At 41.7% G+C, this 70,009-nt stretch overlaps 5 protein-coding genes and 1 long non-coding RNA gene across 11 annotated transcripts; all 6 read left to right on the forward strand.

Moving 5' to 3' along the window:
* Positions 1–1,150: 1,150 nt before the first annotated feature.
* Positions 1,151–10,327, forward strand: LOC311019553 (scavenger receptor cysteine-rich type 1 protein M160-like). 2 transcript variants are annotated; one of them, XM_084019080.1, is made up of 10 exons: positions 1,151–1,269; positions 3,230–3,292; positions 3,368–3,661; positions 5,017–5,331; positions 6,118–6,423; positions 6,683–6,997; positions 7,088–7,387; positions 8,030–8,359; positions 9,277–9,353; positions 9,643–10,327. In XM_084019080.1, the coding sequence occupies exons 1-10, from the start codon at positions 1,224–1,226 to the stop codon at positions 9,748–9,750; spliced, it is 2,154 nt and encodes a 717-aa protein (XP_083875206.1). In that variant the 5' UTR covers positions 1,151–1,223; the 3' UTR covers positions 9,751–10,327. The 2 variants fall into 2 exon arrangements, with proteins under 2 accessions (XP_083875206.1, XP_083875207.1); XM_084019081.1 differs by having other exon boundaries at positions 7,088–7,306.
* Positions 10,328–11,102: 775 nt separating this feature from the next.
* LOC311019555 (uncharacterized protein) lies at positions 11,103–13,515 on the forward strand. Its single transcript, XM_084019082.1, has 3 exons — positions 11,103–11,148; positions 12,300–12,629; positions 13,197–13,515. The coding sequence occupies exons 2-3, from the start codon at positions 12,383–12,385 to the stop codon at positions 13,334–13,336; spliced, it is 387 nt and encodes a 128-aa protein (XP_083875208.1). The 5' UTR covers positions 11,103–11,148; positions 12,300–12,382; the 3' UTR covers positions 13,337–13,515.
* Positions 13,516–14,257: 742 nt separating this feature from the next.
* On the forward strand, positions 14,258–23,611 carry LOC311019780 (scavenger receptor cysteine-rich type 1 protein M130-like). Of its 2 annotated transcripts, none has more exons than XM_084019352.1 (10): positions 14,258–14,369; positions 17,485–17,541; positions 17,617–17,910; positions 18,306–18,620; positions 19,407–19,712; positions 19,967–20,281; positions 20,372–20,671; positions 21,314–21,643; positions 22,561–22,637; positions 22,927–23,611. In XM_084019352.1, the coding sequence occupies exons 1-10, from the start codon at positions 14,324–14,326 to the stop codon at positions 23,032–23,034; spliced, it is 2,148 nt and encodes a 715-aa protein (XP_083875478.1). In that variant the 5' UTR covers positions 14,258–14,323; the 3' UTR covers positions 23,035–23,611. The 2 variants fall into 2 exon arrangements, with proteins under 2 accessions (XP_083875478.1, XP_083875479.1); XM_084019353.1 differs by having other exon boundaries at positions 20,372–20,590.
* A 762-nt stretch (positions 23,612–24,373) lies between these two features.
* Positions 24,374–26,680, forward strand: LOC311019781. Of its 2 annotated transcripts, none has more exons than XR_014597833.1 (3): positions 24,374–24,432; positions 25,602–25,931; positions 26,505–26,680. It is a non-coding gene; the product is annotated as an uncharacterized lncRNA (long non-coding RNA). The 2 variants fall into 2 exon arrangements; XR_014597834.1 differs by lacking the exon at positions 24,374–24,432 and adding an exon at positions 25,242–25,377.
* Positions 26,681–27,558: 878 nt separating this feature from the next.
* LOC311019550 (scavenger receptor cysteine-rich type 1 protein M160-like) lies at positions 27,559–38,372 on the forward strand. Of its 2 annotated transcripts, none has more exons than XM_084019075.1 (12): positions 27,559–27,677; positions 29,640–29,702; positions 29,778–30,071; positions 31,427–31,741; positions 32,528–32,833; positions 33,093–33,407; positions 34,194–34,499; positions 34,759–35,073; positions 35,164–35,463; positions 36,106–36,435; positions 37,353–37,429; positions 37,719–38,372. In XM_084019075.1, the coding sequence occupies exons 1-12, from the start codon at positions 27,632–27,634 to the stop codon at positions 37,824–37,826; spliced, it is 2,775 nt and encodes a 924-aa protein (XP_083875201.1). In that variant the 5' UTR covers positions 27,559–27,631; the 3' UTR covers positions 37,827–38,372. The 2 variants fall into 2 exon arrangements, with proteins under 2 accessions (XP_083875201.1, XP_083875202.1); XM_084019076.1 differs by having other exon boundaries at positions 35,164–35,382.
* Positions 38,373–45,747: 7,375 nt separating this feature from the next.
* Positions 45,748–52,774, forward strand: LOC311019552 (scavenger receptor cysteine-rich type 1 protein M130-like). 2 transcript variants are annotated; one of them, XM_084019078.1, is made up of 8 exons: positions 45,748–46,010; positions 46,421–46,735; positions 48,832–49,137; positions 49,403–49,717; positions 49,808–50,107; positions 50,732–51,061; positions 51,977–52,053; positions 52,343–52,774. In XM_084019078.1, exons 1-8 carry the CDS (start codon positions 45,767–45,769, stop codon positions 52,448–52,450), a joined length of 1,995 nt encoding a protein of 664 aa, XP_083875204.1. In that variant the 5' UTR covers positions 45,748–45,766; the 3' UTR covers positions 52,451–52,774. The 2 variants fall into 2 exon arrangements, with proteins under 2 accessions (XP_083875204.1, XP_083875205.1); XM_084019079.1 differs by having other exon boundaries at positions 52,002–52,053; positions 52,343–52,377.
* The last annotated feature ends 17,235 nt before the right edge of the window (positions 52,775–70,009 follow it).

Consider the following 70,009-nt stretch of genomic DNA (forward strand, 5'->3'; position numbering starts at 1 on the left):
TTTTATTCTACAAAAATGTACATTCAGTTCCTGACAATTATTTTAATGTTAACAATGTATGTTTTTTTAATTTTAATTAAAAAAAATATTTTTGTTTCAGCTTCTCTGACCGAGTTGATCATCCGTCTCATTGTCCTTCTGCTGGGTATGATGTTACTCATTGCTGCCCTCTGCTTCAGCTCTAAGGTACTATCTTTATTCAGAGGAAGGCTGGCTTTTTCACTGAGAGTATTGGTGTGATATATTTGGATAGAAGAGGCCAGTTACTGGATCACTAATAACCCACAGTGGCTGTGATGTCTTTCCAGAAGTCAGGACGAGAGAAGAATGGAGGTTAAGGACTTCTTGATGGTTCCAGGAAAGAGGAGTACCTCCAAGGAGCTCGTTTCACATTCAGATGTAAACATAAGGAAAGATTTTAGACAGCGGTTGTCTTCAATGTCAGATCCACTGAAAAATAAATTTGTCGAAAAAATGTTGAAAGGCTGTATATGCTAAATGTAATCTTTACATCTCTGATGTGTTGTATCTATAATGTTTTTCTTCTTCTCCAGAACAAATGTATGTGCTTGATCACAAATAAAAAATAATATTTGATCACTAGTGTAGACGTAGTTATGTTGTTTTGTTTGTTTGGGTATAAACTTTAATACAAAATGTTACGCTTTATTTTATTGCTTGATCAGTATGACTTGTTAATATATAATAAGGACAACCCATTCTACCCACTGATCAACTCAACCGCAGTTCAAAAACAGGAGTTCCATTGCTCAGACTGTTGATTAGAGAACATGATGACAAATTGCTAAACGTTGCAAACATTTTCCTTTTGTGTTAGACATCATAGCAAATTAAAAGTTGACTGATTTACTGTGGTGTCTGGACTTTTAAAATGCATTCTAAATCTAAATTACAACGTTACATGGTGTTAAGTTCAAATTGTAATATTTTCCCCTTCCCAAATGGAAGAGACAATCTCACAATTTAGCTGACACAAAGTCCAGTCCCAGTAAGTCATTTTAAAGAGTACAGCATATGATTTTAATTGGTATCTTCATGAGAATCCACACGAAGCCGGATGAGAAGATTAAAAGATAGACAGGAAACTGCACAGAACAGCAGATCTGATAAGTTGTCACTCCTGAGTTTCAAAAGGGCTCCAAGATCTTTGTGCACATCTGTCCTTGACAAGACACATGAAAAGGCAAACAAACTGAGTGGACATGGATCACAGAGTGCTGATTGTGGTTCTGTCACTCTGGAGCTCAGGTAGGACTCTGGTTTAATTCTTTAAATTATTGCCCTGAATAAAACAATGTAAATAATATAATCTCGTCCTTTTTTCTTCTTCTTTTCTCTGAATGGGCACTAATGCAGAATATGCATAGACATGCAAGTGTAGTGCAGTTTATGTATGCTTGTGTGGCAATGCATATATGTATGTGTATGCATGTGTAGCTATGTATTTTATGTGGATATGTGCAGATGCATGTGTTTCCTGCTCTGTTACACAGCAACAGTCATATATTGCTTTGCACCCATGCCTGCAGAAGTGTTTGCATATCTGCAAAATGCACTTAATAGAGTACAAGAACAACTCTGCCGACTGCAACTTGTTCTAAATGCAGATAAAACAAAACTTATGTTTTTCTCTCATTCTAAATCAAGTCTGTCATTGACACCAGGAATGGTCAACAAAATGAACTTGTATCTACTTTTAAATATCTGGGATTCTTGATTGATGACCACTTGTCTTTTAAGGCACATATTCAGTATGCTGTTAAGAAGCTGAAGCTTTTACTTGGATTTTATTTTAGAAATAAGTCTTGCTTTTCTTTTAGGGTGAAACAGAAACTGGTGGAGTCAACCTTTCTTCCAATTATTGATTATGGTTATATGGTTATATATGAATGCCTCCACATGCTGGATAGTGTGTATCATGGGGCTCTGACTGAGGTTTATTACAAACTGTGTAACTCATCATTGTGTCTTATATAGGAATGTAAATTGGCCATCCTTTTATGTGCGCCGGATCGGCCATTGGTATGTGCTGATTTATAAGGCTATTCTTGGGATGATTCCATCCTATTTATCATCCCTTTTAATTTTGAATAATAGGGCTTACAGTCTCCGCTCTCAGGACTTTTATCATTTTACTTTTCCTAAGGTCAGAACAGAAATGGGGAAGAAAGCTTTTAGATTTTCTGCTCCGAGTACATGGAACATTTTGCAGTCAGAGCTCAAACTCCAGTCTGGTATCTCTGAATGTATTCAAGTCCATGATAAATTCCATTACATCCAGGATTCAGGAGTGTAAACTGTTTATTTGAGTGCAAATGTTTGACTAATCTTGTAAATTCTTTTAACTAATTTTGAAAATTCAATTGTTATTTGTATTCTATTTGTTTGTTTCTTTTTTGTCTATGATAAATGTGACAATGTGTTGAAACTTTACGTGTTATAAAATATATATCATATGACGTTAAATGATGAAAAAAAGGCTGTTCAATTACAACTCAATCAAATCAATAAACCCTTTATATTGTCAGTTAATATTAGGCTATTTCAATATTGGGGTTGAAATGATAATCAAAGTACTTAAAGAACAAATTAACTTTTTTATGCAGGCTGAGCAAGAAAACGGACCTTCTGTTGTCATGACATTTTATTATTGTAGGCATAATCTATGAAGTGAAATTAAATGTGTGAGAATGAGTCCTTAATTTATTTTGACACCGTTAAAAGAAAGAGGCACTTTGGGGGTCATTTAATTAGGCATTGCATGTTATTTTTGAGGCTTGAAGAGACAGGTGCTAAAACCGAGACATGGGGTGAATAAAGTTATTCAGACAGACAACATGATGTTTTAAAAATACAATCACAAACCTGAAAAGGAGGGTGATATATTCTCCTTTAAAGGAATCGTCTCGGAATGTTTCTCCAATTGAAGAGATTGGAGCCAAATACAAAGTCCTCCAAGCAACCTGACCTGATCCTGGTGGGGTCTAGCAAGAAAGCCCAACCAACCCATTTGGCCCCTGCATTAAATAATGAAGTATTTTGAATTGAATCCGGTCAGATTGAAGTTTGAGCCACTAGTTAGTATGTTCTCTGTTTTGTCATAGTTCCATAAAAAAATAAAAAACTGAAGGAGTGCTTCTACTGCAACCTTTCTGCAAGACCTGTCCAGAGTAAGACAATCATGATCCTCATTCTTTCTTGTATTTAGGATACCCTTACCCTTACCGTTATCTCCCACGTCTCCAGGCAGAAGCAAATGATACTTTCAAAGGTAAACAGAGAACATATACAAAATGAGAATTCTACTATTGATTATTTTATTAATTACTCTCTTACCTGTGCTCAGGGATTGATGATATCCTGTTGTCTGGAGGATCCAGTCACTGTTCTGGTAAAATGCTGGTGAAGCAGCAGGGAGTTTGGACAGAAGTGGACAAGGATAACTGGGACCTGAAGTTAGCAAATGTAGTTTGTAGCCATCTGAACTGTGGTTCTGTGGTTTCTGTCACAACAACATACCAACAAGTCTTTGGGCCCTTACTTGCCATACCTTCCTGTCTTAAGTCTAAAGATGGACTGATAAAATGTTTTAAAAAAAGGTCCATAAGTTTTCCTTCCAGATTGGAGATACTCTGCTCAGGTAACAACATTAGTAACCACAAAACAAAAACACATCAACACGCTTCATAACGAAGGCTCATGGCTTCAAACCTTCTATACTGATATTCCTCTTACAGCAGTCACTGAATTGGCCTGCTTCCACTCATCTCCAGTACAATTGATACACAGTCACTCAGAATGTCTCAAAATTTGGTCAAGTATATGTCAAATGCAGGACAAGGAAGAGTGCTCACAGATGTACTGACAAACAGAAAGTTACTGAATGAACACCTCTCACAACCTCAACAAAAACTCTACTCACCAAACAGGCATACACTGAAGAATCCCTTCATTGATGTGTAACGTTTAACTCTATGGGCCCTAGTTTCGTAGACCAGGCGCAGTCAGCTTTCAGCGCACCTGCGCCGCGCCGACGGGGTGTGTCCGCCTGGACTTTGCAAGTTTCGTGCACCGCGCAGGCTCGCGGAGGCACACCTCCCGTCTCGCCCACCGGCGCAAGTGGGAAAGAGGGAGGAGAAGAAGGCGTGAGTGGGAGACGAGGAGGAGACGAGGCGTGGACTGGGATTAATACAGCCGATTCAGATCTTCACCAATCAAATGAGCTCCTCTCCTCTCCTTTAATGCGTTAGGGGAGGTTCAGTGTAAGTTCCGTCACTTGACAACCCGATGACAGAAGCAGCGCCGGCGTTCCCACAACGCTCATCACGCGCTGTGCGCGCGTATCATAATAATAAAAATGCCCATATTATAAAAAACAGGAGAGAGAGAGGGAGATGTTTTGGTCCGAGAGGCTGAGTTTCCGTTACGCGTGCCATCCGCCTTTGATCTGACGTCAGATGTGACGGGACAATCTATATAGATATAAATTCACGTGTTGATTCAATGAGTTGCATTAAATAGTGTTTGTTGTGATTATTTATTGCATTTAAATGTGCCTGGAACTGTGGAAACCTGCCTGTGAGGTCTCGGTGACGTGTACGCACTGCGCGCCTTCAGCCAAACTTCCACTCCGCCAGCTGTGATTCGCATTGAATCAATGGACTTTATTTACGCCTTGCGCCTTGCGCCGAAAGTAGACCAGGTCGGAGCTGGCGAGCTTTCAGCGCAGTCTCGGCGAGGCTTTTTGCCACGAAACTTCCGCTACGCCAAGCTGAATCTGTGACGCCTCCCCCTGCTGCGCCGCCACACCCATCTTGGCGCAGGCGATCCACCAAACTGCCAAACTGACGGTGCGCAAGGCTGCGCGGGTCGAAACTTGCACTGCGCCGGCTGCGCCACCCTGCGCCGCCCTGCGCTGGTCTACGAAACTAGGGCCCTATGTCTTCAAGTTGTTCTGTCTTCCTTCGTCTTTCTCACTCTCTCTTCCTCTTTCAGACTCTGTCAGGCTGGTGAATGGGACTAGTCTGTGTTCAGGCAGACTGGAGGTGAAGTCTAACCAGTCCAACCAGACGTGGTCCTCAGTGTGTGACGATGACTTTTACCTGCAGGATGCAGAAGTGGTCTGCAGGGATCTTGGCTGTGGGGCTCCTTCGGTATTCAAAGGGGGACTCTATGGAGAAGTGGAGGCTCCAGTGTGGACCAAAGAGTTCCAGTGTGGAGGCAATGAGTCTGCCCTCCTGGACTGTAGAAGCTCAGGCTCAGATAGTAACACCTGCTCACCTGGCAAAGCTGTTGGACTCACCTGCTCAGGTAGAAGTAGGAGGAGGAGCTGGAGCTTAGCTATGTTTTAGGATTAGGGTTTTTAAATTTCTATAGACCCTTTTTACAATGATGACATACGTTAAGTGTGTGCACACAGTTTGGTTATGGAAGTATGGTGGAGTGCAATAGCTTGTCAAGCTATACAAGATCATTATCCACCGAAGATGCAACCTAAACAAATTACTTTCCAGAACGGTGTGCTATAACATGATACCATGACATTGACTCAGAGTTTTGACCTTAGTTTTAAAAATGTCACTACTAACAGTCCAATGGTACTCAATACATTTAGTGGTTTGCAGCCATAGACGCCACCAGGGTAGGAGTGACTGTGTTAACTGGTGAGTCTCAGCCAAATGCGTCCGTGGTTGCCTGTAGTGACAGCTGCTGAAATACCAAGAGAACATGTATGTGTCGTTGCAAAAGCCTTAATCAATTTTAATTACACATTCCTCTGTGTTTATTATCTATTACAACTAAGGAAATATGAGCAACCACGGATGCATTCGGCTGAAAGTCACCAGTTAATACGATCACACATTAAACTGAAACACCCTGTTGCTCTGAAACGGTCGTCATCCTGTCAGAATTGTGTATAACTTGAGTCCGCTCTTGGAATATCAATTCTGACAACTGAACATGGAACTACCACACATTTTGATGCTGGTAACTTTTTTAGTTCAATGTTCAAAGCTTCTAAATTGTCTGGATGACTTTAAAAGGGTCTGTAAATGTGACTTTATCTGTTTTAACCAATGAATCCTGTCTGCTTAGAGCCAGATAATATCCAGTTGGTGGGAGGATCCAGCCGATGTGCTGGTAAACTGATGATGAATCTACAGGGAGAGTGGAGACCTGTGGATGCAACAATGCCTGAGTGGAATATGAACACAGCAGACATAATATGTCGACAACTGGACTGTGGCTCTGTTGTTTCAATAAGGCGGAAACAAATAAATTATTACTTTAATGTATGGATGATTAGATCAACTTGTCTTCAATCCAAGTCTTCACTTAGGGAGTGCATGTTAAGAAAGACTGCAGAAATGTCTCTGTACATCTTGATGATCAAGTGCTCAGGTAACAAACACCAGTAAATAAATCAGCTATAGAATGCACACACATTCACATTTCACATATGTTTTTGTCTAAAGAAATGTACAGAATCATCAAGGGTAAGCTCTGCAGCGTTGAGTAAGATAGCCTAAGCAGACACCATGGGAGAAGACAGCAGAAAAGAGGATTGAGATTGTCTGCTATGCATGAGCTCACTAACTGATTGTAGAGAATAAATAAACCTGAAAATTGTTTAATTATTTCTGTTGCTGGCTATCGTCAGACTCTGTCAGGCTGGTGAATGGGACTAGTCTGTGTTCAGGCAGACTGGAGGTGAAGTCCAACCAGTCTAACCAGTCGTGGTCCTCAGTGTGTGAAGCTGACTTTGACCAGCTGGATGCACAGGTGGTCTGCAGGGAGCTTGGCTGTGGGGCTCCTTCAGTCCTCCAGGGGGCGCTCTATGGAGAAGGGGAGGCTCCAACGTGGACCAAAGAGTTCCAGTGTGGAGGCAATGAGTCTGGTCTCCTGAACTGTAGAAGCTCAGGCTCAGATAGAAACACCTGCTCACCTGGCAAAGCTGTTGGACTCACCTGCTCAGGTAGAAGAGGAGCTGCAGCTTTGATTCTGCTTAACTTTGAGCCTAACTTACTTTGCTTCACTTACTAATTACTCTCTTGTATGTGTTCAGAGGCTGATGATGTCCGGTTGGTTGGTGGAACCAACCACTGTGTCGGTAAACTTGAGATGAAGTATCGTGGAGAATGGAAGCCATTGGCTGAATCCTTTTATAAGTGGGACCAGATGCTTGCAGCTGTAGTGTGTAGACAGCTGGACTGTGGCTCTGCTCTTTCAATAGAAAGAAGAGACGAACTTTCCCGCCCTTCATGGATGGTTTCTTCTTCCTGTGGTCAGTCTGAATCTGCACTTAGGCAATGTGCATTACTATGGAGTGGTAATTCCTCTAACTGTTGGGAGGTCACATGCTCAGGTAATGCTATAAATGGCAAACAACTTTAAAAGGAATCCTTATTCATTAATTTTTTGTATCACATCCACATTGTTGAAATCGGCAAGTGTTAAGCCATAACATGGAAAATCTTTTAGAACCACAAATCTGTGCTTTCTGTGCTCCAACTCTGACAACACCACCACTCCTCTCACTCACTCACGTTTCCACCATTGTCTTCCGGCAACACAAGAGTACAGAACATTTTGTTAACTAACATTCCATTTCACGCCATGTAGTTTTCACTGACTGCAATGTTAACGTATGAATATGCTACGCTCAGGACTTTCAACCAGACGACTGCTGTTCACAGCTGGTGTTCATGTACCAAAGAGTTATTTTAAAGTTATGTTAGTGTTATGTTTTAAGTTTACATACTTATTTTAAGCCCAACCAGGATATTTGTCCTCAAAATCACCAACTGGTTTTGTTGCCAAAACCCTCAAATGCCCCCCACGAGATATACAAACTTTGATGGTGGGGTCTGAGCGATGACATTGCAGCCGTAGACCAATTTAACCACTCTCATCCCTGTTACTCACTTAAACACAAAAACATAGGAAAATAGGGGGCCAGTTTGAAAAATATGGAAAATACCTTTTAACTTCTCATCTGTGTTAATAGAGTTCCTGGCTCAGCCGAACATCTCCGTTGTTACGCTCACTGACGGGTTCTCTGAGGCCACGCAGCACAGATATCAGGTGCTCCTGGGGTCCCTATTCGCCATCAGCTGCACCATCTTGCCACAGCTCCCAGGAGGCTCCTTCCAGCTTAATTTGACCACCTCAGCTACAGCACACAACTTCACCCTGCCAGCTGTCAATCACTCTGCTCATTTCCTGTTCCCTGGTGCAGGCTCCACCCATCAAGGGGAGTACCGCTGTGTTTATCACCTCCATGTTTTCTCCCATATGTTGTCATCTGAGAGCCAGCCGCTCCTTCTCACTGTCTCAGGTAACTTCACAGACAATCCAGTCAAAAAAGGGAATGTGACACTGACAACACATGCAGACTAGTATTATCTGTCTGATGTCAGTTTTCCTAAATCTAACTAAGAGGTTTTGTTGCCTGAACCAAACTTTTTTTTGATGTGTAATGTTGTCTAGACAGAAAAAAAAGTGCTGCAGAGCAACGTGAAAAAAAGGACAATTCCTGTCACTCAGCATGAAACCAATAGATTAAATTTAGTTTCACATACTGTCATGCCACTGTGTTGCATGGCAACACATTTAGTGTTAATCACAAGTCTTCACTTCCATTCAGAAAACCAGCAGTTTGCTGATTTGTGATTTTTGTCCAAGACTATAGAGTGGATCACTTTACCAAGGGCTCTTTAAATATGACAGAGGATGAGAAGTGCACCTTCAGTGAAATAAACCACATTTGCATAAGGCAGTAACGTCAACACTATCATACCTCACACACACTGCATCGACACAACACCGTAGCTAGAAACTCTGAACAACAACCACATTAGCCTTCATTCTAAAGAACCAACATGAACACATCTTGCCCTGCACCTTAGCTTGTTTAGCGAGTCACCAAACACACATTCATTGGGGGATAAGTGCTGCTAATGTCAGTTTCAGGCTAGAGAGCTAATAGGCCCTTTTCACAGCAGCCAATTTGAAATGCCCTTCTATTTAGTGTCAGCCAATCCAGTGAGCTAACGTGCACAATAGGGCCCTGATGCACCTAAATGGAACAGGGCCATAATCAATGTCAGTTAATTACACCTGTGTGTACCCTGCAACGCCATGTCAAAATGGCTGCTGTGAAAAGGGCCTATAAACTGCAGCACAGTAAATCATTTTAATAAAGCATCTTCAGCTGCTGTATGAAATTATGTGATGATTGGGAATCTATTTCAGACTCTGTCACACATCTGATCATCAGACTGGTTGTCCTGGTGCTGATGGTGGTGTTCAGTGCTGCCGTGTTTTACAAGGTACTGTACACATCAGTGGAAGAAAATTCTGTGTTTAATATACTTTGGGACAAGAATTTGATATGTGTTTAATACTGTGGGGAAAAGAAGCTGCATGTATCACACTTAACACTGATGTTCCACATTAAAAGCATGGCTAGTGGTTCACTCCTCTCTTAAATAGTACTTTTAATTTGAAACATCTGGAAAATGCAGTTGTTCCACTGACGATAGCGTGAAAGCAACAGGAATAAAAAGGCAAATGTCATCATTTTGTTACCTGAAGACATTTTCTTTCACGCCTCACCAGGTCAGCAGAGGGTTGAAACCAAGACGAGAGGAAATGATTGGGCTAAATCACCTTGGTGGAGCCGAAGACTTGCTGAGTGAAGGGGCGGGAGCCCAGGAGACAGAGTGAGATCTCCACGGTCCATATCCAGATGGGACTGCTCGGCTCTCACAGAGACAAACAGTGTAGCATCAGAGATTGTATCTTGCTCTTCTTGTCTGTGATCAGTCTGTCAATGATATTCTTGGTATGAAAACGAGATGAGAATATTGGTGAGAGTTATATCATTGAAGAAAGCTAATCATAAGTCCATTGTTGTTAATATTTTGAAGGAAGCCATGCTGAATGTTTTGATGCTCTACTGCTTGAAGTTTATGTCCTTTGCTTGAAATAATTATCAGACGTCATTTTTAGATATCCATGAAGAATTTTAAAATTCTTAGTTAAAATATATATAAATATGTATTCGAAGCCACCAATACCATATTACTTAATCTGTTGTTAATTGTTTCTGTTCTGTAAAATAATGAGCTTTTCAAAAATAAAATAATAAAAAAGAAGTTTCAATTGGAGTGGAAATAGATTAAAAAACGAACCATAATTGATTTGTTGGCCACTTTGGGCCAGTGGAACAAGCTGCAAAAATGTACAGAATCATCAAGGGTAAGCTCTGCAGTGTTATATAGCCTAAGCAGACACCGTGGGAGAAGACAGCAGAAAAGAGGATTGAGATTGTCTGCTATGCATGAGCTCACTAACTGATTGTAGAGAATAAATAAACCTGAAAATTGTTTAATTATTTCTGTTGCTGGCTATCGTCAGACTCTGTCAGGCTGGTGAATGGGACTAGTCTGTGTTCAGTCAGACTGGAGGTGAAGTCCAACCAGTCTAACCAGTCGTGGTCCTCAGTGTGTGAAGCTGACTTTGACCAGCTGGATGCACAGGTGGTCTGCAGGGAGCTTGGCTGTGGGGCTCCTTCAGTCCTCCAGGGGGCGCTCTATGGAGAAGGGGAGGCTCCAACGTGGACCAAAGAGTTCCAGTGTGGAGGCAATGAGTCTGGTCTCCTGAACTGTAGAAGCTCAGGCTCAGATAGAAACACCTGCTCACCTGGCAAAGCTGTTGGACTCACCTGCTCAGGTAGAAGAGGAGCTGCAGCTTTGATTCTGCTTAACTTTGAGCCTAACTTACTTTGCTTCACTTACTAATTACTCTCTTGTATGTGTTCAGAGGCTGATGATGTCCGGTTGGTTGGTGGAACCAACCACTGTGTCGGTAAACTTGAGATGAAGTATCTTGGAGAATGGAAGCCATTGGCTGAATCCTTTTATAAGTGGGACCAGATGCTTGCAGCTGTAGTGTGTAGACAGCTGGACTGTGGCTCTGCTCTTTCAATAGAAAGAAGAGACGAACTTTCCTGCCCTTCATGGATGGTCTCATATTCCTGTGGTCAGTCTGAATCTGCACTTAGGCAATGTGCATTACTATGGAGTGGTCGTTCCTCTAAGTGTTGGGAGGTCACATGCTCAGGTAATGCTATAAATGGCAAACAACTTTAACAGGAATCCTTATTCATTAATTTGTTGTATCACATCCACATTGTTGAAATCGGCAAGTGTTAAGCCATAACCTGGAAAATCTTTTAGAACCACAAATCTGTGCTTTCTGTGCTCCAACTCTGACAACACCACCACTCCTCTCACTCACTCACGTTTACACCATTGTCTTCCGGCAACACAAGAGTACAGAACATTTTGTTAACTAACATTCCATTTCACGCCATATAGACTATGTCAGGCTGGTGAATGGGACTAGCCGTTGTTCAGGCAGACTGGAGGTGAAGCCGAACCAGTCAGTGTGTGAAGATGACTTTGACCAGCTGGATGCACAGGTGGTCTGCAGGGAGCTTGGCTGTGGGGCTCCTTCAGTCCTCCAGGGTGCACTCTATGGAGACCTGGAGGCTCAAGTATGGGCCAATGAGTTCCAGTGTGGAGGCAATGAGTCTGCTCTCCTGGACTGTAGAAGCTCAGCATCGACTAGAGACACCTGCTCACAAGTTGGACTCATCTGTTTAGGTAAAAGAGGACCTACAGCTGTAATTTGACGTACTCTCTTACTTCATCTACTAAGAATTCTCCCGACTCTGCTCAGGTCCAAACAATATCAGGTTGGTGGGAGAGGCCAGCCGCTGCGCTGGTAGACTGGAGATGAAAAACCAGGGAGAGTGGAGACCAGTGGTTGACTGGGATTCTGAATGGGACCAGAAGTCTGCAGCTGCAATCTGTAGACAACTGGATTGTGGTTCAGCTGTTTCAACAGATATAGCAGACAGTTTGTCAGAGAGACTTGTGTGGTGGATCAAGTCCTCCTGTGTCCAGTCAGCATCTACACTGTTGGAGTGTGTAATAACGACTCATGTTAACGAAAGCTATTCTGGCTGTGAAGTGATATGCTCAGGTAATACTGACCACCAACGTCTTAAATAGTCTTGTCTTGTTCCTGATGTATGAATAATGTATGTGTCCACTGTCACTATCCCTTTTTAGACAGGAGGGATTAAATCAAGCTTTTTTTTCACAATTGTCATTGAGGATGAATTCCTTTAAAAATGTGTGCTTTCAGTTCTCTGGGCTCTATTTTCACAGCTTAGTTTGGAAAATAATCTCCCTTTTTGCTATCAGATTTGCTGGTTCAGCCAAACATCTCCCTCTCTCCCTCCACTGACGGGGTCTCCAAGGCCAAGCAGCAGGGGCTTCGGGTGCTCATGGGCTCTGACTTCACCATCAAATGCTCTACCGAACCACAGTATCCAGGAGGCTCCTTCCAGCTCATCTTCACCACCTCCAACACAGCACAGAACTACACCCTGCCAGCTGCCAATCACTCTGCTCATTTCCTGTTCTCTAGTACCGACTCCACCCACCGAGGGGAGTACCGCTGTGTTTATCACCTCCATGTTTTCTCCCATAACTTCTCTGCTGAGAGCCAGCCACTGAGTCTCACTGTCTCAGGTAACATCACAGTTGATCTTAGTCAAACACAAAGAACATTGGAACTCTCAACATGCAGCTTTAATTATGAAATATGTTATTTATATACCCCAATATGGAGTCCTACTAAACATAGTAGCTGGTGGAAGACAGGCAATATGGCTCTCCAATCACTTAATTCGGGCTGTATTAAATGATTGCACTTGGTCCCGAAAGGGCATTTGATCCACAACAAGACAATTGACACAAGGGTCAAAAGGTCAAGTGTGTCTTGCAGTAGATGTCAGTCAGGAAACATGTACCTTCATGGAGTGTGCCATGCTTTTTGGCGGTCTCGTTCTTGTTTCTCGCTGCTTCCATCACTTACAAAACCTGTTGATGAGATGAAGCTGCAGTCCACATTCAGTGAGAGCTTCAAATTAGCTCACTGACAGTTGTCAGTATCACAAAACAACCATTTAAGATATTTTAATGGCATCTGTGTTTTTTTTTATTCTACAAAAATGTACATTCAGTTCCTGACAATTATTTTAATGTTAACAATGTATGTTTTTTTAATTTTAATTAAAAAAAATATTTTTGTTTCAGCTTCTCTGACCGAGTTGATCATCCGTCTCGTTGTCCTTCTGCTGGGTATGATGTTACTCATTGCTGCCCTCTGCTTCAGCTCTAAGGTACTATCTTTATTCAGAGGAAGGCTGGCTTTTTCACTGAGAGTATTGGTGTGATATATTTGGATAGAAGAGGCCAGTTACTGGATCACTAATAACCCACAGTGGCTGTGATGTCTTTCCAGAAGTCAGGACGAGAGAAGAATGGAGGTTAAGGACTTCTTGATGGTTCCAGGAAAGAGGAGTATCTCCAAGGAGCTCGTTTCACATTCAGATGTAAACATAAGGAAAGATTTTAGACAGTGGTTGTCTTCAATGTCAGATCCACTGAAAAAGAAATTTGTCGAAAAAATGTTGAAAGGCTGTATATGCTAAATGTAATCTTTACATCTCTGATGTGTTGTATCTATAATGTTTTTCTTCTTCTCCAGAACAAATGTATGTGCTTGATCACAAATAAAAAATAATATTTGATCACTAGTGTAGATGTAGTTATGTTGTTTTGTTTGTTTGGGTATAAACTTTAATACAAAATGTTACGCTTTATTTTATTGCTTGATCAGTATGACTTGTTAATATATAATAAGGACAACCCATTCTACCCACTGATCAACTCAACCGCAGTTCAAAAACAGGAGTTCCATTGCTCAGACTGTTGATTAGAGAACATGATGACAAATTGCTAAACGTAGCAAACATTTTCCTTTTGTGTTAGACATCATAGCAAATTAAAAGTTGACTGATTTACTGTGGTGTCTGGACTGGATTTTAAAATGCATTCTAAATCTAAATTACAACTTTACATGGTGTTAAGTTCAAATTGTAATATTTTCCCCTTCCCAAATGGAAGAGACAATCTCACAATTTAGCTGACACAAAGTCCAGTCCCAGTAAGTCATTTTAAAGAGTACAGCATATGATTTTAATTGGTATCTTCCTGAGAAACCACACGAAGCCGGATGAGAAGATTAAAATATAGACAGGAAACTACACAGAACAGCAGAGCTGATAAGTTGTCACTCCTGAGTTTCATAAGGGCTCCAAGATCTTTGTGCACATCTGTCCTTGACAAGACACATGAAAAGGCAAACAAACTGAGTGGACATGGATCACAGAGTGCTGATTGTGGTTCTGTCACTCTGGAGCTCAGGTAGGACTCTGGTTTAATTGTTTAAATTATTGCCCTGAATAAAACAATGTAAATAATATAATCTCGTCCTTTTTTCTTCTTCTTTTCTCTGAATGGGCACTAATGCAGAATATGCATAGACATGCAAGTGTAGTGCAGTTTATGTATGCTTGTGTGGGAATGCATATATGTATGTGTATGCATGTGTAGCTATGTATTTTATGTGCATATGTGGATATGCATATATGTTTCCTGCTCTGTTACACAGCAACAGTTATATATTGCTTTGCAGCCATGCCAAGTGTTTGCATATCTGCAAAATGCACGTAATAGAGTGCAAGAACAACTCTGCCGACTGCACCTTGTTCTGGATGCAGATAAAACAAAACTAATTCTAAATCAGTAAGATCAAGTCTGTCACTGTCAACAGGAATGGTCAACAAATTGAACTTGTATCTACTTTTAAATATCTGGGGTTCTTGAGTGATGACCACTTGTCTTTTAAGGCACATATTCAGTATGCTGTTAAGAAGCTGAAGCTTTTACTTGGATTTTATTTTAGAAATAAGTCTTGCTTATCCTTTAGGGTGAAACAGAAACTGGTGGAGTCAACCTTTCTTCCGATTATTGATTATGGTGATGTGTTATATATGAATGCCTCCGTTCAATGCCTCTACATGCTGGATAGTGTGTATCATGGTGCTCTGAGGTTTATTACAAACTGTGGAGCTCTAACTCATCATTGTGTCTTATATAGGAATGTAAATTGGCTATTCTTATATGTGCGCTGGATCGGCCATTGGTATGTGCTGAATTACAAGGCTATTCTTATGATGATTCCATCTTATTTATCATCCCTTTTAATTTTGAATAATAGGGCTTACAGTCTCCGCTCTCAGGACTTTTATCATTTTACTTTTCCTAAGGTCAGAACAGAAATGGGGAAGAAAGCTTTAAGATTTTCTGCTCCGAGTACATGGAACATTTTGCAGTCAGAGCTCAAACTCCAGTCTGGTATCTCTGAATGTATTCAAGTCCATGATAAATTCCATTACATGCAGGATTCACGAGTGTAAACTGTTTATTTGAGTGCAAATGTTTGACTAATCTTGTAAATTCTTTTAACTAATTTTGAAAATTCAATTGTTATTTGTATTCTATTTGTTTTTTTCTTTTATGTCTATGATAAATGTGACGGTGTTGAAACTTTACGTGCTATAAAATATATATCATATGATGTGATATGATGAAAAATAGGCTGTTCAATTACAACTCAATCAAATCAATAAACCCTTTCTATTGTCAGTTAATATTAGGCTATTTCAATATTGGGGTTGAAATGATAATCAAAGAAGAACGAATAACTTTTTCATGCAGGCTGAGCAACAAAACGGACCTTCTGTTGTCATGACATTTAATTATTGTAGGCATAATCTATGAAGTGAAATTAAATGTGTGAGAATGAGTCCTTGCTGTTAAAAGTGTAAAAGCCCAAAACAATTACTCAACGATTCATTATTATTGTATTAGGATTTCATTTTTACATGATTTGTGTGTTAATAAAACTTACACAATAACAATAATATGTAAACTATATTTTTGAGTGCTATTACCGTAAGTCCATTCTAGAGTAGGAACAACATTTCACTATTTTTTGTTGTTTTACTGTTACTATTTATTAAGAGTTAATAAAGTCAAATAAAACAGCATGGCATTTAATTTATTTTGACCCTGTTAAAAGAAAGAGGCACTTTGGGGGTCATTTAATTAGGCATTGCATGTTATTTTTGAGGCTTGAAGAGACAGGTGCTAAAACCGAGACATGGGGCCCTAGTTTCGTAGACCAGGCGCAGTCAGCTTTCAGCGCACCTGCGCCGGGCCGACGGGGTGTGTCCGCCTGGACTTTGCAAGTTTCGTGCACCGCGCAGGCTGGCGCAGGCACACCTCCCGTCTCGCCCACCCGCGCAAGTGGGAAAGAGGGAGGAGAAGAAGGCGTGAGTGGGAGACGAGGAGGAGACGAGGCGTGGACTGGGATTAATACAGCCGATTCAGATCTTCACCAATCAAATGAGCTCCTCTCCTCTCCTCTCCTTTAATGCGTTAGGGGAGGTTCAGTGCAAGATCCGTCACTTGACAACCCGATGACAGAAGCAGCGCCGCCGCTCCCACCACGCGCATCACGCGCTGTGCGCGCGTATCATAATAATAACAATGCCGATATTATAAAAAACAGGAGAGAGAGAGGGAGATGTTTTGGTCCGAGAGGCTGAGTTTCCGTTACGCGTGCCATCCGCCTTTGATCTGACGGGACAATCTATATAGATATAAATTCACGTGTTGATTCAATTAGTTGCATTAAATAGTGGTTGTTGTGATTATTTATTGCATTTAAATGTGCCTGGAACTGTGGAAACCTGTGAGGTCTTAGTGACGTGTGCGCACTGCGCGCCGTCAGCCAAACTTCCACTCCGCCAGCTGTGATTCGCATTGAATGAATGGACTTTATTTACGCCTTGCGCCGAGAGTAGACCAGGTTGGAGCTGGCAAGCTTTCAATGCAGTCTCGGCGAGGCTTTTTGCCACGAAACTTCCGCTACGCCAAGCTGAATGTGTGACGCCTCCCCCTGCTGCGCCGCCACAACCATCTTGGCGCAGGCGATCCACCAAACTGACCGTGCGCAAGGCTGCGCGGGTCGAAACTTGCATTGCGCCGGCTCCGCCACCCTGCGCCGCCCTGCGCTGCGCCACGAAACTAGGGCCCATAGGGTGAATAGTTATTCAGACAGACAACATGGTGTTTTGAAAATCTAAAATACAAGCACAAACCTGAAAAGGAGGGTGACATATTCTCCTTTAAAGGAATCGTCTCGGAATGTTTCTCCAATAGAAGAAATTGGAGCCAAATACAAAGTCCTCCAAGCAACCTGACCTTATCCTGGTGGGGCAAGAACCAACCCAACTAAACCATTTGGCTTCTTCATTAAATAATGAAGTATTTTGAATTGAATCCGGTCAGTTTGAGCCACTAGTTAGTATGTTCTCTGTTTCGTCATAGTTCCATAAAAAAAAAAAAAAAAACCTTTTGCAACCCTGCCCAGAGTAAGACAATCATGATCCTCATTCTTTCTTTTGTTTAGGATACCCTTCCCGTTACCTCCCACGTCTCCAGGCAGAAGAAAATGATACTTTCAAAGGTAAACAGAGAACACATACAAAATGAGAATTCTACTATTGATTATTTTATTAATTACTCTCTTACATGTGCTCAGGGATTGATGATATCCTGTTGTCTGGAGGATCCAGTCACTGTTCTGGTAAAATGCTGGTGAAGCAGCAGGGAGTTTGGACAGAAGTGGACAAGGATAACTGGGACCTGAAGTTAGCAAATGCAGTTTGTAGCCATCTGAACTGTGGTTCTGTGGTTTCTGTCACAGCAAGATACCAACGAGTCTTAGGGCCCTTACCTGCCATACCTTCCTGTATCGAGACTGGACATCTACAGATACATTGTATAAAAAAAAGGTCCATAGGTTTTCGTTCCAGTTTGGAGATACTCTGCTCAGGTAACAACATTAGTAACCACAAAACAAAAACACATCAACACGCTTCATAACGAAGGCTCATGGCTTCAAACCTTCCATACTGATATTCCTCTTACAGCAGTCACTGAATTGGCCTGCTTCCACTCATCTCCAGTACAATTGATACACAGTCACTCAGAATGTCTCAAAATTTGGTCAAGTATATGTCAAATGCAGGACAAGGAAGAGTGCTCACAGATATTTACTGACAAACGGAAAGTTACTGAATGAACACCTCTCACAACCTCAACAAAAACTCTACTCACCGAACAGGCATACACTGAAGAATCCCTTGATTGATGTATAACGTTTAACTCTATGTCTGCAAGTTGTTCTCTGTCTTCCTTCGTCTTTCTCACTTTCTCTTCCTCTTTCAGACTCTGTCAGGCTGGTGAATGGGACTAGTCTGTGTTCAGGCAGACTGGAGGTGAAGTCTAACCAGTCCAACCAGACGTGGTCCTCAGTGTGTGACGATGACTTTTACCTGCAGGATGCAGAAGCGGTCTGCAGGGATCTTGGCTGTGGGGCTCCTTCAGTATTCAAAGGGGGACTCTATGGAGAAGTGGAGGCTCAAGTGTGGACCAAAGAGTTCCAGTGTGGAGGCAATGAGTCTGGTCTCCTGGACTGTAGAAGCTCAGGCTCAGATAGAAACACCTGCTCACCTGGCAAAGCTGTTGGACTCACCTGCTCAGGTAGAAGTAGGAGGAGGAGCTGGAGCTTAGCTATGTTTTAGGATTAGGGTTTTTACATTTTTGTAGACCCTTTTTACAATGATGGCATAGGTTAAGTGTTCGCACACAGTTTGGTTATGGAAGTATGGTGGAGTGCAATAGCTTGTTAAGCTATACAAGATCATTATCCACCGAAGATGTAACCTAAACAAATTACTTTCCAGAACGGTGTGCTATAACATGATACCATGACATTGACTCAGAGTTTTGACCTTAGTTTTAAAAATGTCACTACTAACAGTCCAATGGTACTCAATACATTTAGTGGTTTGCAGCCATAGACGCCACCAGGGTAGGAGTGACTGTGTTAACTGGTGAGTCTCAGCCAAATGCGTCCGTGGTTGCCTGTAGTGACAGCTGCTGAAACACCAAGAGAACATGTATGTGTCGTTGCAAAAGCCTTAATCAATTTTAATTACACACTCCTCTGTGTTTATTATCTATTACAACTAAGGAAATATGAGCAACCACGGATGCATTCGGCTGAAAGTCACCAGTTAATACGATCACACATTAAACTGAAACACCCTGTTGCTCTGAAACGGTCGTCATCCTGTCAGAATTGTGTATAACTTGAGTCCGCTCTTGGAATATCAATTCTGACAACTGAACATGGAACTACCACACATTTTGATGCTGGTAACTTTTTTAGTTCAATGTTTAAAGCTTCTAAATTGTCTGGATGACTTTAAAAGGGTCTGTAAATGTGACTTTATCTGTTTTAACCAATGAATCCTGTCTGCTCAGAGCCAGATAATATCCAGTTGGTGGGAGGATCCAGCCGATGTGCTGGTAAACTGATGATGAATCTACAGGGAGAGTGGAGACCTGTGGATGCAACAATGCCTGAGTGGAATATGAACACAGCAGACATAATATGTCGACAACTGGACTGTGGCTCTGTTGTTTCAATAAGGCGGAAAAAAAGAAATAATGACTTTAATGTATGGATGATTAGACCAACTTGTCTTCAATCCAAGTCTTCACTTAGGGAGTGCATGTTAAGCAGGACTAGAGAAAAGTCTCTGTACATCTTGGTGATCAAGTGCTCAGGTAACAAACACCAGCAAATAAATCAGCTATAGAATGCACACAAATTCATATTTCACATATGTTTTTGTCTAAAGAAATGTACAGAATCATCAAGGGTAAGCTCTGCAGTGTTATATAGCCTAAGCAGACACCATGGGAGAAGACAGCAGAAAAGAGGATTGAGATTGTCTGCTATGCATCAGTTCACTAACTGATTGTAGAGAATAAATAAACCTGAAAATTGTTTAATTATTTCTGTTGCTGGCTATCGTCAGACTCTGTCAGGCTGGTGAATGGGACTAGTCTGTGTTCAGGCAGACTGGAGGTGAAGTCCAACCAGTCTAACCAGTCGTGGTCCTCAGTGTGTGACGATGACTTTGACCAGCTGGATGCACAGGTGGTCTGCAGGGAGCTTGGCTGTGGGGCTCCTTCAGTCCTCCAGGGGGCGCTCTATGGAGAAGGGGAGGCTCCAACGTGGACCAAAGAGTTCCAGTGTGGAGGCAATGAGTCTGGTCTCCTGAACTGTAGAAGCTCAGGCTCAGATAGAAACACCTGCTCACCTGGCAAAGCTGTTGGACTCACCTGCTCAGGTAGAAGAGGAGCTGCAGCTTTGATTCTGCTTAACTTTGAGCCTAACTTACTTTGCTTCACTTACTAATTACTCTCTTGTATGTGTTCAGAGGCTGATGATGTCCGGTTGGTTGGTGGAACCAACCACTGTGTCGGTAAACTTGAGATGAAGTATCGTGGAGAATGGAAGCCATTGGCTGAATCCTTTTATAAGTGGGACCAGATGCTTGCAGCTGTAGTGTGTAGACAGCTGGACTGTGGCTCTGCTCTTTCAATAGAAAGAAGAGACGAACTTTCCCGCCCTTCATGGATGGTTTCTTCTTCCTGTGGTCAGTCTGAATCTGCACTTAGGCAATGTGCATTACTATGGAGTGGTAATTCCTCTAACTGTTGGGAGGTCACATGCTCAGGTAATGCTATAAATGGCAAACAACTTTAAAAGGAATCCTTATTCATTAATTTTTTGTATCACATCCACATTGTTGAAATCGGCAAGTGTTAAGCCATAACATGGAAAATCTTTTAGAACCACAAATCTGTGCTTTCTGTGCTCCAACTCTGACAACACCACCACTCCTCTCTCTCACTCACGTTTCCACCATTGTCTTCCGGCAACACAAGAGTACAGAACATTTTGTTAACTAACATTCCATTTCACGCCATGTAGTTTTCACTGACTGCAATGTTAACGTATGAATATGCTACGCTCAGGACTTTCAACCAGACGACTGCTGTTCACAGCTGGTGTTCATGTACCAAAGAGTTATTTTAAAGTTATGTTAGTGTTATGTTTTAAGTTTACATACTTATTTTAAGCCCAACCAGGATATTTGTCCTCAAAATCACCAACTGGTTTTGTTGCCAAAACCCTCAAATGCCCCCCACGAGATATACAAACTTTGATGGTGGGGTCTGAGCGATGACATTGCAGCCGTAGACCAATTTAACCACTCTCATCCCTGTTACTCACTTAAACACAAAAACATAGGAAAATAGGGGGCCAGTTTGAAAAATATGGAAAATACCTTTTAACTTCTCATCTGTGTTAATAGAGTTCCTGGCTCAGCCGAACATCTCCGTTGTTACGCTCACTGACGGGTTCTCTGAGGCCACGCAGCACAGATATCAGGTGCTCCTGGGGTCCCTATTCGCCATCAGCTGCACCATCTTGCCACAGCTCCCAGGAGGCTCCTTCCAGCTTAATTTGACCACCTCAGCTACAGCACACAACTTCACCCTGCCAGCTGTCAATCACTCTGCTCATTTCCTGTTCCCTGGTGCAGGCTCCACCCATCAAGGGGAGTACCGCTGTGTTTATCACCTCCATGTTTTCTCCCATATGTTGTCATCTGAGAGCCAGCCGCTCCTTCTCACTGTCTCAGGTAACTTCACAGACAATCCAGTCAAAAAAGGGAATGTGACACTGACAACACATGCAGACTAGTATTATCTGTCTGATGTCAGTTTTCCTAAATCTAACTAAGAGGTTTTGTTGCCTGAACCAAACTTTTTTTTGATGTGTAATGTTGTCTAGACAGAAAAAAAAGTGCTGCAGAGCAACGTGAAAAAAAGGACAATTCCTGTCACTCAGCATGAAACCAATAGATTAAATTTAGTTTCACATACTGTCATGCCACTGTGTTGCACGGCAACACATTTAGTGTTAATCACAAGTCTTCACTTCCATTCAGAAAACCAGCAGTTTGCTGATTTGTGATTTTTGTCCAAGACTATAGAGTGGATCACTTTACCAAGGGCTCTTTAAATATGACAGAGGATGAGAAGTGCACCTTCAGTGAAATAAACCACATTTGCATAAGGCAGTAACGTCAACACTATCATACCTCACACACACTGCATCGACACAACACCGTAGCTAGAAACTCTGAACAACAACCACATTAGCCTTCATTCTAAAGAACCAACATGAACACATCTTGCCCTGCACCTTAGCTTGTTTAGCGAGTCACCAAACACACATTCATTGGGGGATAAGTGCTGCTAATGTCAGTTTCAGGCTAGAGAGCTAATAGGCCCTTTTCACAGCAGCCAATTTGAAATGCCCTTCTATTTAGTGTCAGCCAATCCAGTGAGCTAACGTGCACAATAGGGCCCTGATGCACCTAAATGGAACAGGGCCATAATCAATGTCAGTTAATTACACCTGTGTGTACCCTGCAACGCCATGTCAAAATGGCTGCTGTGAAAAGGGCCTATAAACTGCAGCACAGTAAATCATTTTAATAAAGCATCTTCAGCTGCTGTATGAAATTATGTGATGATTGGGAATCTATTTCAGACTCTGTCACACATCTGATCATCAGACTGGTTGTCCTGGTGCTGATGGTGGTGTTCAGTGCTGCCGTGTTTTACAAGGTACTGTACACATCAGTGGAAGAAAATTCTGTGTTTAATATACTTTGGGACAAGAATTTGATATGTGTTTAATACTGTGGGGAAAAGAAGCTGCATGTATCACACTTAACACTGATGTTCCACATTAAAAGCATGGCTAGTGGTTCACTCCTCTCTTAAATAGTACTTTTAATTTGAAACATCTGGAAAATGCAGTTGTTCCACTGACGATAGCGTGAAAGCAACAGGAATAAAAAGGCAAATGTCATCATTTTGTTACCTGAAGACATTTTCTTTCACGCCTCACCAGGTCAGCAGAGGGTTGAAACCAAGACGAGAGGAAATGATTGGGCTAAATCACCTTGGTGGAGCCGAAGACTTGCTGAGTGAAGGGGCGGGAGCCCAGGAGACAGAGTGAGATCTCCACGGTCCATATCCCGATGGGACTGCTCGGCTCTCACAGAGACAAACAGTGTAGCATCAGAGATTGTATCTTGCTCTTCTTGTCTGTGATCAGTCTGTCAATGATATTCTTGGTATGAAAACGAGATGAGAATATTGGTGAGAGTTATATCATTGAAGAAAGCTAATCATAAGTCCATTGTTGTTAATATTTTGAAGGAAGCCATGCTGAATGTTTTGATGCTCTACTGCTTGAAGTTTATGTCCTTTGCTTGAAATAATTATCAGACGTCATTTTTAGATATCCATGAAGAATTTTAAAATTCTTAGTTAAAATATATATAAATATGTATTCGAAGCCACCAATACCATATTACTTAATCTGTTGTTAATTGTTTCTGTTCTGTAAAATAATGAGCTTTTCAAAAATAAAATAATAAAAAAGAAGTTTCAATTGGAGTGGAAATAGATTAAAAAACGAACCATAATTGATTTGTTGGCCACTTTGGGCCAGTGGAACAAGCTGCAAAAATGTACAGAATCATCAAGGGTAAGCTCTGCAGTGTTATATAGCCTAAGCAGACACCGTGGGAGAAGACAGCAGAAAAGAGGATTGAGATTGTCTGCTATGCATGAGCTCACTAACTGATTGTAGAGAATAAATAAACCTGAAAATTGTTTAATTATTTCTGTTGCTGGCTATCGTCAGACTCTGTCAGGCTAGTGAATGGGACTAGTCTGTGTTCAGTCAGACTGGAGGTGAAGTCCAACCAGTCTAACCAGTCGTGGTCCTCAGTGTGTGAAGCTGACTTTGACCAGCTGGATGCACAGGTGGTCTGCAGGGAGCTTGGCTGTGGGGCTCCTTCAGTCCTCCAGGGGGCGCTCTATGGAGAAGGGGAGGCTCCAACGTGGACCAAAGAGTTCCAGTGTGGAGGCAATGAGTCTGGTCTCCTGAACTGTAGAAGCTCAGGCTCAGATAGAAACACCTGCTCACCTGGCAAAGCTGTTGGACTCACCTGCTCAGGTAGAAGAGGAGCTGCAGCTTTGATTCTGCTTAACTTTGAGCCTAACTTACTTTGCTTCACTTACTAATTACTCTCTTGTATGTGTTCAGAGGCTGATGATGTCCGGTTGGTTGATGGAACCAACCACTGTGTCGGTAAACTTGAGATGAAGTATCTTGGAGAATGGAAGCCATTGGCTGAATCCTTTTATAAGTGGGACCAGATGCTTGCAGCTGTAGTGTGTAGACAGCTGGACTGTGGCTCTGCTCTTTCAATAGAAAGAAGAGACGAACTTTCCTGCCCTTCATGGATGGTCTCATATTCCTGTGGTCAGTCTGAATCTGCACTTAGGCAATGTGCATTACTATGGAGTGGTCGTTCCTCTAAGTGTTGGGAGGTCACATGCTCAGGTAATGCTATAAATGGCAAACAACTTTAACAGGAATCCTTATTCATTAATTTGTTGTATCACATCCACATTGTTGAAATCGGCAAGTGTTAAGCCATAACCTGGAAAATCTTTTAGAACCACAAATCTGTGCTTTCTGTGCTCCAACTCTGACAACACCACCACTCCTCTCACTCACTCACGTTTACACCATTGTCTTCCGGCAACACAAGAGTACAGAACATTTTGTTAACTAACATTCCATTTCACGCCATATAGACTATGTCAGGCTGGTGAATGGGACTAGCCGTTGTTCAGGCAGACTGGAGGTGAAGCCGAACCAGTCTAACCAGTCGTGGTCCTCAGTGTGTGAAGATGACTTTGACCAGCTGGATGCACAGGTGGTCTGCAGGGAGCTTGGCTGTGGGGCTCCTTCAGTCCTCCAGGGTGCACTCTATGGAGACCTGGAGGCTCAAGTATGGACCAATGAGTTCCAGTGTGGAGGCAATGAGTCTGCTCTCCTGGACTGTAGAAGCTCAGCATCGACTAGAGACACCTGCTCACAAGTTGGACTCATCTGTTTAGGTAAAAGAGGACCTACAGCTGTAATTTGACGTACTCTCTTACTTCATCTACTAAGAATTCTCCCGACTCTGCTCAGGTCCAAACAATATCAGGTTGGTGGGAGAGGCCAGCCGCTGCGCTGGTAGACTGGAGATGAAAAACCAGGGAGAGTGGAGACCAGTGGTTGACTGGGATTCTGAATGGGACCAGAAGTCTGCAGCTGCAACCTGTAGACAACTGGATTGTGGTTCAGCTGTTTCAACAGATATAGCAGACAGTTTGTCAGAGAGACTTGTGTGGTGGATCAAGTCCTCCTGTGTCCAGTCAGCATCTACACTGTTGGAGTGTGTAATAACGACTCATGTTAACGAAAGCTATTCTGGCTGTGAAGTGATATGCTCAGGTAATACTGACCACCAACGTCTTAAATAGTCTTGTCTTGTTCCTGATGTATGAATAATGTATGTGTCCACTGTCACTATCCCTTTTTAGACAGGAGGGATTAAATCAAGCTTTTTTTTCACAATTGTCATTGAGGATGAATTCCTTTAAAAATGTGTGCTTTCAGTTCTCTGGGCTCTATTTTCACAGCTTAGTTTGGAAAATAATCTCCCTTTTTGCTATCAGATTTGCTGGTTCAGCCAAACATCTCCCTCTCTCCCTCCACTGACGGGGTCTCCAAGGCCAAGCAGCAGGGGCTTCGGGTGCTCATGGGCTCTGACTTCACCATCAAATGCTCTACCGAACCACAGTATCCAGGAGGCTCCTTCCAGCTCATCTTCACCACCTCCAACACAGCACAGAACTACACCCTGCCAGCTGCCAATCACTCTGCTCATTTCCTGTTCTCTAGTACCGACTCCACCCACCGAGGGGAGTACCGCTGTGTTTATCACCTCCATGTTTTCTCCCATAACTTCTCTGCTGAGAGCCAGCCACTGAGTCTCACTGTCTCAGGTAACATCACAGACGATCTTAGTCAAACACAAAGAACATTGGAACTCTCAACATGCAGCTTTAATTATGAAATATGTTATTTATATACCCCAATATAAAGTCCTACTACACATAGTAGCTGGTGGAAGACAGGCAATATGGCTCTCCAATCACTTAATTCGGGCTGTATTAAATGATTGCACTTGGTCCCGAAAGGGCATTTGATCCACAACAAGACAATTGACACAAGGGTCAAAAGGTCAAGTGTGTCTTGCAGTAGATGTCAGTCAGGAAACATGTACCTTCATAGAGTGTGCCATGTTTTTTTGGCGGTCTCGTTCTTGTTTCTCACTGCTTCCATCACTCACAAAGCCTGTTGATGAGATGAAGCTGCAGTCCACATTCAGTGAGAGCTTCAAATTAAAGAGTGAGCATGACAGTTGTCAGTATCACAAAACAACCATTTAAGATATTTTAATGGCATCTGTGTTTTTTTTTATTCTACAAAAATGTACATTCAGTTCCTGACAATTATTTTAATGTTAACAATGTATGTTTTTTTAATTTTAATTAAAAAAAATATTTTTGTTTCAGCTTCTCTGACCGAGTTGATCATCCGTCTCGTTGTCCTTCTGCTGGGTATGATGTTACTCATTGCTGCCCTCTGCTTCAGCTCTAAGGTACTATCTTTATTCAGAGGAAGGCTGGCTTTTTCACTGAGAGTATTGGTGTGATATATTTGGATAGAAGAGGCCAGTTACTGGATCACTAATAACCCACAGTGGCTGTGATGTCTTTCCAGAAGTCAGGATGAGAGAAGAATGGAGGTTAAGGACTTCTTGATGGTTCCAGGAAAGAGGAGTATCTCCAAGGAGCTCGTTTCACATTCAGATGTAAACATAAGGAAAGATTTTAGACAGCGGTTGTCTTCAATGTCAGATCCACTGAAAAAGAAATTTGTCGAAAAAATGTTGAAAGGCTGTATATGCTAAATGTAATCTTTACATCTCTGATGTGTTGTATCTATAATGTTTTTCTTCTTCTCCAGAACAAATGTATGTGCTTGATCACAAATAAAAAATAATATTTGATCACTAGTGTAGACGTAGTTATGTTGTTTTGTTTGTTTGGGTATAAACTTTAATACAAAATGTTACGCTTTATTTTATTGCTTGATCAGTATGACTTGTTAATATATAATAAGGACAACCCATTCTACCCACTGATCAACTCAACCGCAGTTCAAAAACAGGAGTTCCATTGCTCAGACTGTTGATTAGAGAACATGATGACAAATTGCTAAACGTAGCAAACATTTTCCTTTTGTGTTAGACATCATAGCAAATTAAAAGTTGACTGATTTACTGTGGTGTCTGGACTGGATTTTAAAATGCATTCTAAATCTAAATTACAACTTTACATGGTGTTAAGTTCAAATTGTAATATTTTCCCCTTCCCAAATGGAAGAGACAATCTCACAATTTAGCTGACACAAAGTCCAGTCCCAGTAAGTCATTTTAAAGAGTACAGCATATGATTTTAATTGGTATCTTCATGAGAATCCACACGAAGCCGGATGAGAAGATTAAAAGATAGACAGGAAACTGCACAGAACAGCAGATCTGATAAGTTGTCACTCCTGAGTTTCAAAAGGGCTCCAAGATCTTTGTGCACATCTGTCCTTGACAAGACACATGAAAAGGCAAACAAACTGAGTGGACATGGATCACAGAGTGCTGATTGTGGTTCTGTCACTCTGGAGCTCAGGTAGGACTCTGGTTTAATTCTTTAAATTATTGCCCTGAATAAAACAATGTAAATAATATAATCTCGTCCTTTTTTCTTCTTCTTTTCTCTGAATGGGCACTAATGCAGAATATGCATAGACATGCAAGTGTAGTGCAGTTTATGTATGCTTGTGTGGCAATGCATATATGTATGTGTATGCATGTGTAGCTATGTATTTTATGTGGATATGTGCAGATGCATGTGTTTCCTGCTCTGTTACACAGCAACAGTCATATATTGCTTTGCACCCATGCCTGCAGAAGTGTTTGCATATCTGCAAAATGCACTTAATAGAGTACAAGAACAACTCTGCCAACTGCAACTTGTTCTAAATGCAGATAAAACAAAACTTATGTTTTTCTCTCATTCTAAATCAAGTCTGTCATTGACACCAGGAATGGTCAACAAAATGAACTTGTATCTACTTTTAAATATCTGGGATTCTTGATTGATGACCACTTGTCTTTTAAGGCACATATTCAGTATGCTGTTAAGAAGCTGAAGCTTTTACTTGGATTTTATTTTAGAAATAAGTCTTGCTTTTCTTTTAGGGTGAAACAGAAGCTGGTGGAGTCAACCTTTCTTCCAATTATTGATTATGGTTATATGGTTATATATGAATGCCTCCACATGCTGGATAGTGTGTATCATGGGGCTCTGACTGAGGTTTATTACAAACTGTGTAACTCATCATTGTGTCTTATATAGGAATGTAAATTGGCCATCCTTTTATGTGCGCCGGATCGGCCATTGGTATGTGCTGATTTATAAGGCTATTCTTGGGATGATTCCATCCTATTTATCATCCCTTTTAATTTTGAATAATAGGGCTTACAGTCTCCGCTCTCAGGACTTTTATCATTTTACTTTTCCTAAGGTCAGAACAGAAATGGGGAAGAAAGCTTTTAGATTTTCTGCTCCGAGTACATGGAACATTTTGCAGTCAGAGCTCAAACTCCAAAGTCTGGTATCTCTGAATGTATTCAAGTCCATGATAAATTCCATTACATCCAGGATTCAGGAGTGTAAACTGTTTATTTGAGTGCAAATGTTTGACTAATCTTGTAAATTCTTTTAACTAATTTTGAAAATTCAATTGTTATTTGTATTCTATTTGTTTGTTTCTTTTTTGTCTATGATAAATGTGACAATGTGTTGAAACTTTACGTGTTATAAAATATATATCATATGACGTTAAATGATGAAAAAAAGGCTGTTCAATTACAACTCAATCAAATCAATAAACCCTTTATATTGTCAGTTAATATTAGGCTATTTCAATATTGGGGTTGAAATGATGATCAAAGTACTTAAAGAACAAATTAACTTTTTTATGCAGGCTGAGCAAGAAAACGGACCTTCTGTTGTCATGACATTTTATTATTGTAGGCATAATCTATGAAGTGAAATTAAATGTGTGAGAATGAGTCCTTAATTTATTTTGACACCGTTAAAAGAAAGAGGCACTTTGGGGGTCATTTAATTAGGCATTGCATGTTATTTTTGAGGCTTGAAGAGACAGGTGCTAAAACCGAGACATGGGGTGAATAAAGTTATTCAGACAGACAACATGATGTTTTAAAAATACAATCACAAACCTGAAAAGGAGGGTGATATATTCTCCTTTAAAGGAATCGTCTCGGAATGTTTCTCCAATTGAAGAGATTGGAGCCAAATACAAAGTCCTCCAAGCAACCTGACCTGATCCTGGTGGGGTCTAGCAAGAAAGCCCAACCAACCCATTTGGCCCCTGCATTAAATAATGAAGTATTTTGAATTGAATCCGGTCAGATTGAAGTTTGAGCCACTAGTTAGTATGTTCTCTGTTTTGTCATAGTTCCATAAAAAAATAAAAAACTGAAGGAGTGCTTCTACTGCAACCTTTCTGCAAGACCTGTCCAGAGTAAGACAATCATGATCCTCATTCTTTCTTGTATTTAGGATACCCTTACCCTTACCGTTATCTCCCACGTCTCCAGGCAGAAGCAAATGATACTTTCAAAGGTAAACAGAGAACATATACAAAATGAGAATTCTACTATTGATTATTTTATTAATTACTCTCTTACCTGTGCTCAGGGATTGATGATATCCTGTTGTCTGGAGGATCCAGTCACTGTTCTGGTAAAATGCTGGTGAAGCAGCAGGGAGTTTGGACAGAAGTGGACAAGGATAACTGGGACCTGAAGTTAGCAAATGTAGTTTGTAGCCATCTGAACTGTGGTTCTGTGGTTTCTGTCACAACAACATACCAACAAGTCTTTGGGCCCTTACTTGCCATACCTTCCTGTCTTAAGTCTAAAGATGGACTGATAAAATGTTTTAAAAAAAGGTCCATAAGTTTTCCTTCCAGATTGGAGATACTCTGCTCAGGTAACAACATTAGTAACCACAAAACAAAAACACATCAACACGCTTCATAACGAAGGCTCATGGCTTCAAACCTTCTATACTGATATTCCTCTTACAGCAGTCACTGAATTGGCCTGCTTCCACTCATCTCCAGTACAATTGATACACAGTCACTCAGAATGTCTCAAAATTTGGTCAAGTATATGTCAAATGCAGGACAAGGAAGAGTGCTCACAGATGTACTGACAAACAGAAAGTTACTGAATGAACACCTCTCACAACCTCAACAAAAACTCTACTCACCAAACAGGCATACACTGAAGAATCCCTTCATTGATGTGTAACGTTTAACTCTATGGGCCCTAGTTTCGTAGACCAGGCGCAGTCAGCTTTCAGCGCACCTGCGCCGCGCCGACGGGGTGTGTCCGCCTGGACTTTGCAAGTTTCGTGCACCGCGCAGGCTCGCGGAGGCACACCTCCCGTCTCGCCCACCGGCGCAAGTGGGAAAGAGGGAGGAGAAGAAGGCGTGAGTGGGAGACGAGGAGGAGACGAGGCGTGGACTGGGATTAATACAGCCGATTCAGATCTTCACCAATCAAATGAGCTCCTCTCCTCTCCTTTAATGCGTTAGGGGAGGTTCAGTGTAAGTTCCGTCACTTGACAACCCGATGACAGAAGCAGCGCCGGCGTTCCCACAACGCTCATCACGCGCTGTGCGCGCGTATCATAATAATAAAAATGCCCATATTATAAAAAACAGGAGAGAGAGAGGGAGATGTTTTGGTCCGAGAGGCTGAGTTTCCGTTACGCGTGCCATCCGCCTTTGATCTGACGTCAGATGTGACGGGACAATCTATATAGATATAAATTCACGTGTTGATTCAATGAGTTGCATTAAATAGTGTTTGTTGTGATTATTTATTGCATTTAAATGTGCCTGGAACTGTGGAAACCTGCCTGTGAGGTCTCGGTGACGTGTACGCACTGCGCGCCGTCAGCCAAACTTCCACTCCGCCAGCTGTGATTCGCATTGAATCAATGGACTTTATTTACGCCTTGCGCCTTGCGCCGAAAGTAGACCAGGTCGGAGCTGGCGAGCTTTCAGCGCAGTCTCGGCGAGGCTTTTTGCCACGAAACTTCCGCTACGCCAAGCTGAATCTGTGACGCCTCCCCCTGCTGCGCCGCCACACCCATCTTGGCGCAGGCGATCCACCAAACTGCCAAACTGACGGTGCGCAAGGCTGCGCGGGTCGAAACTTGCACTGCGCCGGCTGCGCCACCCTGCGCCGCCCTGCGCTGGTCTACGAAACTAGGGCCCTATGTCTTCAAGTTGTTCTGTCTTCCTTCGTCTTTCTCACTCTCTCTTCCTCTTTCAGACTCTGTCAGGCTGGTGAATGGGACTAGTCTGTGTTCAGGCAGACTGGAGGTGAAGTCTAACCAGTCCAACCAGACGTGGTCCTCAGTGTGTGACGATGACTTTTACCTGCAGGATGCAGAAGTGGTCTGCAGGGATCTTGGCTGTGGGGCTCCTTCGGTATTCAAAGGGGGACTCTATGGAGAAGTGGAGGCTCCAGTGTGGACCAAAGAGTTCCAGTGTGGAGGCAATGAGTCTGCCCTCCTGGACTGTAGAAGCTCAGGCTCAGATAGTAACACCTGCTCACCTGGCAAAGCTGTTGGACTCACCTGCTCAGGTAGAAGTAGGAGGAGGAGCTGGAGCTTAGCTATGTTTTAGGATTAGGGTTTTTAAATTTCTATAGACCCTTTTTACAATGATGACATACGTTAAGTGTGTGCACACAGTTTGGTTATGGAAGTATGGTGGAGTGCAATAGCTTGTCAAGCTATACAAGATCATTATCCACCGAAGATGCAACCTAAACAAATTACTTTCCAGAACGGTGTGCTATAACATGATACCATGACATTGACTCAGAGTTTTGACCTTAGTTTTAAAAATGTCACTACTAACAGTCCAATGGTACTCAATACATTTAGTGGTTTGCAGCCATAGACGCCACCAGGGTAGGAGTGACTGTGTTAACTGGTGAGTCTCAGCCAAATGCGTCCGTGGTTGCCTGTAGTGACAGCTGCTGAAATACCAAGAGAACATGTATGTGTCGTTGCAAAAGCCTTAATCAATTTTAATTACACACTCCTCTGTGTTTATTATCTATTACAACTAAGGAAATATGAGCAACCACGGATGCATTCGGCTGAAAGTCACCAGTTAATACGATCACACATTAAACTGAAACACCCTGTTGCTCTGAAACGGTCGTCATCCTGTCAGAATTGTGTATAACTTGAGTCCGCTCTTGGAATATCAATTCTGACAACTGAACATGGAACTACCACACATTTTGATGCTGGTAACTTTTTTAGTTCAATGTTTAAAGCTTCTAAATTGTCTGGATGACTTTAAAAGGGTCTGTAAATGTGACTTTATCTGTTTTAACCAATGAATCCTGTCTGCTTAGAGCCAGATAATATCCAGTTGGTGGGAGGATCCAGCCGATGTGCTGGTAAACTGATGATGAATCTACAGGGAGAGTGGAGACCTGTGGATGCAACAATGCCTGAGTGGAATATGAACACAGCAGACATAATATGTCGACAACTGGACTGTGGCTCTGTTGTTTCAATAAGGCGGAAACAAATAAATTATTACTTTAATGTATGGATGATTAGATCAACTTGTCTTCAATCCAAGTCTTCACTTAGGGAGTGCATGTTAAGAAAGACTGCAGAAATGTCTCTGTACATCTTGATGATCAAGTGCTCAGGTAACAAACACCAGTAAATAAATCAGCTATAGAATGCACACACATTCACATTTCACATATGTTTTTGTCTAAAGAAATGTACAGAATCATCAAGGGTAAGCTCTGCAGCGTTGAGTAAGATAGCCTAAGCAGACACCATGGGAGAAGACAGCAGAAAAGAGGATTGAGATTGTCTGCTATGCATGAGCTCACTAACTGATTGTAGAGAATAAATAAACCTGAAAATTGTTTAATTATTTCTGTTGCTGGCTATCGTCAGACTCTGTCAGGCTGGTGAATGGGACTAGTCTGTGTTCAGGCAGACTGGAGGTGAAGTCCAACCAGTCTAACCAGTCGTGGTCCTCAGTGTGTGAAGCTGACTTTGACCAGCTGGATGCACAGGTGGTCTGCAGGGAGCTTGGCTGTGGGGCTCCTTCAGTCCTCCAGGGGGCGCTCTATGGAGAAGGGGAGGCTCCAACGTGGACCAAAGAGTTCCAGTGTGGAGGCAATGAGTCTGCCCTCCTGGACTGTAGAAGCTCAGGCTCAGATAGTAACACCTGCTCACCTGGCAAAGCTGTTGGACTCACCTGCTCAGGTAGAAGTAGGAGGAGGAGCTGGAGCTTAGCTATGTTTTAGGATTAGGGTTTTTAAATTTCTATAGACCCTTTTTACAATGATGACATACGTTAAGTGTGTGCACACAGTTTGGTTATGGAAGTATGGTGGAGTGCAATAGCTTGTCAAGCTATACAAGATCATTATCCACCGAAGATGCAACCTAAACAAATTACTTTCCAGAACGGTGTGCTATAACATGATACCATGACATTGACTCAGAGTTTTGACCTTAGTTTTAAAAATGTCACTACTAACAGTCCAATGGTACTCAATACATTTAGTGGTTTGCAGCCATAGACGCCACCAGGGTAGGAGTGACTGTGTTAACTGGTGAGTCTCAGCCAAATGCGTCCGTGGTTGCCTGTAGTGACAGCTGCTGAAATACCAAGAGAACATGTATGTGTCGTTGCAAAAGCCTTAATCAATTTTAATTACACATTCCTCTGTGTTTATTATCTATTACAACTAAGGAAATATGAGCAACCACGGATGCATTCGGCTGAAAGTCACCAGTTAATACGATCACAAATTAAACTGAAACACCCTGTTGCTCTGAAACGGTCGTCATCCTGTCAGAATTGTGTATAACTTGAGTCCGCTCTTGGAATATCAATTCTGACAACTGAACATGGAACTACCACACATTTTGATGCTGGTAACTTTTTTAGTTCAATGTTCAAAGCTTCTAAATTGTCTGGATGACTTTAAAAGGGTCTGTAAATGTGACTTTATCTGTTTTAACCAATGAATCCTGTCTGCTTAGAGCCAGATAATATCCAGTTGGTGGGAGGATCCAGCCGATGTGCTGGTAAACTGATGATGAATCTACAGGGAGAGTGGAGACCTGTGGATGCAACAATGCCTGAGTGGAATATGAACACAGCAGACATAATATGTCGACAACTGGACTGTGGCTCTGTTGTTTCAATAAGGCGGAAACAAATAAATTATTACTTTAATGTATGGATGATTAGATCAACTTGTCTTCAATCCAAGTCTTCACTTAGGGAGTGCATGTTAAGAAAGACTGCAGAAATGTCTCTGTACATCTTGATGATCAAGTGCTCAGGTAACAAACACCAGTAAATAAATCAGCTATAGAATGCACACACATTCACATTTCACATATGTTTTTGTCTAAAGAAATGTACAGAATCATCAAGGGTAAGCTCTGCAGCGTTGAGTAAGATAGCCTAAGCAGACACCATGGGAGAAGACAGCAGAAAAGAGGATTGAGATTGTCTGCTATGCATGAGCTCACTAACTGATTGTAGAGAATAAATAAACCTGAAAATTGTTTAATTATTTCTGTTGCTGGCTATCGTCAGACTCTGTCAGGCTGGTGAATGGGACTAGTCTGTGTTCAGGCAGACTGGAGGTGAAGTCCAACCAGTCTAACCAGTCGTGGTCCTCAGTGTGTGAAGCTGACTTTGACCAGCTGGATGCACAGGTGGTCTGCAGGGAGCTTGGCTGTGGGGCTCCTTCAGTCCTCCAGGGGGCGCTCTATGGAGAAGGGGAGGCTCCAACGTGGACCAAAGAGTTCCAGTGTGGAGGCAATGAGTCTGGTCTCCTGAACTGTAGAAGCTCAGGCTCAGATAGAAACACCTGCTCACCTGGCAAAGCTGTTGGACTCACCTGCTCAGGTAGAAGAGGAGCTGCAGCTTTGATTCTGCTTAACTTTGAGCCTAACTTACTTTGCTTCACTTACTAATTACTCTCTTGTATGTGTTCAGAGGCTGATGATGTCCGGTTGGTTGGTGGAACCAACCACTGTGTCGGTAAACTTGAGATGAAGTATCGTGGAGAATGGAAGCCATTGGCTGAATCCTTTTATAAGTGGGACCAGATGCTTGCAGCTGTAGTGTGTAGACAGCTGGACTGTGGCTCTGCTCTTTCAATAGAAAGAAGAGACGAACTTTCCCGCCCTTCATGGATGGTTTCTTCTTCCTGTGGTCAGTCTGAATCTGCACTTAGGCAATGTGCATTACTATGGAGTGGTAATTCCTCTAACTGTTGGGAGGTCACATGCTCAGGTAATGCTATAAATGGCAAACAACTTTAAAAGGAATCCTTATTCATTAATTTTTTGTATCACATCCACATTGTTGAAATCGGCAAGTGTTAAGCCATAACATGGAAAATCTTTTAGAACCACAAATCTGTGCTTTCTGTGCTCCAACTCTGACAACACCACCACTCCTCTCACTCACTCACGTTTCCACCATTGTCTTCCGGCAACACAAGAGTACAGAACATTTTGTTAACTAACATTCCATTTCACGCCATGTAGTTTTCACTGACTGCAATGTTAACGTATGAATATGCTACGCTCAGGACTTTCAACCAGACGACTGCTGTTCACAGCTGGTGTTCATGTACCAAAGAGTTATTTTAAAGTTATGTTAGTGTTATGTTTTAAGTTTACATACTTATTTTAAGCCCAACCAGGATATTTGTCCTCAAAATCACCAACTGGTTTTGTTGCCAAAACCCTCAAATGCCCCCCACGAGATATACAAACTTTGATGGTGGGGTCTGAGCGATGACATTGCAGCCGTAGACCAATTTAACCACTCTCATCCCTGTTACTCACTTAAACACAAAAACATAGGAAAATAGGGGGCCAGTTTGAAAAATATGGAAAATACCTTTTAACTTCTCATCTGTGTTAATAGAGTTCCTGGCTCAGCCGAACATCTCCGTTGTTACGCTCACTGACGGGTTCTCTGAGGCCACGCAGCACAGATATCAGGTGCTCCTGGGGTCCCTATTCGCCATCAGCTGCACCATCTTGCCACAGCTCCCAGGAGGCTCCTTCCAGCTTAATTTGACCACCTCAGCTACAGCACACAACTTCACCCTGCCAGCTGTCAATCACTCTGCTCATTTCCTGTTCCCTGGTGCAGGCTCCACCCATCAAGGGGAGTACCGCTGTGTTTATCACCTCCATGTTTTCTCCCATATGTTGTCATCTGAGAGCCAGCCGCTCCTTCTCACTGTCTCAGGTAACTTCACAGACAATCCAGTCAAAAAAGGGAATGTGACACTGACAACACATGCAGACTAGTATTATCTGTCTGATGTCAGTTTTCCTAAATCTAACTAAGAGGTTTTGTTGCCTGAACCAAACTTTTTTTTGATGTGTAATGTTGTCTAGACAGAAAAAAAAGTGCTGCAGAGCAACGTGAAAAAAAGGACAATTCCTGTCACTCAGCATGAAACCAATAGATTAAATTTAGTTTCACATACTGTCATGCCACTGTGTTGCACGGCAACACATTTAGTGTTAATCACAAGTCTTCACTTCCATTCAGAAAACCAGCAGTTTGCTGATTTGTGATTTTTGTCCAAGACTATAGAGTGGATCACTTTACCAAGGGCTCTTTAAATATGACAGAGGATGAGAAGTGCACCTTCAGTGAAATAAACCACATTTGCATAAGGCAGTAACGTCAACACTATCATACCTCACACACACTGCATCGACACAACACCGTAGCTAGAAACTCTGAACAACAACCACATTAGCCTTCATTCTAAAGAACCAACATGAACACATCTTGCCCTGCACCTTAGCTTGTTTAGCGAGTCACCAAACACACATTCATTGGGGGATAAGTGCTGCTAATGTCAGTTTCAGGCTAGAGAGCTAATAGGCCCTTTTCACAGCAGCCAATTTGAAATGCCCTTCTATTTAGTGTCAGCCAATCCAGTGAGCTAACGTGCACAATAGGGCCCTGATGCACCTAAATGGAACAGGGCCATAATCAATGTCAGTTAATTACACCTGTGTGTACCCTGCAACGCCATGTCAAAATGGCTGCTGTGAAAAGGGCCTAAAAACTGCAGCACAGTAAATCATTTTAATAAAGCATCTTCAGCTGCTGTATGAAATTATGTGATGATTGGGAATCTATTTCAGACTCTGTCACACATCTGATCATCAGACTGGTTGTCCTGGTGCTGATGGTGGTGTTCAGTGCTGCCGTGTTTTACAAGGTACTGTACACATCAGTGGAAGAAAATTCTGTGTTTAATATACTTTGGGACAAGAATTTGATATGTGTTTAATACTGTGGGGAAAAGAAGCTGCATGTATCACACTTAACACTGATGTTCCACATTAAAAGCATGGCTAGTGGTTCACTCCTCTCTTAAATAGTACTTTTAATTTGAAACATCTGGAAAATGCAGTTGTTCCACTGACGATAGCGTGAAAGCAACAGGAATAAAAAGGCAAATGTCATCATTTTGTTACCTGAAGACATTTTCTTTCACGCCTCACCAGGTCAGCAGAGGGTTGAAACCAAGACGAGAGGAAATGATTGGGCTAAATCACCTTGGTGGAGCCGAAGACTTGCTGAGTGAAGGGGCGGGAGCCCAGGAGACAGAGTGAGATCTCCACGGTCCATATCCAGATGGGACTGCTCGGCTCTCACAGAGACAAACAGTGTAGCATCAGAGATTGTATCTTGCTCTTCTTGTCTGTGATCAGTCTGTCAATGATATTCTTGGTATGAAAACGAGATGAGAATATTGGTGAGAGTTATATCATTGAAGAAAGCTAATCATAAGTCCATTGTTGTTAATATTTCAACAAGGAAGCCATGCTGAATGTTTTGATGCTCTACTGCTTGAAGTTTATGTCCTTTGCTTGAAATAATTATCAGACGTCATTTTTAGATATCCATGAAGAATTTTAAAATTCTTAGTTAAAATATATATAAATATGTATTCGAAGCCACCAATACCATATTACTTAATCTGTTGTTAATTGTTTCTGTTCTGTAAAATAATGAGCTTTTCAAAAATAAAATAATAAAAAAGAAGTTTCAATTGGAGTGGAAATAGATTAAAAAACGAACCATAATTGATTTGTTGGCCACTTTGGGCCAGTGGAACAAGCTGCAAAAATGTACAGAATCATCAAGGGTAAGCTCTGCAGTGTTATATAGCCTAAGCAGACACCGTGGGAGAAGACAGCAGAAAAGAGGATTGAGATTGTCTGCTATGCATGAGCTCACTAACTGATTGTAGAGAATAAATAAACCTGAAAATTGTTTAATTATTTCTGTTGCTGGCTATCGTCAGACTCTGTCAGGCTGGTGAATGGGACTAGTCTGTGTTCAGTCAGACTGGAGGTGAAGTCCAACCAGTCTAACCAGTCGTGGTCCTCAGTGTGTGAAGCTGACTTTGACCAGCTGGATGCACAGGTGGTCTGCAGGGAGCTTGGCTGTGGGGCTCCTTCAGTCCTCCAGGGGGCGCTCTATGGAGAAGGGGAGGCTCCAACGTGGACCAAAGAGTTCCAGTGTGGAGGCAATGAGTCTGGTCTCCTGAACTGTAGAAGCTCAGGCTCAGATAGAAACACCTGCTCACCTGGCAAAGCTGTTGGACTCACCTGCTCAGGTAGAAGAGGAGCTGCAGCTTTGATTCTGCTTAACTTTGAGCCTAACTTACTTTGCTTCACTTACTAATTACTCTCTTGTATGTGTTCAGAGGCTGATGATGTCCGGTTGGTTGGTGGAACCAACCACTGTGTCGGTAAACTTGAGATGAAGTATCTTGGAGAATGGAAGCCATTGGCTGAATCCTTTTATAAGTGGGACCAGATGCTTGCAGCTGTAGTGTGTAGACAGCTGGACTGTGGCTCTGCTCTTTCAATAGAAAGAAGAGACGAACTTTCCTGCCCTTCATGGATGGTCTCATATTCCTGTGGTCAGTCTGAATCTGCACTTAGGCAATGTGCATTACTATGGAGTGGTCGTTCCTCTAAGTGTTGGGAGGTCACATGCTCAGGTAATGCTATAAATGGCAAACAACTTTAACAGGAATCCTTATTCATTAATTTGTTGTATCACATCCACATTGTTGAAATCGGCAAGTGTTAAGCCATAACCTGGAAAATCTTTTAGAACCACAAATCTGTGCTTTCTGTGCTCCAACTCTGACAACACCACCACTCCTCTCACTCACTCACGTTTACACCATTGTCTTCCGGCAACACAAGAGTACAGAACATTTTGTTAACTAACATTCCATTTCACGCCATATAGACTATGTCAGGCTGGTGAATGGGACTAGCCGTTGTTCAGGCAGACTGGAGGTGAAGCCGAACCAGTCTAACCAGTCGTGGTCCTCAGTGTGTGAAGATGACTTTGACCAGCTGGATGCACAGGTGGTCTGCAGGGAGCTTGGCTGTGGGGCTCCTTCAGTCCTCCAGGGTGCACTCTATGGAGACCTGGAGGCTCAAGTATGGGCCAATGAGTTCCAGTGTGGAGGCAATGAGTCTGCTCTCCTGGACTGTAGAAGCTCAGCATCGACTAGAGACACCTGCTCACAAGTTGGACTCATCTGTTTAGGTAAAAGAGGACCTACAGCTGTAATTTGACGTACTCTCTTACTTCATCTACTAAGAATTCTCCCGACTCTGCTCAGGTCCAAACAATATCAGGTTGGTGGGAGAGGCCAGCCGCTGCGCTGGTAGACTGGAGATGAAAAACCAGGGAGAGTGGAGACCAGTGGTTGACTGGGATTCTGAATGGGACCAGAAGTCTGCAGCTGCAATCTGTAGACAACTGGATTGTGGTTCAGCTGTTTCAACAGATATAGCAGACAGTTTGTCAGAGAGACTTGTGTGGTGGATCAAGTCCTCCTGTGTCCAGTCAGCATCTACACTGTTGGAGTGTGTAATAACGACTCATGTTAACGAAAGCTATTCTGGCTGTGAAGTGATATGCTCAGGTAATACTGACCACCAACGTCTTAAATAGTCTTGTCTTGTTCCTGATGTATGAATAATGTATGTGTCCACTGTCACTATCCCTTTTTAGACAGGAGGGATTAAATCAAGCTTTTTTTTCACAATTGTCATTGAGGATGAATTCCTTTAAAAATGTGTGCTTTCAGTTCTCTGGGCTCTATTTTCACAGCTTAGTTTGGAAAATAATCTCCCTTTTTGCTATCAGATTTGCTGGTTCAGCCAAACATCTCCCTCTCTCCCTCCACTGACGGGGTCTCCAAGGCCAAGCAGCAGGGGCTTCGGGTGCTCATGGGCTCTGACTTCACCATCAAATGCTCTACCGAACCACAGTATCCAGGAGGCTCCTTCCAGCTCATCTTCACCACCTCCAACACAGCACAGAACTACACCCTGCCAGCTGCCAATCACTCTGCTCATTTCCTGTTCTCTAGTACCGACTCCACCCACCGAGGGGAGTACCGCTGTATTTATCACCTCCATGTTTTCTCCCATAACTTCTCTGCTGAGAGCCAGCCACTGAGTCTCACTGTCTCAGGTAACATCACAGTTGATCTTAGTCAAACACAAAGAACATTGGAACTCTCAACATGCAGCTTTAATTATGAAATATGTTATTTATATACCCCAATATGGAGTCCTACTAAACATAGTAGCTGGTGGAAGACAGGCAATATGGCTCTCCAATCACTTAATTCGGGCTGTATTAAATGATTGCACTTGGTCCCGAAAGGGCATTTGATCCACAACAAGACAATTGACACAAGGGTCAAAAGGTCAAGTGTGTCTTGCAGTAGATGTCAGTCAGGAAACATGTACCTTCATAGAGTGTGCCATGTTTTTTTGGCGGTCTCGTTCTTGTTTCTCACTGCTTCCATCACTCACAAAGCCTGTTGATGAGATGAAGCTGCAGTCCACATTCAGTGAGAGCTTCAAATTAAAGAGTGAGCATGACAGTTGTCAGTATCACAAAACAACCATTTAAGATATTTTAATGGCATCTGTGTTTTTTTTTATTCTACAAAAATGTACATTCAGTTCCTGACAATTATTTTAATGTTAACAATGTATGTTTTTTTAATTTTAATTAAAAAAAATATTTTTTGTTTCAGCTTCTCTGACCGAGTTGATCATCCGTCTCATTGTCCTTCTGCTGGGTATGATGTTACTCATTGCTGCCCTCTGCTTCAGCTCTAAGGTACTATCTTTATTCAGAGGAAGGCTGGCTTTTTCACTGAGAGTATTGGTGTGATATATTTGGATAGAAGAGGCCAGTTACTGGATCACTAATAACCCACAGTGGCTGTGATGTCTTTCCAGAAGTCAGGACGAGAGAAGAATGGAGGTTAAGGACTTCTTGATGGTTCCAGGAAAGAGGAGTACCTCCAAGGAGCTCGTTTCACATTCAGATGTAAACATAAGGAAAGATTTTAGACAGCGGTTGTCTTCAATGTCAGATCCACTGAAAAAGAAATTTGTCGAAAAAATGTTGAAAGGCTGTATATGCTAAATGTAATCTTTACATCTCTGATGTGTTATATCTATAATGTTTTTCTTCTTCTCCAGAACAAATGTATGTGCTTGATCACAAATAAAAAATAATATTTGATCACTAGTGTAGACGTAGTTATGTTGTTTTGTTTGTTTGGGTATAAACTTTAATACAAAATGTTACGCTTTATTTTATTGCTTGATCAGTATGACTTGTTAATATATAATAAGGACAACCCATTCTACCCACTGATCAACTCAACCGCAGTTCAAAAACAGGAGTTCCATTGCTCAGACTGTTGATTAGAGAACATGATGACAAATTGCTAAACGTAGCAAACATTTTCCTTTTGTGTTAGACATCATAGCAAATTAAAAGTTGACTGATTTACTGTGGTGTCTGGACTGGATTTTAAAATGCATTCTAAATCTAAATTACAACTTTACATGGTGTTAAGTTCAAATTGTAATATTTTCCCCTTCCCAAATGGAAGAGACAATCTCACAATTTAGCTGACACAAAGTCCAGTCCCAGTAAGTCATTTTAAAGAGTACAGCATATGATTTTAATTGGTATCTTCCTGAGAAACCACACGAAGCCGGATGAGAAGATTAAAAGATAGACAGGAAACTACACAGAACAGCAGAGCTGATAAGTTGTCACTCCTGAGTTTCATAAGGGCTCCAAGATCTTTGTGCACATCTGTCCTTGACAAGACACATGAAAAGGCAAACAAACTGAGTGGACATGGATCACAGAGTGCTGATTGTGGTTCTGTCACTCTGGAGCTCAGGTAGGACTCTGGTTTAATTGTTTAAATTATTGCCGTGAATAAAACAATGTAAATAATATAATCTCGTCCTTTTTTCTTCTTCTTTTCTCTGAATGGGCACTAATGCAGAATATGCATAGACATGCAAGTGTAGTGCAGTTTATGTATGCTTGTGTGGGAATGCATATATGTATGTGTATGCATGTGTAGCTATGTATTTTATGTGCATATGTGTATATGCATATATGTTTCCTGCTCTGTTACACAGCAACAGTTATATATTGCTTTGCAGCCATGCCAAGTGTTTGCATATCTGCAAAATGCACTTAATAGAGCAAGAACAACTCTGCCATCTGCAACTTGTTCTAAATGCAGATCAAACAAAACTTATGTTGTTCACTAATTCTAAATCAGTAAGATCAAGTCTGTCACTGTCAACAGGAATGGTCAACAAATTGAACTTGTATCTACTTTTAAATATCTGGGGTTCTTGATTGATGACCACTTGTCTTTTAAGGCACATATTCAGTATACTGTTAAGAAGCTGAAGCTTTTACTTGGATTTTATTTTAGAAATAAGTCTTTTTCTTTAGGGTGAAACAGAAACTGGTGGAGTCAACCTTTCTTCCAATTATTGATTATGGTGATATGGTTATATATGAATGCCTCCACATGCTGGATAGTGTGTATCATGGTGCTCTGAGGTTTATTACAAACTGTGGAGCTCTAACTCATCATTGTGTCTAATATAGGAATGTAAATTGGCCATCCTTATATGTGCGCCGGATCGGCCATTGGTATGTGCTGAATTACAAGGCTATTCTTATGATGATTCCATCTTATTTATCATCCCTTTTAATTTTGAATAATAGGGCTTACAGTCTCCGCTCTCAGGACTTTTATCATTTTACTTTTCCTAAGGTCAGAACACAAATGGGGAAGAAAGCTTTTAGATTTTCTGCTCCAAGTAACATTTTGCAGTCAGAGCTCAAACTCCAGTCTGGTATCTCTGAATGTATTCAAGTCCATGATAAATTCCATTACATGCAGGATTCACGAGTGTAAACTGTTTATTTGAGTGCAAATGTTTGACTAATCTTGTAAATTCTTTTAACTAATTTTGAAAATTCAATTGTTATTTGTATTCTATTTGTTTTTTTCTTTTATGTCTATGATAAATGTGACGGTGTTGAAACTTTACGTGCTATAAAATATATATCATATGATGTGATATGATGAAAAATAGGCTGTTCAATTACAACTCAATCAAATCAATAAACCCTTTATATTGTCAGTTAATATTAGGCTATTTCAATATTGGGGTTGAAATGATAATCAAAGAAGAACGAATAACTTTTTCATGCAGGCTGAGCAACAAAACGGACCTTCTGTTGTCATGACATTTAATTATACTAGGCATAATCTATGAAGTGAAATTAAATGTGTGAGAATGAGTCCTTGCTGTTAAAAGTGTAAAAGCCCAAAACAATTACTCAACGATTCATTATTATTGTATTAGGATTTCATTTTTACATGATTTGTGTGTTAATAAAACTTACACAATAACAATAATATGTAAACTATATTTTTGAGTGCTATTACCGTAAGTCCATTCTAGAGTAGGAACAACATTTCACTATTTTTTGTTGTTTTACTGTTACTATTTATTAAGAGTTAATAAAGTCAAATAAAACAGCATGGCATTTAATTTATTTTGACCCTGTTAAAAGAAAGAGGCACTTTGGGGGTCATTTAATTAGGCATTGCATGTTATTTTTGAGGCTTGAAGAGACAGGTGCTAAAACCGAGACATGGGGCCCTAGTTTCGTAGACCAGGCGCAGTCAGCTTTCAGCGCACCTGCGCCGGGCCGACGGGGTGTGTCCGCCTGGACTTTGCAAGTTTCGTGCACCGCGCAGGCTCGCGCAGGCACACCTCCCGTCTCGCCCACCCGCGCAAGTGGGAAAGAGGGAGGAGAAGAAGGCGTGAGTGGGAGACCAGGAGGAGACGAGGCGTGGACTGGGATTAATACAGCCGATTCAGATCTTCACCAATCAAATGAGCTCCTCTCCTCTCCTCTCCTTTAATGCGTTAGGGGAGGTTCAGTGCAAGTTCCGTCACTTGACAACCCGATGACAGAAGCAGCGCCGCCGCTCCCACCACGCGCATCACGCGCTGTGCGCGCGTATCATAATAATAACAATGCCGATATTATAAAAAACAGGAGAGAGAGAGGGAGATGTTTTGGTCCGAGAGGCTGAGTTTCCGTTACGCGTGCCATCCGCCTTTGATCTGACGTCAGATGTGACGGGACAATCTATATAGATATAAATTCACGTGTTGATTCAATTAGTTGCATTAAATAGTGGTTGTTGTGATTATTTATTGCATTTAAATGTGCCTGGAACTGTGGAAACCTGTGAGGTCTTAGTGACGTGTGCGCACTGCGCGCCGTCAGCCAAACTTCCACTCCGCCAGCTGTGATTCGCATTGAATGAATGGACTTTATTTACGCCTTGCGCCGAGAGTAGACCAGGTTGGAGCTGGCAAGCTTTCAATGCAGTCTCGGCGAGGCTTTTTGCCACGAAACTTCCGCTACGCCAAGCTGAATGTGTGACGCCTCCCCCTGCTGCGCCACCACAACCATCTTGGCGCAGGCGATCCACCAAACTGACCGTGCGCAAGGCTGCGCGGGTCGAAACTTGCATTGCGCCGGCTCCGCCACCCTGCGCCGCCCTGCGCTGCGCCACGAAACTAGGGCCCATAGGGTGAATAGTTATTCAGACAGACATGGTGTTTTGAAAATCTAAAATACAAGCACAAACCTGAAAAGGAGGGTGATATATTCTCCTTTAAAGGAATCGTCTCGGAATGTTTCTCCAATAGAAGAAATTGGAGCCAAATACAAAGTCCTCCAAGCAACCTGACCTTATCCTGGTGGGGCAAGAACCAACCCAACTAAACCATTTGGCTTCTTCATTAAATAATGAAGTATTTTGAATTGAATCCGGTCAGTTTGAGCCACTAGTTAGTATGTTCTCTGTTTCGTCATAGTTCCATAAAAAAAAAAAAAAAACCTTTTGCAACCCTGCCCAGAGTAAGACAATCATGATCCTCATTCTTTCTTTTGTTTAGGATACCCTTCCCGTTACCTCCCACGTCTCCAGGCAGAAGAAAATGATACTTTCAAAGGTAAACAGAGAACACATACAAAATGAGAATTCTACTATTGATTATTTTATTAATTACTCTCTTACATGTGCTCAGGGATTGATGAGATCCTGTTGTCTGGAGGATCCAGTCACTGTTCTGGTAAAATGCTGGTGAAGCAGCAGGGAGTTTGGACAGAAGTGGACAAGGATAACTGGGACCTGAAGTTAGCAAATGCAGTTTGTAGCCATCTGAACTGTGGTTCTGTGGTTTCTGTCACAGCAAGATACCAACGAGTCTTAGGGCCCTTACCTGCCATACCTTCCTGTATCGAGACTGGACATCTACAGATACATTGTATAAAAAAAAGGTCCATAGGTTTTCGTTCCAGTTTGGAGATACTCTGCTCAGGTAACAACATTAGTAACCACAAAACAAAAACACATCAACACGCTTCATAACGAAGGCTCATGGCTTCAAACCTTCCATACTGATATTCCTCTTACAGCAGTCACTGAATTGGCCTGCTTCCACTCATCTCCAGTACAATTGATACACAGTCACTCAGAATGTCTCAAAATTTGGTCAAGTATATGTCAAATGCAGGACAAGGAAGAGTGCTCACAGATATGTACTGACAAACAGAAAGTTACTGAATGAACACCTCTCACAACCTCAACAAAAACTCTACTCACCGAACAGGCATACACCGAAGAATCCCTTCATTGATGTGTAACATTTATTTTACTTCAAATTCAACCTCTATGTCTGCAAGTTGTTCAGTCTTCCTTCGTCTTTCTCACTCTCTCTTCCTCTTTCAGACTCTGTCAGGCTGGTGAATGGGACTAGTCTGTGTTCAGGCAGACTGGAGGTGAAGTCTAACCAGTCCAACCAGACGTGGTCCTCAGTGTGTGACGATGACTTTTACCTGCAGGATGCAGAAGTGGTCTGCAGGGATCTTGGCTGTGGGGCTCCTTCAGTATTCAAAGGGGGACTCTATGGAGAAGTGGAGGCTCCAGTGTGGACCAAAGAGTTCCAGTGTGGAGGCAATGAGTCTGCCCTCCTGGACTGTAGAAGCTCAGGCTCAGATAGAAACACCTGCTCACCTGGCAAAGCTGTTGGACTCACCTGCTCAGGTAGAAGTAGGAGGAGGTGCTGGAGCTTAGCTATGTTTTAGGATTAGGGTTTTTACATTTTTGTAGACCCTTTTTACAATGATGGCATACGTTAAGTGTGTGCACACAGTTTGGTTATGGAAGTATGGTGGAGTGCAATAGCTTGTCAAGCTATACAAGATCATTATCCACCAAAGATGCAACCTAAACAAATTACTTTCCAGAACGGTGTGCTATAACATGATGCCATGACACTGACTCAGAGTTTTGACCTTAGTTTTAAAAATTTCACTACTAACAGTCCAATGGTACTCAATACATTTAGTGGTTTGCAGCTGTAGCCCCCACAGTAAATAAACTTGAGGACAGGACTAGTACCCGCAATACAGCATCACAATAGACCCGCAATCAGAAAGCTAGGCTACGCTCTGGGAGGGAGTAAACGAGAGGCTGAGGTTTGCTTTTTAGAAGAAATATATTTCACACCAACCATAAGACAAACAACAACAGTAATAGTGCACATATTGTACAGTGGAAAAATGTGTGTACACTTATTATGGACGGCCAACTCCAATTAATCAATAGCTACTATCCATTGCATATAGACAAAAATTCAGAAAGACAAGACCCCCAATGTTCTGCTCACTACTAACAGGTCACAACCCGGCTGCCCACCCACAGTTCATGAAAAACCCACGTCTGGGTTTAAGTTGAATCCAGGGGGAGGTATAGGTGAGGGAGTGTATGGGACAAAGTGTGTGTGTGAGAGTTGGGGTGAGAGTTCGATGTAGGCTACAGGGAGCCCCCTCGGCCTGGCAGGAGGGGGGGCTGCAATCTTCTCCAGCTGTAGGCTCTAGGCCTGCTCCTTAGCTCGCCATCATTCCAGAACCTGGCCTGAAGAACAGGACCACAGTTCATACGTACAATATACATCAATAAATAGTAATCCAGTGCGCACATAATTCAATCCAAACTAGTAGCACTAGGGTAAGTTACTTACCAATAGGGAAATAAATAAACATCATTTGCAAATCATAAACGACATTTACAATATCATTTAGCAGCCATGATCCAACCATATAATATCAGTAGCTACAAATGCCATGATTCAAAATCTTAAAAACACATGAATTAAATTGCAGCAATACACTAACACAATTCATTCATTCCAGGACTCAGCTTTAGTTTTGGAGAAACCAGGCATGTTTAGCAACCCAGCGCTAACCGCGTCTATTAAAATGAATGGCGTTGGCTAGGTTAATGCTACAAACAATTGGACTCACCAGTCTCCGTACAAGCTACGCTCACTCATTCGGATTTCCGCACGGCAAATCTCGGCCAGGCAAGAGGCTCCTATAAATTAACAGATCGCTTAACTGTCAGCCATCATAAAAATGAGAACGCAGCGGTTGAAATAGTTTTACCCGACCTGTAGTGCGTCTCTCCTGCAGCTTCCCCACCGCTCTTACCGAGACTGAACACCGCGGTTCTATACTTAAACGCGGTTGGTCGCGCCCCCCCACGTGACCCCGTGACGTTACCAACCAGCGTCACAACCGATTGGCCCACATGGACCACGCGAGAACTGGCCCTAAAGCCGACTTTGACTTGATTTAACGGGGAGGAAAAAAAGGAATAACCTGTCACCTGGGTTACACAGCCATAGACGCCACCAGGGTAGGAGTGACTGTGTTAACTGGTGAGTCTCAGCCAAATGCGTTCGTGGTTGCCTGTAGTGACAGCTGCTGAAACACCAAGAGAACATGTATGTGTCGTTGCAAAAGCCTTAATCAATTTTAATTACACACTCCTCTGTGGACTAAGGAAATATGAGCAACCACGGATGCATTCGGCTGAAAGTCACCAGTTAATACGATCACACATTAAACTGAAACACCCTGTTGCTCTGAAACGGTCGTCATCCTGTCAGAATTGTGTATAACTTGAGTCCGCTCTTGGAATATCAATTCTGACAACTGAACATGGAACTACCACACATTTTGATGCTGGTAACTTTTTTAGTTCAATATTTAAAGCTTCTAAATTGTCTGGATGACTTTAAAAGGGTCTGTAAATGTGACTTTATCTGTTTTAACCAATGAATCCTGTCTGCTCAGAGCCAGATAATATCCAGTTGGTGGGAGGATCCAGCCGATGTGCTGGTAAACTGATGATGAATCTACAGGGAGAGCAGAGGCCTGTGGATGCAAGAATGCCTGAGTGGAATATGAACACAGCAGACAAAATATGTCGACAACTGGACTGTGGCTCTGTTGTTTCAATAAGGCGGAAAAAAAGAAATGATTACTTTACTGTATGGATGATTAGATCAACTTGTCTTCAATCCAAGTCTTCACTTAGGGAGTGCATGTTAAGCACGGCTACAGAATGGTCTCCGTACATCTTGATGATCAAGTGCTCAGGTAACAAACACCAGTAAATAAATCAGCTATAGAATGCACACACATTCACATTTCACATATGTTTTTGTCTAAAGAAATGTACAGAATCATCAAGGGTAAGCCCTGCAGCGTTGAGTAAGATAGCCTAAGCAGACACCATGGGAGAAGACAGCAGAAAAGAGGATTGAGATTGAGATTGTCTGCTATGCATCAGTTCACTAACTGATTGTAGAGAATAAATAAACCTGAAAATTGTTTAATTATTTCTGTTGCTGGCTATCGTCAGACTCTGTCAGGCTGGTGAATGGGACTAGTCTGTGTTCAGGCAGACTGGAGGTGAAGTCCAACCAGTCTAACCAGTCGTGGTCCTCAGTGTGTGACGATGACTTTGACCAGCTGGATGCACAGGTGGTCTGCAGGGAGCTTGGCTGTGGGGCTCCTTCAGTCCTCCAGGGGGCGCTCTATGGAGAAGGGGAGGCTCCAACGTGGACCAAAGAGTTCCAGTGTGGAGGCAATGAGTCTGGTCTCCTGAACTGTAGAAGCTCAGGCTCAGATAGAAACACCTGCTCACCTGGCAAAGCTGTTGGACTCACCTGCTCAGGTAGAAGAGGAGCTGCAGCTTTGATTCTGCTTAACTTTGAGCCTAACTTACTTTGCTTCACTTACTAATTACTCTCTTGTATGTGTTCAGAGGCTGATGATGTCCGGTTGGTTGGTGGAACCAACCACTGTGTCGGTAAACTTGAGATGAAGTATCGTGGAGAATGGAAGCCATTGGCTGAATCCTTTTATAAGTGGGACCAGATGCTTGCAGCTGTAGTGTGTAGACAGCTGGACTGTGGCTCTGCTCTTTCAATAGAAAGAAGAGACGAACTTTCCTGCCCTTCATGGATGGTTTCTTCTTCCTGTGGTCAGTCTGAATCTGCACTTAGGCAATGTGCATTACTATGGAGTGGTAATTCCTCTAACTGTTGGGAGGTCACATGCTCAGGTAATGCTATAAATGGCAAACAACTTTAAAAGGAATCCTTATTCATTAATTTTTTGTATCACATCCACATTGTTGAAATCGGCAAGTGTTAAGCCATAACATGGAAAATCTTTTAGAACCACAAATCTGTGCTTTCTGTGCTCCAACTCTGACAACACCACCACTCCTCTCTCTCACTCACGTTTCCACCATTGTCTTCCGGCAACACAAGAGTACACATTCCATTTCACGCCATGTAGTTTTCACTGACTGCAATGTTAACGTATGAATATGCTACGCTCAGGACTTTCAACCAGACGACTGCTGTTCAAAGCTGGTGTTCATGTACCAAAGAGTTATTTTAAAGTTATGTTAGTGTTATGTTTTAAGTTTACATACTTATTTTAAGCCCAACCAGGATATTTGTCCTCAAAATCACCAACTGGTTTTGTTGCCAAAACCCTCAAATGCCCCCCACGAGATATACAAACTTTGATGGTGGGGTCTGAGCGATGACATTGCAGCCGTAGACCAATTTAACCACTCTCATCCCTGTTACTCACTTAAACACAAAAACATAGGAAAATAGGGGGCCAGTTTGAAAAATATGGAAAATACCTTTTAACTTCTCATCTGTGTTAATAGAGTTCCTGGCTCAGCCGAACATCTCCGTTGTTACGCTCACTGACGGGTTCTCTGAGGCCACGCAGCACAGATATCAGGTGCTCCTGGGGTCCCTATTCGCCATCAGCTGCACCATCTTGCCACAGCTCCCAGGAGGCTCCTTCCAGCTTAATTTGACCACCTCAGCTACAGCACACAACTTCACCCTGCCAGCTGTCAATCACTCTGCTCATTTCCTGTTCCCTGGTGCAGGCTCCACCCATCAAGGGGAGTACCGCTGTGTTTATCACCTCCATGTTTTCTCCCATATGTTGTCATCTGAGAGCCAGCCGCTCCTTCTCACTGTCTCAGGTAACTTCACAGACAATCCAGTCAAAAAAGGGAATGTGACACTGACAACACATGCAGACTAGTATTATCTGTCTGATGTTAGTTTTCCTAAATCTAACTAAGAGGTTTTGTTGCCTGAACCAAACTTTTTTTTGATGTGTAATGTTGTCTAGACAGAAAAAAAAGTGCTGCAGAGCAACGTGAAAAAAAGGACAATTCCTGTCACTCAGCATGAAACCAATAGATTAAATTTAGTTTCACATACTGTCATGCCACTGTGTTGCATGGCAACACATTTAGTGTTAATCACAAGTCTTCACTTCCATTCAGAAAACCAGCAGTTTGCTGATTTGTGATTTTTGTCCAAGACTATAGAGTGGATCACTTTACCAAGGGCTCTTTAAATATGACAGAGGATGAGAAGTGCACCTTCAGTGAAATAAACCACATTTGCACAAGGCAGTAACGTCAACACTATCATACCTCACACACACTGCATCGACACAACACCGTAGCTAGAAACTCTGAACAACAACCACATTAGCCTTCATTCTAAAGAACCAACATGAACACATCTTGCCCTGCACCTTAGCTTGTTTAGCGAGTCACCAAACACACATTCATTGGGGGACATGTGCTCTGCTAATGTCAGTTTCAGGCTAGAGAGCTAATAGGCCCTTTTCACAGCAGCCAATTTGAAATGCCCTTCTATTTAGTGTCAGCCATTCCAGTGAGCTAACGTGCACAATAGGGCCCTGATGCACCTAAATGGAACAGGGCCATAATCAATGTCAGTTAATTACACCTTAACCCTGCAACGCCATGTCAAAATGGCTGCTGTGAAAAGGGCCTAAAAACTGCAGCACAGTAAATCATTTTAATAAAGCATCTTCAGCTGCTGTATGAAATTATGTGATGATTGGGAATCTATTTCAGACTCTGTCACACATCTGATCATCAGACTGGTTGTCCTGGTGCTGATGGTGGTGTTCAGTGCTGCCGTGTTTTACAAGGTACTGTACACATCAGTGGAAGAAAATTCTGTGTTTAATATACTTTGGGACAAGAATTTGATATGTGTTTAATACTGCGGGGAAAAGAAGCTGCATGTATCACACTTAACACTGATGTTCCACATTAAAAGCATGGCTAGTGGTTCACTCCTCTCTTAAATAGTACTTTTAATTTGAAACATCTGGAAAATGCAGTTGTTCCACTGATGATAGCGTGAAAGCAACAGGAATAAAAAGGCAAATGTCATCATTTTGTTACCTGAAGACATTTTCTTTCACGCCTCACCAGGTCAGCAGAGGGTTGAAACCAAGAGGAGAGGAAATGATTGGGCTAAATCACCTTGGTGGAGCCGAAGACTTGCTGAGTGAAGGGGCGGGAGCCCAGGAGACAGAGTGAGATCTCCACGGTCCAGATCCAGATGGGACTGCTCGGCTCTCACAGAGACAAACAGTGTAGCATCAGAGATTGTATCTTGCTCTTCTTGTCTGTGATCAGTCTGTCAATGATATTCTTGGTATGAAAACGAGATGAGAATATTGGTGAGAGTTATATCATTGAAGAAAGCTAATCATAAGTCCATTGTTGTTAATATTTTGAAGGAAGCCATGCTGAATGTTTTGATGCTCTACTGCTTGAAGTTTATGTCCTTTGCTTGAAATAATTATCAGACGTCATTTTTAGATATCCATGAAGAATTTTAAAATTCTTAGTTAAAATATATATAAATATGTATTTCGAAGCCACCAATACCATATTACTTAATCTGTTGTTAATTGTTTCTGTTCTGTAAAATAATGAGCTTTTCAAAAATAAAATAATAAAAAAGAAGTTTCAATTGGAGTGGAAATAGATAATTGATTTGTTGGCCACTTTGGGCCAGTGGAACAAGCCGCAAACACAACATCTGGCATATTATCAGCTCAGAAAGTTTTATGGAGAAAGTTGTTGCCTAGTTAGACATCCAGCAGACAAATCAACACCAACATTTTACTCTTTAGTTCTGGTTTGATCTCCACCATCTTTAAAGAGATGCGAGATGTTCCACTTTCTTCAACAGCTTATCTCTAACTGTGTGTGTCTGCTCTTTGGTGCTCAGCAGGTGGATTTCTTTTTAACTGAACACAGTTTTCTGATATTCTGGTACAGGTTGATGAGAGCTAGAGACCAAAACACCAGGGGTCCGTTTCACAAAGCAGGTTTAGTGAAAACCTTGAGTTAGTTAACCCTGAGATGAGGGAAACTCTGGTTTTTCGGTTTCACAAAGCCAGTTCAGCATAAATCTGAGTCAGTTACCCGGGTAACATACTCCGTGAACCTAACCTGCTCGCTAGCAGGTTTGCTTCAACAAACCCTGAGTTTCTCCCTACATGTCTCCGCCTTTTTCCGGAATCTGAACCAACTCTAGAAAAATGTGCCGTCCTTTCATCGTCAACCTAATCGATATGGAAATAAAAGTGATTCTAGTAGCTTTGCGTTGGGAGACAATTTTGATTACCTTTCCTTCCAATCACGTTAGATATTATCTAAACAATATTCTCCGACATTTTCAACATTTCATATCGCGGACATAATCCGCAACCAGATTCTTTGCGGTGGTAGTGTTTTTGCGAACGGGAGATTTATGAAATGTTTAAGTACATTTCTGTGTTGAAATATCTGCTTATATTTACTGTTTGATATGTGAAATATGATTAAAATCATATGCCTTAGTCAACGTATTTGCGCAATATTCTTATGCTTAATTTTCAACTGACACCACTTTCTTTCTGTGCCTGGGGGGATTACACCCAATGAAAGCGATTATTCATTCATTGCTCTACTTTGTGAACTACGGGAGTTGAACCCCTGTCACCTGCGCCGTGGGCGGCGTTGCTAACCATTACACCACAGTGTCGCTGTTCAAGGCTGAAAATAAAGACTTATTACCTTTAGATCAATAGACTGTTTCATTCAGTTATACACATTAGATCGGGCAGTAATTGTCTGCCACGCTAACTATCGCTACTTTGCTGCAGTTACGTTGCTCCGCTTTCTCAGGATTAGCTCGTTTTCTACATAAACACTCAGTAATATCTAATAAAGCTCTTCCGGTTGCCATGGTGAATCGTAGTATCGGAGCTCCATTGATGATGGCTTTATAGAGTCGGCAGGCACGCGCGTAACTCAGAGTTTACATACTCAGAGTTGACTGAACTAATTCAAAACCGCTGTTCTGAAACCGAAAACTCAGAGTTGCCCATCTCAGAGTTGGTCAACTCAGAGTTCAGGGTTAGGTTCAGAGTTTGTTGAACCTGCTTTGTGAAACGGGCCCCTGGGCACAGAACATGAACCCAAAACAGTCAGCAGAAAGATGGAAAACAGATCATTATAGTCTGTCACCATGAGTGAGGTCTTTTACATTACTTATAGTAAGTAGTTAGTTTATACTGACATCATCTCAACATAATGGGCCCTAGTTTCGTAGACCAGGCGCAGTCAGCCTTCAGCGCACCTGCGCCGCGCCGACGGGGTGTGTCCGCCTGGACTTTGCAAGTTTCGTGCACCGCGCAGGCTCGCGCAGGCACACCTCCCGACTCGCCCACCCGCACAAAGTGGGAAAGAGGGAGGAGAAGAAGGCGTGAGTGGGAGACGAGGAGGAGACGAGGCGTGGACTGGGATTAGGCGCGTTTCGGATCGCATGCATTTGCGCCGATGCATGCACGAGACTTGAGAGGATCCGCCGGAACTCGTCATAAACACGCCAAGTTCTCACCACGTCAAGTCGGACACAGGTGCACTTCACAGACCTTTTTTTTTTTTTTTTTAATTTAAACTTTATTAATAATTGTATACATAACAAAAAGTATCGCGCCAGGGGAAACTTCACGGACTTTGCACAAAGACTATGGCCTGCCCAGTGGCACTGGCTTTCTTCGTCGCTGACGAACTCGAGCCGAGGCATTTGAAGTCCCGTTGTTGACGGAGGCTGAAGGTACGTGTCCACAGGCAGCGGTGTTTCCCCGCGTCCCATTCATTGTCTATGTGAAAAGCTGTGCAATGCATTCTGGTAGCGTCGCGGCGAATGTCGAGAGACGGCGCGCGAGTTGGCCGCTCCTCATTTGCCTAAAGTTGAAGTCGAATCTACTTTATGCTAATCAGAGGCGCCGGGCTCGACTCGCCGCCTCGGGAACGCTCGCGAACGCTCGCAAAAATTTGTTGTTTAAAGGAGAGCGCCTGTCAATCATCCTCTAGTGGCAGCCCACCAAGCGTGCAATACTGGGAAGCGGCGCGTCCACACGCGTTTAAAATCGCCCCTGTGGACACGCACCTTGAGGAATTTTCTCACGTGGGAAATACCACGTGATAATTCTAACCAACTAGGGCAACGTTGAGGGGAGTGTCTTATGTCCGCACTTATTTTAGACCATCTGCAGAGAAAAGCATGCGAAGTGAGGTACCCTGGAGATACCGCAATTTTTTAAAGTCATGTGACATGTCGCAAAGGGAAGTTATTCATTCAGAAATTTATTTGATAGGATAAACCCCTTGAGAGGAATCCTCTCGTTTTCGAGGGGGTCCTAATATACATTACAAACCGAAAAGAGACAAGACACAATCAACAATCTACAAACATACAGCAACAAAGACAACAGACATCAACACAGACATAAAAGAAATGAGTACAAAAAAAAAAAAAAATGGACACAACCTCTCAATGGCCGCAAATGGCCACAGCAATAGCCTAAATAAACTAAGAGAAATGTAAAATAATATCATAATGTTCAAATTAAAAATTACAGTGGGGAGAAAAAAAAAAAAAAAAAAAAAGATATAATTCATCTGAAGCATGTGCAATTTAACTCAAAATAAGAAGACACAGAATATTTAAACCTATGAAAAGAGGTCAATGAGCGTAAATTTAAAGGAAGATTATTCCAGTCTGAGGGCGCTTTGTACATAAATGCTCTTTTACCAATTGTTTTGTTCACTGTGGGGGTAAGGAAGAAGTACTGGGATGAGTGCCGTAAATGGTATGTTGTAGAATATGGAATCAAAAATTGTTGTAAATAAGCAGGATAATTGCAGTGTATACATTTAAAAATAAACTGTAACCAGTGATTATGTCTTCTTATGCTGAGGGTGGGCCAGTTGAGTACATTATACATGATACAGTGATGAGTGTAGAAAGAACAACCAAGAGCAAATCTACAAAGACGATTATATGCTGTGTTGAGGGGTAGAAGATTGGTTTTAGATGCGTTTAGATATACTACATCAGCATAATCAAAAAAAGGTAGAATAAGTTGTAGGGCAAGTTTCCTTCGAACATTAAGTGTAAAACAATTCTTGGATCGAAATAAAACACTGATACCAAAGTTGATTTTACGAAGAATGAAGTCAATATGAGGTTTGAAAGTAAGTTCTGAGTCAAGCCATAATCCTAAATATTTGAATTGCTCAACTCTATGCAGATTCATACCATCATTACATGTTATTATTAAGTTATTAGATTTCAATTTTAAGTTATGTTTTGTACCATAGACCATGGAGTAAGATTTTGTTTTATTGAGCAGCAGTCTGTTAGATGAGAGCCAGGTTTGTACGGCATCAAAGTCTGATTGAAGGGCATTTTGTATCTGTAAAATATTAGATTTAGAGGTATAAATGACAGTATCATCTGCATATAGCTGAGCTGAAGTATTAGAACAAACTGAGGGAAGATCATTTATGAAAACGGAAAAAAGAAGAGGACCAAGTGTCGAACCTTGGGGTACACCTCTCTGTTGAACAAATAAATCAGACTTACATCCTTTAAAAACAACACATTGCTTTCTATTGTGCAAATAGGAATTAAACCAAAGAAGTACATTTTGCGAAAAACCAATTGCATGAAGCTTGTCTAAAAGTAAATAGTGGTCAACCAAATCAAAGGCCTTCTTCAAATCAATAAAAATAGCTCCTGTGAGATGACCAGAGTCCATCCATCCATCCATCCATTTTCTACCGCTTATCCTGTATTTAGGGTCACGGGGGGGCTGGAGCCGATCCCAGCTGTCATTGGGCGAAGGCAGGGTACACCCTGGACAGGACGCCAGTCTATCACAGGGCCCACATGTAGAGACAAACAACCATTCACACTCACATTCACACCTACGGGCAATTTAGAGTCACCAATTAACCTATCCCCATCCTGCATGTCTTTGGACTGTGGGATGACCAGAGTCCGATGCTGAAAATATATCATTAGTCAATTTTACAAGTGCAGTGGTTGTTGAGTGGTTAGGTCTAAATCCAGACTGAAAAGGTGACAGAATATAATTTACTTTGAGATAATCTGATATTTGATTAAAAAATAATTTTTCAAATACTTTTGCAATGGTACAAATTATTGATATTGGTCTATAATTATTTGGATCAAGGATGTCGCCACCTTTATGTATTGGCGTAATTCGTGAATATTTCCACATTGCTGGTATCTCACAGGTAGCAAAAGACAAATTGAACAAATCAGCAAGAGGAAACATAAGGATATGGGAGGCCAATTTAATATATCTTGATTCCATCCCGTCAAGGCCAGCGCCGCTACTCAGACTAAGTTGTTTAATAACATTCTGAACTTCTTGAGGTGTGATTTTAGTAAATGAAAAGGTACTATGACAGGCAGGGATATTATAAGAACAATAATTGTAAGAAAAATCAGAAATTAAATCAGAACAGACTGTGGAAAAATGCTGACTGAACACTTGCGCAATTAAAGAGGGGTCATGAATGATCGTATTACCATCACATATTTTATTAATAGGGCTTTTATCAGAGGTATTTATTATGGTTTTTATACTGTTCCAGAATTGTTTAGGATTTTTAAACTTATTGGATAGACATTCCTTATAATAATCAGATTTTGCATTACGGGTCATTGTTTTGGAGATATTTCTTAGTTTCCTGTATGTTTCCCAGTCAGCATTTTCCCTTGTCTGCCGAAATTTAGCCCAGGCCTTATCCCTCTGTCTGAAGAGACTTAAAAGATCGGCATTTATCCAGGGAAGATGTCGTCCCTTGACCTTAGAGATTTTCCAAGGTGCATGTTTGTCTACTACTTGTGTGAACTCAGAGTATAGAAAGTCCCAGGCATCCTGAGCAGTTGGTATTAACTGGTACCTGTCCCAATTGATAGAAATTAAATCATTAATAAACAAGTCAATATTCATTTTCTTATGTTGTCTGATTTTTATTAATTTTGGTGGTGTTTTTGGAATTTTAATTTTCCAAACACAATAGATAACTGAATGATCACTGAAGCAGTCTGACAAAATACCACTTTCAACAAATCTTTCAGGGTGAGTGACAAGTATCCAATCAAGCAGGGATTGAGACTTAGGAGTAATTCGAGTGGGTTCCTTTATGAGTTGTGTTAAATTACGATTTTCAAAGTTATTTTTGTCTTTAACAGATGACTTGTCTAACCAGTTTTTGTTAAAATCACCTAGAATAATCATTTCATTTTTAGAAGAGATAGAATCAAAGGTAGACATCAAACACTTGGAAGACTCTACAGGGGCAGAGGGTGGTCTGTACACATTACCAACAGTAATATATTTATTGTGATGAAATATGATTTTGACAAAAAGGCATTCAAAATGTATTGGTTTAACTGTAGGTATAATTAGCTCGGCAGCTAAATTAGAGGAAACATAAGTAGCCACACCACCTCCCCTGGAGCCTCTATCAGCTCTGTATAGTACATAGTTTTCAAGTTTTATTTCATTGTCAGAGATGTTGCTATTGAGCCATGTTTCAGACAAAGTAATAATATTGGGATTGTGTTGGACTACCCATGCACGAAGTAAATCAATTTTTGGCACAAGACTTCGGATATTCAGGTGAATGATTCTTAAACCTTTAATATTATTCAGTAAGAACGTTGAGGTTTATATGAATAATAGCACTGTTCAGGGCTAGGCAGATAAGGTGATCAAAAAAAGTTATAGAGGGTTGTGATAATATGACACAAAAACTGGTACACAAAACACAAAAACACAAAACAAACACAAACACAAAAAACATAGACGATGACCCAGCGGCCCCAGCCATCCTAGGCCAAGGCATCTCCGTGAGAGGGACAAAGACCAAGAATGGTCTGCAACACAGGTTAGTCTGCATCAAAAAGAAGAGGTGGAGAAAAAAAAAAGAAAAAAAGTGGTGACATAGCTCCGTGCCGTTCAGCTGTCAGTAGAACTGAAAACAACTGGCATTTTAGTACTACTGTTCATTTTTACCACACTCCCGTCCAGTAGGTGGCGACAACGCACAGCCAAGCTGGCTGCCTGCCGTCATACAGATCCAACAGAAGAAGAAAAAGTTCAGTTTTACACCGGATGACAGCCAGATGTAAACAACAGCCGTTCACGGCTGGCAACGAGAAAAAAAAAAAAAAAAAAAAAGAAGGGCAGTTACAGCAGGATTCTGTTCATATAGGCCTAATGGCTGCAGAAACTGCTACCGCATTAGCACTTGTGGTTCGGTGTGAACTTTTCTTATTAGGGAGTGTTCATGGGAGTCACAGGAGAGCTTGAGAGGGTCATAAAAGCAGCTTCAGCGGCTCTGTGACAGGTAAACTGCTGTGCTTTCCCATTGACAATGACACTCAAAGTGGACGGATACCGGAGAGAGTATTTTAAGTTTAACTCACGGAGTCTCCGTTTAACAGGATCAAAGGAGCGGCGTTTCTTCACTAGTTCAGCACTGAAGTCAGGATATATATGTATTTGATTACCTTGAAACACCAGCTCTTTCTTCTCTCTGGCAAGGCGAAGGATTTTCACCTTATCCTGGAAGTCGAGGAGTTTGATCAGGATGGGTCTTGGACCTGCTCTGTCATTGTTGCGGAACATAGGTGTGCGATGCGCCCGCTCAATGACCGGCGGAGTGGAAAAGTTTTCCTGGCCGAGCAGGTGTGGGATTAGCTTGGACATGAAGCCCAGAATATCACGGCCCTCCGCGGATTCTGGAATCCTTACAAAGCGAAGGTTAGAGGCTCTGCTTCGGTTCTCCAGGTCCTGAATCTTGTCCATCAGGTAGGCATTGTCCTTAGTTAGCTCCTTGGTAAGCGTGCTGAGATTTGTGATGTCGTCCTCGTTTGCTCCGACCCAATGCTCTAATGAGGAAACATGTTCTCCAAGAGTGTCCAGAGACACCTGGATGTTGCACAATTTTGTTTGTATTGGATCCACTTTTGCATCAAGGTGAGCGAGCATTTCAGTCTTGATCTGTTGTATGCCGTCCCACAAAGTTTGTAGGGAGATCAGGCTTTGTTGATCAGCCATTGTTTGCGGTTTAAGTGTTGTCCAAACGTTGTGCCAAACAACAACAGGCAGGAGAAAAAGCAGGACTTTAAACACTCCGATATGACAAAGGTGTATATAGCACAAAAAGGATAATTTGTCGAGCTATTTTAAGAGAGCAGACACGCCTGCGTTGCGCTCCCTCACGCTGCGGCCAGTTATCACCAGCATTTGTGACGTTTTTTTCCCAGAATGCCTTGTTTTGCGAGGCAAATGCATGCGCATGCTTGATTCGAAACAAGCCTAAAGGTGCGTGTCCACAGGGGCGATTTTAAACGCGTGTGGACGCGCCGCTTCCCGGTATTGCACGCTTGGTGGGCTGCCACGAGAGGATGATTGACAGGCCTCTCCTTTAAACAACACATTTTTGCGAGCGTTCGCGAGCGTTCCCGAGGCGGCGAGTCGAGCCCGGCACCTCTGATTAGCATGAAGTAGATTCGACTTCAACTTTAGGCAAATGAGGAGCGGCCAACTCGCGCGCCGTCTCTCGACATTCGCCGCGACGCTACCAGAATGCATGCACAGCTTTTCACATAGACAATGAATGGGACGCGGGGAAACACCGCTGCCTGTGGACACGCACCTTAATAATACAGCCGATTCAGATCTTCACCAATCAAATGAGCTCCTCTCCTCTCCTTTAATGCGTTAGGGGAGGTTCAGTGCAAGATCCGTCACTTGACAACCCGATGACAGAAGCAGCGCCGCTGCTCCCACCACGCTCATCACGCGCTGTGCGCGTGTATCATAATAATAACAATGCCCATATTATAAAAAACAGGAGAGAGAGAGGGAGATGTTTTGGTCCAAGAGGCTGAGTTTCCGTTACGCGTGCCATCCGCCTTTGATCTGACGTCAGATGTGACGGGACAATCTATATAGATATAAATTCATGTGTTGATTCAATTAGTTGCATGAAATAGTGTTTGTTGTGATTATTTATTGCATTTAAATGTGCCTGGAACTGTGGAAACCTGCCTGTGAGGTCTCGGTGACGTGTGTGCACTGCGCGCCGTCAGCCAAACTTCCACTCCGCCAGCTGTGATTCGCATTGAATGAATGGACTTTATTTACGCCTTGCGCCTTGCGCCGAAAGTAGACCAGGTTGGAGCTGGCGAGCTTTCAGCGCAGTCTCGGCGAGGCTTTTTGCCACGAAACTTCCGCTACGCCAAGCTGAATCTGTGACGCCTCCCCCTGCTGCGCCGCCACACCCATCTTGGCGCAGGCGATCCACCAAACTGCCAAACTGACGGTGCGCAAGGCTGCGCGGGTCGAAACTTGCATTGCGCCGGCTCCGCCACCCTGCGCCGCCCTGCGCTGCGCCACGAAACTAGGGCCCAAAATGTAGAAGACCTGAGGCTTCATTTGCAGGGTGAACCGCTTATGTAGTCCCATAAAAGTATTGTGAATTCTAATAACACAACAGTCACATTTTCATCATTAGTCATTTATTAATAAAAACATAAAATGCATTACAAATCGACATTCTATGCACAAAAACAGTAAACAAATCCACAGCTCCCATGAACTTGTTGTTCACAGACTGTACCCCCCCAGCTAGTGCTCAGTCCCACTGGGCCGATGTATGAATAGAGCCTCTCATTGTCTGGAAGAACATAAACACAGGGGAGAAGAAGGAGGGTCATTTTCAATGTAAGGTCTCTCAACTTCAATGTTGGTTTTGATTGCTTTGTCCCAGCGTTTAATCTTCTGCACAGGGTATGGACCTCTTCTCTTCTCTTCAAGCTTCAAGACATTCTTAAATGGAAAAATTAAAAATTAAGATTCATATACAAGATACATATGAGTATTATTGGTAGTTAATAACCTGAAGGATTCTTTCAGAGTGGAGATCCAAGTTCTAATCCTAATGCTTTCCACAGACACAATGCCATCTGTCTAGCCTATTATGCCCTCTATTATCATACTAAAAGGAAAACATGCATCCACCTCCAGAACACATGCCTGGTGCGTGGTTCAGGGACAGGTGAGGATGGTCATCAATGTGGGCCTGAACAAAACAACAAGCCTCCCCCAACTCAGCCCAGAACATTCAGAACCTGTTTTCAGTCTCTTAATATAACAAGCAGCTATTGGGCGAACACAATGCTCAAGAAGGCCCTGGATCACTGAAACATTTTTGTTTTTTTTGTTCAAGTTTTAAATGCTGCAAAAAATGAATTACTTTATTGCCTAAACTATAAAAATGAACAGGAGAAACACATACAAAACATAGTTACATATATTCAATGCATATATTTTATTTCTAACAGTATTGTTTTCCATATGTGAAGACGTCAAAAGTACATTGTCTCCATTCAATGTAGCAGGTGCACAGGCCATTGCCAAGTGTTGTAAAATTTCAAATTAGACTCAACAAACTCAAATGTTTTCCACAATATCTACATGTTCTAGGCATTGTTATAAACACACAAAAAAAATATTTCAGACAATTTACTTACGTGAATCTTGACAAATCCTGTCCAGTGAAACAAGTGGAGGAGTTCATGGTCAGAAGACCAGATGTATAAACAAAACTTCTATCCAATAGCATTATGAGGATCAACAATGGGACGCATTCACTATGTAAATGTGGTCTTTGGAAAAAAAATATATCATTTTAGGACGGCTAAAAGTGATGTTGCAACTCTGCACCTGTGGGTCTTTTAGGGCGAGACTATAGTCAGAAGAGCTCTTATGTGAGAACCCAAATGTCCCAATCAGTTGGACCGGGGAATAAAACCGATTTTACCCAGCTACCAAGTGCTAAGTACATGTGTGAACTGAGCAGATGTATGAACAGAGCCGCTCACTGTCCAGAAAAATATAAACATTCCCAAAAAACATCATATATTATTATAGTATATAGTATTTCTAGAAGGTGAGAATATGTAGCACACAGACAATCTTCTGTTGTGTGCTACATGTGGGAAAGAGATTATGCAGATATTGAGTTCATATGAGAAAACGGCTACATAGACATAGTTAGGGCAACTGTGGCTCAGATGAGGAGCGAGTCGTCTTCCAATCGGAAGATCGGTGGTTTGATTCCGGGCTCCTTCAGTCCACATGCCGAAGTATTCCTGGGCAAAATACTGAATGGGTTGATGTAGATTGAATGTAATGTAAAGTGCCTTGAGCGGTTGAAAAGACTAGAAAAGCGCTACAGAAATGCAGGTCCACATTGACTCATTTTTTAAACAAAAATTTCACTTACTGCAGCTTTAGATTTTTTTTTCATATTTACCTCTTACATGTATTCTGACACACACAGTGACACATCATAAAACATTGTTGTCACTAAATTGAGATCCCGACGGCGGTTTCATCAAGGTTGTGCTGAAACCTTGTTACGCATTATGGCAGGTAAAGCACAAACTAAACTATTGAGAACTTCCTGTCCTGTATTGTTTCCGAGGCACACAAATAACCCAGGGAACAAGCCAAACAATGAATGTTCTTTGTAAAACATGAAAAATGAACGTCAAGCTTTTGTTATTCTTGACAGGTTGACTATATCAAGATTTTTCTGAGGGGCGATGATGATCTGTCTGTCACAATTACACAGTCTCTGTTGGCAAATGGAAGCAGCAAATTCACACAAACATTTGTCATCGTCTTACCACGACCAGACAATTCAGCTTCTATGTTTCTCACCGACAGCCACAGTCAGTTGTTGGTTTGAAGCACGACACAGAAACTGTTGTCAGAGCACTGAAACGTGGTGGTGCAAGTGAACTGTCAACAAAACAGCACAATATGAATCAAGTTTGAACATAAATGATCAGACATGACTGTGCATGAGCATTGCTATCAATGAGTCCCCATGACTGTTTATGTTAAATCATTTGTAGTGCACACATGAGAAATGGGCTACTGGCACACGCCATCCATGGACTCGGGAAGGAATGCGGAACTGTTGGAATGCTACTATACGAGCCACTGAGAGGCCGTGTATGCAGAGGATGTGGGACGAGTAGTGTATATATATATATATATATATATATATATATATATATATGGCTCAGATAACGGAGTCTCTGTGTTGTGGCACACTATAGTATTTGGTTTAAACAATGTATTTTTCTGATGCTTTTTCTTAACACTGATAGAGACATATTAAGTTGTGAATTAAACAGAAAGATGCCACAGTCAAGATCTACATCACTTTAAAATAAAGCATTCGATATTTTATTCATTTATTCATCGAACGATGCATTTGTGTAAAAAGAGAAAAAAACCCAAAGACATTATTACTAGTGTAGTGAAAAATAATCAGCGACACATACACTTTCTCCAAGAAAAATACCTTTTTATTTCATTATAAATCCACACAATTGTATCTATGAAAGCATAAAATCCCCATTTCATATGTTGTTGTGTTTTTTCTCCTTATTGTGGTCATTTGTTTCGTTATATTCAAAGTAAATCATGGGTATCAAACCATCGAAGACTGTAAGGTGTATGTCACATACAAACACAGACACTGTCAAACGGCAAAAAGGGGAGCAAAGTGGGGAGGGAGGGGACGGGACAGCGCAAGTCCTGCTGGCCATCTTTTAAAACCGCTTAATACACTTAACTAACTCCAGTGCCAGCTTTTAGTAATAGAAACACTTATGGTGGAGTTCACCAGTGTTTCGTATAGGTACAGTTGCTTTCCAGTGTCAACATATAAATCAGGGTTCACCATCAAATGTAGAGCCGGACGTCTGTGGTTTGAGTTTGGCTGTGAATAGATCCTTGCAGGAGGTCCTCAAGGCTCCGTCCTTGGGAGACTTCTTTTTAATACTCCGACATAGAGAATACCAATCCACCATGGACGCAAACACACAGAGTATTTCATCATTATCTAGGTCATTCGCAGCCAGAAGAGTTAGCTTGGTAATACTGGAGAGTATACTATTCAGTTGTTCATGAAAATGACAGAGAGAGAAAGAGAGAGCGGGAAGGTGAAGACATACGACTAAAGTGCCAGAGAATTTCACTGTTTAGTTCGACAGTTTGTTATTATTGATGCTTTGAGACAAGACGTCGATAATGTGCTTGCATGTTCAATCCAAGGCCCAACATAAACTTTCTTTTTGACTTCTAAGAGATAATAAGTGTGTTTTTGGAAGTCTACATACCTCCCGATTTTGTATTAATGTTGTCATATTACTGTAGTAATCCTTTGGCATATGACTGTATGCTGGGGAAAGAGAGGAGCGGTGCCACCGAACCATCAACAACCCACAACCGAGAAGATCCTGGAAAAAATGTCATAAAAGGTGTTTCAGTAATCCAGTCTTGTGTTCAGTGTATTCCCAGAGCAGCATTTAGTGTCCACATGGATTCTAACTGTCAAATGCCAACGCTAAATCCGTGCGACACTCTTCAGAGCCCCTTTGGATCACTGGGTACTTCCTTCAGAGAAGAAGAAGAGATTTCAGAGAGGGTCCACTCTCAAATCCTCTGATCCAAGGTTTCAAGTCCCAGTTAAGACACCAAACATGAGCAGGGTTCAAAGCCCAGAGCCTGACTGGCATCCAATATTGTGGAAACGTTTGCATGTCAAAAGAAAGGCTACTGGTCCTCCTCTGGTGGCCCACCGGGTGTTCGCATCACATCACACTTGGTTCTGGTGTCAGCGGGGGGCCGTGTGTCTCTGAATGTGGGGCTTGTTAGAAGGATGTGACCACACAGCCCACTGTGGCACCTGAAGGAGACAAGAGACAGGTACAGATTGGAACACAATGCCAGATACACACATATATAACTGTACAATACAATAATACTATAATAATAATACATATTTGCAATACCACCACTACTACATACTTCTACTACCTCAACAGCAGATACACCACTATACCGTATAGTTTTTTTTATACATACATTATGTCCATACATTACATATATTTGGTGTCATTATTATTTGACTTTACTTATGTATCTCGGTCACATTGCTATGTCTATAAGCCCTTTATCTATTCATGAGCACATCTTTCTTTCTTTCTTCGTACTGATTCTGATTTCCACAGATATTTACAAACAGATATAAATACAGTTCAGTATTTGTCTGGCAGTAGTGTAGGAAGTTTTTGGACACTAAGTTGATGAACAAAATAAAATAAAAAAAACTACATTAAAAGTATTGCATTCCAAATCTTACTTATTCCACTAATTATGGATGTTATCAATAAAATATACTGTAAAGATGTTAAGGTAAGGAAATGGCTCTTGTGTCATTATAAACTATTATATCATAATACTTCATGCATTTAAGCAGCATGTGGGAGAGAAAGATCATGAGACAATGGATCCCTGAGCATGACACACCGAATATATAGTTGTTTAGCCTTTTTTGGATTGGTTTTGTGTCTCTAAGTGGACATTTTGTGTCTCTTTGTAGTTGCTTTGTGACTCTTTGTGGCCATTGTGTGTCTCTTTGGGTTTGCCTTGATTCTCTTTGCTGTTGTTTTGTGATTATTTGTGTTCATTTTGAGTGTCTTTGTAGCCCTTTATGTTTTCCTTTAGTATTTGATTATTCTGTGTTTATGAACCTACGGATTTGAAACATCCCATTTTGGGCCAAACAAATATGAGAGCATATATCCTCTCCCACCTTCTGCAGTATCTGCAGGGTTCTATAAAGTTGTTTCTCAGTACTAGTGATTTCAGGCTTGAAAAGCCATTTCCTGCCTATACTTTGCTCTGGAAACGACCCCCTTCACACCCACATCGTTTTTTACTTGTGCTTGAAACACAAACATATGACATGACAATACCTTTCTTTGTCTGGAAAATAAAACGGGTGGTAAAGCTTTATTGTGGTACGATAATAAAAAAGTGCAGCAAATTGAAGCACTTCAACTCTAATTTAAAACAAACTCTCAATAATTTCTTAAGATTTGGCAGACTTTCCCAGTGTGCAACAAAGGTGTCTATATTAATTTAAAATTGGGGATTGTAAATAATGGAGCACTGAGTGTGATGCCAGAGTAATTATATATTTTAAGTATGTCATTATAATTAAATCATAAATTAATAAACTTTAAAAGAGTGGTTCCATGAGCTGCTACGCATCTGGCCAATCAGAGCTCATGCCGCCGACCTGACGGGGACCTGGACTAGAGACAGACAACCATTCATGCTCATGTTCAATGTATGTAAATTCACGTCATCGATTTGCATAACCTGCATGTTTACTAAACTAAAGAAAATACAATTTTATATAAATGTATGCTTCACAGCATTTGGCTAAAACTGTCAAAAATATGCCAGAAATGTGAGATAAAAACATGTTTCATTAGTTCATAAATTCAAACTCTTTTGTTGTATTTTGTTCGGCCATCACCTGCAGCAGCAGATTTGATCTTAATTTTTTTTTTACTCAGTTGCACATAATAGATGACAGAGAGGTGGAGAAGGAGGAGGAGGAAATGTGTAGGATGAAATTCAGAAAGGACGGGAAAACGAGACGAAGGGAGGCAAGAGTAGGGAAAGAAGTAAGTGATGACAACAGATGAGGGGCGAGTAAGAGATAGGGGAGGGTGAGGAAAGAGGAAGGGAGTTATAGAAAGATGAAAGGACAAAAGGGAAGAAGAGAGATGGAGAGGAAAAAGACCAGAAGAAAGGAGGCAAGGAGGAGTAAAATGATGAAATTAAACCAAAACCCGGAGAAAAAAGAAGGAATACGGGAGAAGAAATGATACATGAGAAATTGAGATAATAGGAGAGAAAACATAGGAGAGGAGTGGAAAAAGGAAATGATTGGATGAAAGGAGGAAAGATTAATAAAAGGACAAGTCAGAGTAGAGATGGGAGGAGGCAGCAGGGGGAAGGAATAAGGGTGAAGGAAGGAGAGAAGAATAATGGAGAGAAAATAGAAAAAGGAGGAGAGAAAGGTAAAATATAGGAAAAGACTGTAGGAGCAGAACGAAAGATGGTGGAACAGAAGAGGTGACAACGAAAAGTAAAGGGTTTAAAAGGAGCAAGGACTGAAAAGACGAGTCGACAAATGTAAAAAGATAAGGAGAGGGTGAGGAGGAAGTGAGGGAGAAGAAGAGAGGAGGAGTGGAGAATGCTTACATAATGGAAGAGAAAGCTTACATAATGGAGCGACACCAATCTGCATAGTGGGGGGGATCAGGCCATTATATAATGGCCCAATAAAGAGGAATAATGTTGTTTACTAAGGCAAGGCGATATTTACAGAGCACTTAGAGGCAGACAGACTCCAGGCCTGCTAATGGCTGCTTACTGCAGCAGCTCTCTCCTTCCATCTCTCCCTCATTCACTCTCTCATCCTCATCCTCATCCTTCCATCTGTCTTTCACTGTTCAAGTATGCCTGGCATGTTTCCACCGCCTCCGTCTCCCTCAAGATGTTCTGTTGGAGCTGCTCTGGTGGAACAATGAGTGGTTACCCTCTCACCTGTGTGTGTGTGTGTGTGTGTGTGTTTGATATCTCACCTCTCCCTCCTCCTCTCCCTCCAGCGCTGGGAAGCTGAATGTAAGGAAATCACAAAAACCCACATAACCGACAAAAAAATGACAAGAACGGAAAGATGGAATTAGAGCTCAGATGAAAAATTGGGGACAGAGCAACTGCATTTGTGCATATTTAATTCATATTCAAGTCTAGCATCTATTTAATCATTATCTATTAACTGTTTTCAGCCAACGATAGTGCAGCTCTTCGTGTCTTGAAGAAGAGAAATCCAGGAGAAGTTGGCAGCCTGGTCAAATTGCATTCGCAAATACATTTGTTATAATATTCCACTGTGATCCACATTGGGAGGCAGTCGGGGTGGAAGGATGGACCTTCACCCAGGAGACCACTGTTTGTGTGCTGTGTGAACCAAAAGTCATAGCAAAGTGTGTTGCTTGTTGATGTTTACTTTTTTTTTTGCTTTGTTTCGATTTTTACATGTTTATCGTATTTTTAAAAACTGCAACTGTAAAAAGATAAAAGTTTCTCTCAAAAATAATTGCCGTTGTATGTGAACGTATTTTTGTAGGGGGCAGGGTTCTCGTACCTGTGTGTTAACATGACACAATAAACTTCACTTTAGTAGACATTGAACACAAAAACTTTACTTTTAGGGAGTAAGCTTTTAGTGAGTAAATCAAACTGAAACTTACATCCCAGTAGAAATTACAGTAGGTTTACTCATTATTCTTTTATAAGCATATTACCCGTAACATATTATGTAATGGGTAATATGCTTATAAAAGAAAATGAAATAAAAATGGAGAGGCCATCCTTACCAAAATAGCAGTAATTTAGTACATTACATTAAGTAATTAATCAGAGAGAACATTTATTACTCTCCACCCCCAGCTCACTATTATTTATTATTATTATTATTATTATAATAATAATTATTATTATCATTATTATTTTACCTACTCTGGCTCTTATTCACCTTCACAGATTGTTTGGCCATTTAGTAAAAAAAACCCCCATCAAAATCTGAAACAATGATGAATAAATTACAACACAATGATCATACTAATTTAGATACTCAGTAAGCTGTACATCTGGGCTTCAGCTTTCTATTTACAGACTTTGTCTTCTTCACATCCCATCTCCTCCCAATCCTTCTCTTCATCCCTCCTCCACCTCCTCCACATCCCTGAGTTTTCAT

The sequence above is a fragment of the Eutrigla gurnardus genome (assembly GCF_963514095.1).
Source record: "Eutrigla gurnardus genome assembly, chromosome: 10".
NCBI lineage: Eukaryota > Metazoa > Chordata > Actinopteri > Perciformes > Triglidae > Eutrigla > Eutrigla gurnardus.

What these genes read in the sequence shown, in the direction of transcription:
- LOC311019553 (XM_084019080.1), top strand. Translation starts at nt 1,224, where the DNA reads ATGGATCACAGAGTGCTGATTGTGGTTCTGTCACTCTGGAGCTCAG. An exon ending in AGCAAATGATACTTTCAAAG is followed by an intron (nt 3,293 to 3,367) that starts GTAAACAGAGAA and finishes ACCTGTGCTCAG; the next exon opens with GGATTGATGATATCCTGTTG. An exon ending in GCTCCTTCTCACTGTCTCAG is followed by an intron (nt 8,360 to 9,276) that starts GTAACTTCACAG and finishes AATCTATTTCAG; the next exon opens with ACTCTGTCACACATCTGATC.
- LOC311019555 (XM_084019082.1), top strand. Translation starts at nt 12,383, where the DNA reads ATGGGCTCTGACTTCACCATCAAATGCTCTACCGAACCACAGTATCCA. An exon ending in ACTGAGTCTCACTGTCTCAG is followed by an intron (nt 12,630 to 13,196) that starts GTAACATCACAG and finishes TTTTTGTTTCAG; the next exon opens with CTTCTCTGACCGAGTTGATC.
- LOC311019780 (XM_084019352.1), top strand. Translation starts at nt 14,324, where the DNA reads ATGGATCACAGAGTGCTGATTGTGGTTCTGTCACTCTGGAGCTCAG. An exon ending in TGTTGGACTCACCTGCTCAG is followed by an intron (nt 20,282 to 20,371) that starts GTAGAAGAGGAG and finishes GTATGTGTTCAG; the next exon opens with AGGCTGATGATGTCCGGTTG. An exon ending in TTGGGAGGTCACATGCTCAG is followed by an intron (nt 20,672 to 21,313) that starts GTAATGCTATAA and finishes CTGTGTTAATAG; the next exon opens with AGTTCCTGGCTCAGCCGAAC.
- LOC311019550 (XM_084019075.1), top strand. Translation starts at nt 27,632, where the DNA reads ATGGATCACAGAGTGCTGATTGTGGTTCTGTCACTCTGGAGCTCAG. An exon ending in CTTGATGATCAAGTGCTCAG is followed by an intron (nt 32,834 to 33,092) that starts GTAACAAACACC and finishes GGCTATCGTCAG; the next exon opens with ACTCTGTCAGGCTGGTGAAT. An exon ending in TGTTGGACTCACCTGCTCAG is followed by an intron (nt 35,074 to 35,163) that starts GTAGAAGAGGAG and finishes GTATGTGTTCAG; the next exon opens with AGGCTGATGATGTCCGGTTG.
- LOC311019552 (XM_084019078.1), top strand. Translation starts at nt 45,767, where the DNA reads ATGCTGGTGAAGCAGCAGGGAGTTTGGACAGAAGTGGACAAGGATAAC. An exon ending in TTGGGAGGTCACATGCTCAG is followed by an intron (nt 50,108 to 50,731) that starts GTAATGCTATAA and finishes CTGTGTTAATAG; the next exon opens with AGTTCCTGGCTCAGCCGAAC. An exon ending in GCTCCTTCTCACTGTCTCAG is followed by an intron (nt 51,062 to 51,976) that starts GTAACTTCACAG and finishes AATCTATTTCAG; the next exon opens with ACTCTGTCACACATCTGATC.